This window comes from Halichoeres trimaculatus, unplaced genomic scaffold (genome assembly GCF_033239565.1).
Source record: "Halichoeres trimaculatus isolate MK-OKI-2021-1 unplaced genomic scaffold, fHalTri1.1 fHalTri1_scaffold_6, whole genome shotgun sequence".
NCBI classification, from domain to species: Eukaryota; Metazoa; Chordata; class Actinopteri; order Labriformes; family Labridae; genus Halichoeres; species Halichoeres trimaculatus.
In genome coordinates, this window is record NW_027437184.1 from 6,760,927 (window position 1) to 6,833,015 (window position 72,089).

Sequence of the window (72,089 nt, forward strand, 5' to 3'; positions counted from 1 at the left end):
TCTGGCCCTTTGTCACTCATCTCTAATCTCACTTTATGAGTCAGTAACAAACCAATCCCAACATCCCCAGTTTCATCTCAGTGGGGAAAAAAAATGCAGTTAAATAAAATCCTGGCATTCCAAGGAAAAAAATAGATAAGAAAAAACCACTGTGAAACCACACTGGACAGAAAAACATGTTGTAATCTAATGTGACTAAATAAGTCTTGGAACTACCCGCTTATTATCCAAGAACATCTTGTCAAATCTTAAAATTATTTAATCACCTGAGCCAAGGCTCACAGGCTCGTCTGTCTGTCAGAAAACTGGGATCAGAGTTTTAAAAACCCTGAGGCAGAAAATCTCTCACAGCCAGAGGATAACAGGATGTCTCCACCAAAGCTGGAAATAGGAGAGCCAGCCAAATACAGGAGGGCCAATTAATGCATAGACGACATAGCTAAAAATACACACACTCGTGCACTTACAGCAGGCAAACAGACTTCTTATCAGAGGCCGGGAGAGGAAGATCAAAGTAGCAACAGCAAAGCGTGCAGAGGGAGGCGTAGGAAATTGAGACAGCTAAGAAAAGCCTGACGCATGATACGGAGAGAGGGGGAGAGAAGGGAGGATAAAGGCTGGAGGAAAGCAAGGGAACAAGAGGAAGATTGATGGAGAAAAGAGAGAAAGGGAGGCAGACAGAGAGGCAAAATGAGACAGAAATGAAATGCTCAGATCCAACCTGTCTAGGAGAGAGGCAGACACAGTCAAACATTTAAAAGCCGGAGTTTTTGGATCTCTGTTTGATGGATGGAATAACTCCCTCGAGTGGGGGAAAGATTCAGATAAAAAGACAAATGACAAGAGCTGATAAAATGTGCAGAAAGGGAAGAGAAAATAAAAAGAGCAGAGTGAGGCAGACTGTAAAAAGAACTTTGAAGAGGACTTACAACAGCCGGTATAATGAAGGGTCTCGTATGGAGAAAATATTCAAAGATCAGCTTCAAACTGAAGATTTAAGTTTGAAGCTGGAGGGGACAGGTGCACTTCAAACGCTGGTTTTGGAAAAATTCCTCGCAACTCAAAACTGATTTTGTTTCTTCTGTTATAAGCTATCAGTCTGCCTATCATGACCATGCAAGACTCACAATGAAGTGCAACCACTTGGGGGCATTTTACTGATTTGTACAGCGCGAAACCTCTTTGACGATGTGATGGACAACATGACATCTCCTTAAAAGTGAAGCCAAAATATGAACAGCTCCCCTACTGACTGGCTAGCTCTGTCATGTTGACAAATGGGACGTGGGTTATACATGAAAATAAAAATGAAAGTTTTTGTCACATAAGATGTCCTTTAATTTTAACCCTCTATGGTACGCACAGTGATGCAAGTTAGAAAAAAAAAATCAGTGGTTTTTTTTATTTATTTATTTATTTATTTTTGTCTAAAATAGATCAAATAAAGATAATCAAAAGAAATTTAAAATATATATTTTTAAAAGATTATTGAGGGATTCTTGTCTTGCGGCAACAATGCACAACAATGGTAAGTAATGAAAAAGAGAGTTATTTATTTATATTTTAACAGATTTTTGTCTAAAACACATGGATATCACTTGATGGCCTCAACAGTTTACAATGCATGCCATACAAAATGTAAAAAAAAAAACTTAAACACCTTTAAAAAATTATATATTTATATAAAAGAAAACTCGTTTTTATCAGATTTCATGTCTGAATTTTGCCTGCAGGCAACATTGTACCACTGAGGAACACCCCCATTGAAATGAATGGGTCAAGGAGTCCCAACATTTATTTTTTAGAAAATATATATTTTTATTGCCTTTTTAATCAGTGTACATTCATTTTGATCAGAGACAAAAGTCAAAGTGGACTAGCAAGGAACAATTTGGGTGCTGGTGGAACGTATCAAGCACCACTTGAACATGAACGAAAATTCCCCAGTAAACTAAGAACAGATTTTTTTTTAAATTAATAAATCAATTTAAAAAAAACATATTTTATACATATTTTACAACGTATTTTATCCAACTTTATGTGAACTTTTTGATGAAAGACTTCACCTTTGTGGCTTTAGGGAGACAGACTTTTCATTGTGGGAAAACTGTGTGGAGGATATGAGCCTGTGCTCTGTGAACAAGGTTCACAAAGTTCTCCTCAAGTACACCAGAGCCTACAGTGTAAGTCCGAACTTTACCAAAAGTAACATCAAATTTACTTGGTGAAAACTGGAGAGGTCCAAAAAAAATTAATGACCACTTTGCTTTTGAACATTATGGATACCCAAACACAGCATATCAATGTTTTCATGGTGCATCTGTAATGGTACAGGGTTGCCTCAGGACAACATTTGGATTTATACCTGTTTATATTTAAATCAATTAGCTAACTTGAAAAACACTCAGAGATCACAGAATTCCACCAATCATATTGTGATTGTCACGCAACACACAAGTCCTACTTTAATGTTATACTCCCTTTCAGCAGACTGTCTGCTACAATTTGGTGTTAGTTGCAGGTTTGTATAATAATTTGTTTCCTGACAGTGTTGAAAATTATGATGACCCAGTGCATGTTTCATATTCCAGAGCTTAGTATCCAGAATATTGCCAGGATCTGGATCGTACTTTTACATCTGTCAGAAATTATGGTGACCTTGTCTTGTATTGTTTTGCAAAGCAATCCGACCATTTATGGTGGAGTTATAAACACATATGGTGAAAACGGCCCTCTCACAATGATAAAGAATCCTTAAAAAAAATTCTGGATCCATACAGTGATCTGGATCACCTCCAAAATGTAATCACTTCTTCCTTATCCCATTTTGAAGATTTCCTGAAAATGTCATCAAGATCTGTTTGTTACTTTTTGAGTTATATTATTCAAAGACAAGCAAAAAGACAGAGGTAATGAAGTCAATTAAAGTATTAGGGATTAAGCTTTACTTGTCTATTAATATGGACATATTTTTTATGAACTGAGAATGCCGGGTTGAGAATTGGCGGAGGTGGTCCTTGCAAGAAACTGCAAAAGAGGGATTCTACATGACCCCCAGATGGTCACATGACACATTCAAACACTGCCATTGGTTCCTTAAGGTCTTTAATCTTTTTAAAAGTATTTCATGACAACTGAGATGTATTGTGTAAAAGACCAAAAACTGGTTTGTTACCTTGAGGCAATGAGGTACCATAAAGGGTTTTAATTAGTTCAGTGATTCTTTTGAAAGAAGCGACCTTATCGTGCACATTTTGTTCCCGTGGTTGGATTCCTCCCCTTGAATCCTCCTGCTCTTTTCTGCCTCCTCATGTCCCCTCACTCACTCACTCCTCTCCTCTCCGACTCCTTCCTGAGCCTCTCTCCTCTCCACCCATAAAGATGATGGCCCCTGTATTTTCCTCTGTGCAGAGAGAAAAGCTCTACACTCTTAATGCCGGCCAAGCAGAAGATAAAGAACAAGGGCGGTTAAGCTCTGTCAACACAGAGACACACACACAGAGGGAAAAAAAAGCTCAGAGAGATAAAAGTGAAAGGAGAAAACACAAAGCCTGGACTGTGGGTGTAATGTGAGGTAGTTCCTGAGAGATCCTGGACCCACACAGACAGGAAATCAAGTGTAAAGTAAACTGGAACAGTATTTAAGCACTTCATGAATACAGGAAGAGGTTGTTGCTTTGCCTTTGCAGAGGTCTGAGGCATCAAATCCCCTCAGAAGACTGCCCTGTGTTCACACCACCTGTCCCACCAAAAGAACTCAGACTCCTGGATTTTCCTCTTTATATCCTGCCTTTTAGAGAGGATTATGGGTAGTGTAGTGGAAAGCCTTCAATCTTGTTGCAGCAATGTAACTCTGAAGTCACCTGTAAGACTTTAACAGAGATACACTCTGCTGTTACAGACAATATCAAACTTTCAGGTACAGGTGCAGGATTTATTCATCATAACTGTGGATAAACTTTTGCAAACATGTTCAGTATTTAAATAATTTGACTACACCTCTAGCTCATCAGCTTTTGCATTCTGCTTAAATTGATTCATATGCAAGATTTGGTGCCATCTAGTGAGGAGTTAGCAGATTACATCAGTTGTTTACCTTTCTTCCACTTATTCTTTTTTAGGATTTCAACGCCAAACAGTCACTTTTTAATCCTCTCTGCTTGGAAAAATAAATAAAGCTTGTGCAGCTATAAGTAAAAACCAGAAAAAAAAGAAGAGGACAAGAAAGGAAAAAGAAAGAAGAAAGAAAAAAGAAAGATTTTTGACCCAGAAAACTACACACGCACACACACACGTGATTAAACTGAACACTTTCCCCACACAATACTCCGCCGTCGTGCGAAATGGGATCACCTCAGGGTCAAGGGCATCTCGACGAGAGCTGATGAGCAGTGACACACACTCATTTACTCTCCGTTCCTAAAAATCATTTCCCTCAGTCCCCATAAACAACATCATTACAGTTCCTCCTGTCCGACCATAAAAGTTCTTTAAAAAGTTGCATTAGGTGTTGCAGTGACAGCACAATATCTGGCACAAGAGCAGAGACAATAAACTGTTTTATAGATGTCCAGGTGCTGAACTGACTAAATTGCTCCGTCGTATTCTTTGGCCGTCCTCTCTCAATCCTCTCTTACAAAACAATATTTAACATGTAGGATACTTCAGCGCAGTGGCACGGACAGCATTATGTTTTACAGAAGAATCTGACTGAGTACAGGCTGTCTTTAATATCTCAGTTACTACAGGTGCAGAGAAGTGGTCTGCTCAGTTAGTGAATGAGTGAGTATCAGTATCACCATTCTGGCACCAAAGCAGCCTGTAAAAGTAAAACAACACCTCTGTTTTTCAAAGACCTACTTTGACTTATTTCATCAATCCTTCAGAACACCATCTGCAGAGTCTCGTATCATGGTACTGAGGTGAATCTGCCTGTGTCGCAGTAGCAATTCTGTTTATATGTTAGTAAAAGGCTAAAAAAGCTAACATAAGCTTTAATCCACTTTAAGCTTTTTCTCACAGTCAGAAAGTTTCTGAAAGCTGGAGCACTGATGGCCTGGTGGTCTGGGTTGCACTCCATGTGGGTGACCGGGTTCGAATCCAGCCTGTGGCCTCTTTCCTGCATGTCATTCCTCACTCTCTCCCTGTTTCCTACTTTATCTGATTTCCTCCTCCAGCCAATTAAAGGCATAAAAAGTCTCAAAAAAAAACTTTATCCTCTTAAGACCCAGCGTCCACATATGTGGACACTGCATTTCTGCCTCTCAAACCTATGATCCTTCATTTTTTAAAACTGTGAGCTATTAGCCACATTTAGGGACACTGCCCCACATCTTTTTTTTTTGTGAAATCACATCATTACAACCCTTTTAGAGAAAAAAACATTGTACTTAAGAACAATAACACTGATAACAAACAACTAATAGAGAACTCATAACACAAATAATCAAACTTTCTGTAAAATGACCAAGTTTAGTTATTACACTTATTAGGTCTTACTTATCCCAAAGAGCAAGGTGAATTAAAAATTGCACACCAGAAAAAAGCCCAGGGCTTAAGAGGTTAAAAAAATAAAGTTTTTGAAATTTTTTGTACAAGTTGCAATGGAGAATATAAAGAGTTAGTTTTTGTCTTTAAGAAATGATATTCAAACTGTTTTAGCAGTTATTAGATCAGACAAATCAAGAGAACCAAACATCTGTGGAGAGCGTAAACTGCTCCACCTACTGAGCTAAACATGCTCAGCAGCAGATTAAACTTTAGCTAAGAAGCAGAACAATGCTAATTTTAGCACTGAGTTATAATCTTATGAATCTGACTTCAATCTCAGAATTTTCTTAGAGTTCTGACTTTCTTCTGAGAAAAAATAGTACTAAAATAAAAAAAAAATTGACTTTTCTTTTTTTCTCAGTGGCCCTAATCCTCTTCCATAAACTGTTGTCCAAACTAAGTGTAAATATTTATTTTTTTTCTGAAATATGTTACATTGACTGTACTTTTTAAATAAATATTTAATTTAAATAAAAGGACTGTTATGGATTAATGAATGTAAAACTTCAACAGTTCAGTTTTTTTAACTATCAGCAAACAACTCACTAAATATTTCCTTGACCTGTAAACTAAGGTCTAACAGTTGCTAATAGAAGCATTTAATCATTCACTAATAAATCTTAATGCTGGCTAGAAATGGCTGACCACTAATACTATAGTTTGTTAAAGTTGCAGGGAACACTGAACAGGCTTTAACTTTAATCAGAATCAGGTTTACTTTATTAATCCCAGGAGGAAATTTAGTGTTTTTGGTGCTCGTCACAATTACAGCCTTTGAAAATGAAAATAGAAATCAGGTAATAAAACCAAAACATATAAAAAATAAAATAAAATAAATAGAATAGAAACTATCTATATTTTAAGACAAGATGCTATGTTTTTGACCCCTATGGCACTCTGAAACAGATATTTCTCAATGTATTGACCAATTTGCAGACAGGATCGCACAGCCCTGAGTTAACCCTTTAAACCCTAATTGTGGGGCTTTGAGATTGCTCCTCAACAAAAAGCATCATTTTTTGTGTCATTACTCTGAGCCAGTGACATAAATACCAAATGTTCCTTTAACTATGGCACCACAAAGTCTCAAATAAACCCTGTAGATGCAGATATCCCCTCTTCAATTTGGGTATGTTGCCCCTTTAGCAGAGACCCAAACAGAGGTCAGGGCCTAAAGGGTTGGATCAATATGTTCAGGTAAAGTATGTGTGTCCAGGTTAATAATCCAGTGTCTGAGTTTAAAGTCTGATGGTGACGAGCAGGGATGACATCCCGTGTCGTTCTGTGGTGCATCATGGGGGAATCAGTCTTGCACCGAATGTGCTACTGTGTCCGACCATTTGAGATTATCCAAGATGCTTTGCAGCTCTGACAGCATCCTCTTCCTTGACACTACCATCAGAGTCGAGCTCCGCCTGGATGATGTCTCTGACCTTGCAGATGAGTTTGTTGAGTCTATTGTGGCACGCCACAGCCACCAAAGACTAAGATCATCCACAGAATCATCCTGCAGGTGTTGAAGGACCTAGTACACCCCCTAGAACTTGTAATTGTCGTTTCTGGAGATCAATTTTCACCTTAAAAGTTATCTAAAAATGCTCAGAGTTGGTGTTTTGTGCTTGGTTGTCACTCCTGTGTAAAAACAACCTTGACCTCTACTGTTGAGGAGGAAGTTAATGGACTAAACCTCATGATCTGATCACTACAGCGTGCTTTGATGAGCTCTGGCCTTAACCCAAATGTTTCATCTGCAACACCTCCAGGTCTCCTGACACTCAATAAATTGACAAATGTGTGAAAAATTGATTCCTGCAGGAACGGGTTTTTTAAAAGAGGAGAAAGCAAATCCAGCAAGTTATTCCTGACGCCTTAAATCAATCAATATCCCTTTAGACTCGTCCTTGATGGATGGTTTTATACTGGGGGAAAGAAAAAATGTTGGATGGATGGATTCCTGCTGTGACTCCTGGCTTTGTGGCTTCATGGGCTTTGGGTTGGTTAAGTTAAAGTGTATTCAAGCCTGGACTTTCAGAGGGATTGTGGTTCTGGCAGGATGGTTTGTACAGGACCCAACTTTTTAAAAAATACAACAAATAAAAAATAACATTTTCAGATTAAAAAATATTTCAGCTGGGAGCAAAGATGCCTGGAGCAGTTCTTCTGAGAGATCTTCAATAAAAGTTATAAAATCCTCCTCAAAAGCTCCTGGATAACAATTGTCAAGATTTTCACCCATGGCTGATCAAAAGTAGTTGTGAATTTCCCGGCTGGTAGGTTTCATTTGCTGCTGTCTCTCAGACAGATCCTCCTGGCATAACTTTGTGCAAATAGCCTAGTTATCTTATCTCCTGCTGACATGCACCAAGCAGCCATCTCCTCCTGCTTTTTCATTCAGATTACTAAATTTTTGGCACCTTGAAGAGGCGCTTACTTGCAGCTCAGCTGTCATGAATAGGAAGGGAGGAGTTAAGTGACTAAAAGAGGATAGTATGATGGGACACAAAGAGGGAGAAACAGATTCAAGAGCTGCCATTCAAACACACACTTTGGCTTAAATCCAGATCTGTCCTCGATCACTATCTTACTAATGAATTAAAGGATTTGAAGGCTTCAGCCTCTAAACTGTTGTCTGCTTTTGTGCAGATTCACTGACAAAGAAAAGGATTTTGTTGTGAAAATTTAGTCTTTCTACAAAAAAAAAAAGTTTCTTCACATTTATTCTTTCTTTGAGAAACATTCATAATTGGACATTTTTCAGTCGTTAGAGTTCAGAAGATTTTCCCAGGCTCTGCAGAAATGCAGTGATGAAATTTAATGCTGCAGTGAGAATGTGGAAAATATTGTCAGTCTTTCACTTTTCAAATATCTGATATGAAACTTTTAATACTAGGGAAGTTTTTTGACACCACCACACCGTCAGATCTGGCTTTCATAAGGTTCTTGGAAAATGTATCTGCATCACACTGACGCACATCTCTGCAGATGTGATGATTAATTATGCACATATTAGGTTTGAAGAACACTGTGTTGAACACTGCCCAGACACTCTGTAATCTGACAGTGTACATGTGCACGTGCTGGTAAAGGCAATCAATCAAATGAGTTGTTAATGTACGGACACAAATCCTGCAGTTAATGGTTCATAATGTTTCAGATTTTTGTTTTCACATTGAATGAGCTGCACAGTTGCATGATCAGAGGAGGATTTGTTGGTTTCTGACCAGGCAGTAAGTTTTGTTTTGTCTGTGGTCTGCAGTACATGAGGATTTATTCATCTGCAGATGGTCAAAGATATTCATGTCCATGCATTGGTTTGTTTGTTTCTCTCTGCAGCATCCTTCCTGTCACTCTGAAACAGACAAGCCAAAATATATCTTGACTTTTTTCCCCCGTCTTTTAAATCCATCTCTACAGAAGATGATTATGGCCACTGAAAAAATACAACTTTTTTAAAACTTTTTTATTAACTTGTTTTATTATTATTATTATTATTATTATTATTATTATTATTATTATTATTATTATTATTATTATTATTATTATGACTATTATTATTATTATTATTATTGTTTAAATTATTACTGTGAATATTATCATTAATATTATTGTTGTTGTTTTTTGATTATTTTTATTTTTCACTTTTTTAAATTTCTATTTTTTATTATTATTATTATTATTATTATTATTATTATTATTATTATTATTATTATTATTATTATTATTATTATTATTATCATTATTATTTGTTTTATTACTGAATTTCCCCTCAGGGGAAAATTAAGTATTATCTATTCTATTAATCTCAGAATTATTTTTTTCTCAGAAAAAAAATAGTAAGAAAAAAAAACTTTTTTTTTTTTCCCCCAATTGCCCTGATCCCTTTCCGTACGTTCTCAGCAGTATTAACAGGAATAATTTTAAAAAATCATTTTTTTATTAACATTTTATTTATTGATGTATTAGTATAATTATTCTCATTATTATTTTATTTATTTCATTTACCAGTCAAAATAATTTATTATTATTTTTATTTTTATTATGATTTTTTATTCCTGAATTTCACCTCAGGCTTAAATTATTTTTTTTCTATTCTACACTATTAATCTCAGTTTTTTTTCTCAGAAAAAAAAAACATAATTAAAAAAAAGATGTTTTTTTATTTTTATTTTTATGTTTTTTCCCAATTACCCCGATCCTCTACCGTATGTCTCAGCAGGATGAGTCAGGAAAGACTACAAACCAAAGGAACCCAGAGGTTAGTTTTACTTCTTTTTGGATGTTTCTGAGATTATCGATAATTATGGCACATATTAAAGGTGTAGGGATTTATTTGTCCACCTTAAATAAATCAATCAATCAACCAATCAATCAATAAATTAACCTTTGTTTAACCAGGTTGGCCCCATTGAGATTAAAAACCCCTTTTTCAGGAGAGACCTGACTGAGGCAAGCAGAATATTATTAGAAAAATGTTCAAATTCTTCTTTATAAAGCTGCCACGTTACTTGTGTCTTACTGAGAGGAGAGGCAGTGCTGCAGAATGACTATTTTACTTTTGTATGCACTGTTCACTAAACCCCAGTTATTTATGTGTCTACACTGCCTCCCTGTGGTAACGTATGGTGACTGCATTCTGCTTCTGAACATCAGGGGCTACAGCAAACTTGTGAAAATACATGATTCAGCATGTCACCTTGAGTCAGATGTGACTGTGAAATCAGAAGTTGGGGAAGGAGATCAGATGAAGAAAATCAAGTCTTTCAGCCTGTTTTAAATCCCTACACCTTAAAACTTTTGGCAGAATTTGAGCTCAGCTTGCAGCTGTCACAAAGACAGTTTGAATCTCACCAAAGTGACACCAAGTAAGAGGTGGAAACCCGTTTTTGCAGGATCATTCCTGCAGAGGGATTTAATAAAAAGTCTTTGACATAAACACTTTCTGCAAAGCCTGTCAGAGCAGGAGTACCTCAGATTCATCACCTCGCCAGGCCAAATGAAAAGCATGAATCACAAACCTGAAAGACACAGAGGGTTCTGTACACAATTTGTGCTTTATTGACAAAAAAAGAGATTGTACAGTTTCTACTGTTGATTGCAAGAGCAGTGTTGATCCATCACGTCTACACAGAACATCTCCTCCTCTATTATTCTAGCTCGTATAACTGAACAGAACAGCACAGTGCAAATCGCATTATCCATCTTCCCCCTGTGTGTATCGTACACTAACAAGACAGCTGAGAACTAAAGGCGACAAGAGATTGATGACACGTGTGTGGATCAATGTGGCAGTTATGGCATCTCAACTGAAGGCATTCGACGGCAGCAGATGGTAAACAAAATCATCATGTGGCTCTGATGGATACTCACGAGCCATGAGTGAGAAGAATTGAATCAAAAACGTGGTCGGCTTTTGTTTCTCGTTGCATGTTGTCCACCTCACCGACCTCGACATAAGCTGGGTATAACTCAAAAATTATACGCGTACATGAGGGGAAACAGTCGTTACATTTTGCCACATTGAAGACCATAAATGATTGATAGAGACTTCACCGAAGTCATAAAACAAAGAGGGCCAGCCCCGAGATTTCTGCATAGCAAAATCTGGGCAGAAAAAGTCTCAGAAGAAAAGTACCAGACAAGTCAGAAAAAAGTAACAAGAAAATAAAGGCAGACGATAAAACCTCTCCCATAGATTAGTTAATTTCCAACCTGAACAATGTAAACTATCAGTGTTTATTAAAATAGCTTAAGCACACAAATAGAGCCCTCACTGAAGTGTCATCAGCCTGCTTCATGCTTTATGTGCAGCTTCATTTCCAAACAATGATTTTGCATCCTTTAGATTAGTGACACTGAAGCATAAAACCTCTGAATCATTTTTTCAAACTGCAGAGGAAAGGAGATTGCAATCATGTTTTTTTTGTGACATAAAATAAAATATTTTACCTTTAAATACTTAAAAAATATTCCCCAAACCTTCACTTAAACAGTATTTAGTACTTCCTTGTTTGAAGATTACAATCCCCATAGCTTTAAGAGAACTATACTTATGTGTGAGCTCATATCTTTTTTTAAAGTCACATATTTATAACACCACAAATGTCTTGTGTAGTGAATCATGTCTTTGTCAGACTGCTGAGAGAGAAATCAACCTTAGATCTCAGGTTAAAGGATCAGTTTTAACTAAGCATTAGTGCACCATCTAATTTATATAAATGTTAATCTTTCTCTTAGAGTGTAACAGAAAACACAACTTAAGGCCGAAACTGTCAAAATAAAGAAACATACAAGACCTCCAGTGGAGGTGAAGTCATAAATTCAAGAATCTGATTAAGAAACGAAGAATTGACACATATATTAACAATAATATGACAAATAAGAGTAACATATAAAGATTAAAAATCTCTCTGTGCAGAAAGTGAAAAGATCGTGGAGAAAGAATTCATCCCCTGCTCTAAAGTTTACCAAAGAGCAAAAGAAAGCATCAATCAAGCTTCAAGCACAGCATCTCTACATCATGACCAGGCGGCCAGAAGGGCCAGCTGGCTCGGCTCAGGTCCGGACGTACTGATCTTCAGAATCAATAGATGTAGTCTCGGGTCATCTTGAGAGACGGCATGGCTTCGTTGACATTCTGGTCCAGGCGGTGATACTCTACCGTGTTTCGGGAACAAAGACCGTCTTTCCAGCGCCGACTCTGAGCCAAGAGGAAGATCTGAGAGAGAAGAAAGAGAAGAAAAGGGAGATGGGAATCAAATTAAATCTAATAGATGTACAAGTGCTGATCAAGTGAAATTACTTCCTGTGGAAAAGATGAAAAGACGGCATAATTGGAATCTTTACTTCAGCTGTAAAACCTCGATTAACATACGGCCAGGATAATTTATAACTTCAATTCTTCCTCTGGAGATTGGACAGGAAGAACTTTTACTCCAGAAAAGAAAAAAAATGACACCATGCGTTGTCCTCAGAATAATGATCAGGCTTTTTTTTGCCACTTTTGTGAGGAACATGGATTTTTGGTACAAGCGGCAGAGCTGAGAAAGTGGGTTTCATCCATAGACTGTAAAAAAAAAATGGACGACACCTTGTTTGTCACAAAAACTGCTCCCCCTGGTGGCTAGCTGCAGTATAGGTCAAAAACTCAATCTCCCCAACCATTCCAGATGGGCTGTGGTCAAACTTTAAAAAGTTAATACACCTTGTAGATAGGGCTGGGGGTAAACAATTATTTTTAAAACGATTAATCGGGCGATTATTTTATCAATTAGTCGACTGATCTAAAGATTAATTGGACCATTAGTCTAACGATTATTTTTCTGTTGTTCAATTATTTCAAAACCATAATGTATCCCAAATAAATGCCAAAACGATCTCTCATAACAGAGTATATTAAACAACACTGTTTTGCACAGCAAAATGCAAAATATAGAATTAAACTAAAAAAAATAAAAAGGCCAGTCTGTTTACTCTTACAGTCCAATAGGGCTGCAACTAACAATTATTTTTAAAGTCGACTAATCAATCGATTATTTTTTCGATTAGTCGATTAATCACGGTTATTTTGTGTTTAAACCTAATTTGGCCTTTAAAAGGTGCAGACCTTCATAATTCAACCTGCGTGTTTCATTTTCATTGCATTTTTCCAGAGTTAGGTTCTGTCCTCTGATTGGTCAGCCCTGTGTCATGTTTGTTTGTTTGTTTATCTTTATTTCATTCATGATGACATAAAAAAATATATAAGTACTATACAAAAAAAAAAAAAAAAATCTGAAAATGAATGAAGCGGGAAACAGGGGAATTAAGTTGTTGTACGCAGTGTTGGACAGACTGCTCATTAGTGACTTTGGGCTTGTTTTCTAATGTTTATGTATTTATTGGGGCTTGCTTTGCTCTCTGTATGATCCTGCCTGACTCTCTCCCAGCTCTCCATGACAACTTGTTTAGTTTAGTTTCTCTACATGCACTACTTCCACTTCGCTCATGTGCACTCCGCCCCTCCTCCTCCCCGCTGAGTGTTACCGGTGCAGTGTGAGCTTGAGAGTGAGAGCTCCATCAGATAAATGTCCTCTCTTTTCAATAGTTAATGGAGTTTTGACACTAGTTTGTGACTCGGAGCCAATTTCAATACTTGGGGTGGGTAAAATACCGATGAATCGATGCATTGAAATATTGACTTGCCCAATTCAATATCCATTCAGCGAATCCTCTGAATCGATTCATCTCCAGGTAAATGGGGGGAGTGTGCGTGTTATTCCCGTTGTGTGGACGAGGGCCACAAGAGACCAAACAACAAAAAAATGGCAGCCAAAGTAGCAGGAGCAGCATAAAGCCAGATCTTTCAGCTTTTAAGTCTGACATTTGGGTTGTTTTATTGCTCCAAAAGGTCAGGTAGCATGGGGCATGAAAGTCGATAAAAACCAAAAACATAAAATGAACGGACTCCCACTGAAAAAATCTGATATCGGTCTGCATTCACGCTTTATTTAGAGAATTTTCAGCGCGTTACTTTCATACAAAAACACAGCTAAATAAGGCTCTAGTTCTCATCGTGCCAAAAAACGGCGCTACCTCTGCTGCAGCGCCACAGCTGGCTACGAGGCCCTCACCGCTTAGTGTATCAGTCCACGTGCGCGGCGTGCCAGATATAAACAAACGCAGGTAGTCTGCCAGGATGAATTATGCAATAACAACGTAAATACAAGTGATTAAGAGAGCGAGGACGAGAGTATCACTGGAGTATCACTGTAAGTTTAATTTAAAACAATAGCTAAATATGGGACTGCTCAATCTAAAGTGTTCAACAAAACCACAATAATGGCAAGAAATATCGGCAGCTTTAGCCCATTATTTTTATTAGCAGAATTTGGTTTGTTGGTGTCCAATTTTTTTTTTAAGCAGATAATAAAGGCAGACAATATCATGCATCCCTAGAAGCAATGTTGAGCAAAAGATAACTTTCTGAACACAACAGCTGTAGCTAACAAGATTTGTGCACCATCATCCTCAGAGTCTGCACAGTACTCACCTTCCTCTTGTTGTGATAGGTGATGTAAACGATGGCCACCAGGAAAGCCAGGATGACCAGGTGGAAGAAGAAGTGAGAGTCCTGATCCTCTGAGCTGTAGCTGTCAGTTTCCTTGTAGTTTGTCACCACGATCTGGTTCAATCCCACAGGTGACTGCATCCTGTTCACAGGCACCTCCTTGTCTTCATAGCCGTCTTGGTAGGTGTCATCCTCATCATCATCATCATCCTCTACATCATCTCTGTAATTATCCCCAATGATGGGTGCTCCATCGTCAGTGGTTTCCATCAGGTCTGAATCGCTGTCCTTCGTTGTGGGCTGGTTTATAGTGTTTGAGGTTCTGAAGTCAGAATCTGTACCCAGCTCTACGATCTCAGGCTCAGTAGGTTTGGGGGTTTTGGTGGATGAGGTTGGAGCTACCTGAGTTGAAGCTATCGTGGTAGCAGAAACTGAAGATTTAACTGTGACCTCCACTTTGGCTGTGACAGCTTTTTCCTTCTCTGTTGTTGGAGCCTCGTCGCTAGCGGTACTCTTCACTTTTTCCTGATTAGATTCACTTGTGACTGGATTTGGGCTGGCTTCCTGGCTGGTTCCAGATGTTTCTGATTTAATGGCTGTTGTCTTCATTGAGTTGTTTTTTTCAGGGACCTCCTCTGTTGTTGTTTTGGAACTGTCACCAATGAAAGTTGCAGGGCTTTTGGGACCTGTTGAAGTTGCTGGATTCTGTTCAGGTGTTGAAGGCTTTGGATCCTCCTTGGCTGCAGTCGACAAGGGTAGAGGTTGAACTGGGCCATGGTCCAGGTCACCGTCATCCACAGCTGAAAAGTACAACGAAATAAAAATGGACAACATTTTATACAGGAACAAAAATGAGGTTGTCAAAATAGTGTATAAAATAAATCACATTCACTCGTAAAGTTGTGTAAATTGTGAGTTTTACTTCATCTGAAGCTCTTTAAAAATCTAAAATCTCCTCTGAACAAACACACTGATGATCTACATAACTCTTGGTGTTTACACTCTTTGCCTTACAACCACACTGTGATCACTAAAGCAGCTATAACCAGAAAATGAGCTTGTCCTCCCACTTAAAGACCACTGTCTAAAACACCCCTGGGCGACGTGTTAACTCTGCAAAAGGAGAGCTGCAGAGTGGAAACTCACACCATGTGTTTGACTATGTGGAAAGATGCTTTCATAACAAATCCTACAACTTCTGGTGACTTAAAGCATTATTTTTGTGATCATGTGTGTTAATTGTAGAGGTGGGGGGTATATTTGTTGCACTCAAGATGTATGAAATGACTGTATCCCGACCATCGAGTGCAAATCATCACGTAAATGTTTAAAGATGTCAGTATGTAATTCTCTTTTGAGTTTCACTTCCTTCACTTTCTGTCACAGCAAGCAGCACGCTACCCCACCCAACCAGAAAACTCCTACACATGCATGTTTTTGTATTAGGAGAGGAGGGAAAAAAGTTGCTCGCAAGTGTCATCAAATTTCAAAAATCTAGCTGAAGGGTCAGCTTGAATTGTTACACTGGTGCCATTTTATGCATCAAAGGGTTGAATTCGTGGTGATTTTGAGGAGAAATAAGTGCTTCAAGATGTATACATGTATCAAGATATAACTTCTAAATATTGAGATATTGGTTTTAGGTCATATCGTGTAGCCCTAGTTTGTTGTTTCCCCGGCCCATCACGTAAATTCTTTTGAAACCCTCTCTCAGTGAATACAGGATTTCGTTTGACTGTGTTCAGTCAATCAAAAATTTAGACTATAGACTGAATAAAACATGGACGTCGACTATGCCACGTAACTCATCTGTTCCTGATACTTTGAAATAAAGCCAACCCCCGGACGCAGCCACATTTTTTGGCTGGGTGTGTATGTGACTTCCAGTCTTTCTGCAGCAAGTCTCAAACGGATCTTCGATAAACTGACTTTTAGCACTTACGCATAGACTTCATTTCTCTAAACTGGATGTTGCCCCTTGGTTTAGACACTAACGACAGAAATGATCTCAGTTTGTTTGTCATTTAAGACTGATATCTTAAGCTATAGTCAGCCTTGACTCTAAAATGTGTACTATAGCAGCTAGCAAACCATTAGCACGTGCATCTGGATGATTCATTATTATTATTAAGGCTGAAGCTTAGATGGCATCAGCGTTGTACTAGACTACTGGATAAACAACATTCCTATTACATTAAAAGCACAAGGGATGGGTATAAATTTGTCACATGTTCGTCGAACCCTCAGGCAGTGAAAGTTACAAGTTAGATAAGACATGAATTTGATTCCCATCGGCTTAAAAGAAGTGAGGACAAAAGTACATTAACCTGCTGTGTAAAAGTTGCAATAACAGGAATAAAAGACTGACAAAAAAAAGTGCTAAATGAACAAAAGGATGGGTCAAAATTTTAAAATTTTTATCACTTATCTGAAAATTAACAAATATCATCTCATTAAAAAAATTATATTCCCTATTTTTATTCCACTACTGCCAGACGGTGGCTGTAGCGTGTTTGCTAACCACTTTACATTACAGGAGAAAGAGTGGTGACCACTTCAAAGTATTAGTGTCAGTTGCTGGAAATACAGTAAAGAATTACAAGATCCAGAAATTGATAAAAACAGCAGAGACTAATAGGAATGGGTATCTTTCAGATTTGAAGCAATAAGGTACCAATGCCCAGTACCTGGCAAATGGTATCAGTACTCAACAGTACCAATTTTCAGTACTTTTTTGTGTTTAAAAAATATAAATATAAATATGACATAATATAAATATAAATTTGTGGTAAAAAAAAAAATCATTCAATAATAAAAATTTTTTTTTTCAATTTAACATACTTATTCTTTAATATAAAACCTTATAATGCTGTGTTCATGTCCAGTATGGAAAATAACCTACTCTTCGACTCCCTCACAGTCACAAGGATGCGTTTAGGAACCTAAACATGGTACCTTTTGGTTTTTCGCGAATCAGTACCCTTTTTGACAGAATTCAGTTGGTACCTAAAAACTACCTAATTCGGTACCCATCCTTAGAGATAATCGACATTCACTGCTAACTGTTCGCCTATAACTCTGATAACTCCCACCCACCTTAAAGACATACAGACCTAGAGATCCATTGAATGGCTTTAAAAGATTTGTAGCAGGCTAGTGTGATAAATTAATGGATATGGCGTGTCTCTTGGAAAGTTTGCACCTAACTTCATTTTTGGTCGTTTTTTTTTTCCTTTTTTTTAAGTTTTGTTTTTATTTTGAGTTTTTTTCCCCTGTTTTTGTTAAAGTGTTTCATTGCAACAGCCAGTCTTATAAATGTAAAGCCATTTTTTAACTCAGATAAGAAATTAGATCTCAGCCTGGCTGCAAACAGTGCCATTAAATAATGCTACATTGTGTTTGTGTTAAAAAAAAACATGAATTTATTCATGAAAGGACACCCTGAAATCATAACCAGGAGCTGGAAAAATATATTTAAAAGATCATTTATTTAAATATTGTATAGTCAGAGCTAATCCCTAAGACAAACACAGCACACTGCTGTCACAGAAACAGATCTATTTAACAAGACCGGCGCCAACTAGCAACAGCACGTCTTAGTGCCAGCTAACGCCACTGCCACATAAACAACCTGTTAACAGGATGTATGTCCCTTTGAGAGTTTGCTTTTACAGTCTCCACCTGCAGCGCTTACAGTGGAGTGACGTGTGAGCTGTTGTCTCTACTTCACCTTTCAAACCTGCTGGCAGAGCCCAAAAGAAACACACTGAAAAACTCACAAATACATCTGGTGGGTTCATTGCTGATGAGCCGTGAGTGTGATGGAGGTTGTCAACCAATCACAGAGTAAATAGTTGCGTGTATCAAATTATTCTTGAGCTTAAAATGCCAATCTCTATTAGTCATGTAATGTTTTCCATTCTCTACCCTTGAGCACACCCTGACTGAGTCTCATGCATTCACCAGCCTCCCTGAATCAATGACACCATTTAACCAACAAGTGTCAACATTATTTCATCCTGTGGGAGGAGGAAGAGGTGTTGCTCAGGCAGGGACAGGAGGGGAACGCTAGAGATTTGAGGCACGAGGCGAGTCGTCCCCACGAGAAGAAAGAGACTATTCATACTCATAAGCCATGGCCTGCATAAATAATCACTGAACAGGAGATCTTTGTGGAGGCCAGTTGTAAGCTTTAGTGGTAGCATGAAGGCTACTCAGGTTTTACTCTGGAAAAAATAATTATGTTTTTAATATTTCCCTTAGTCTTATCAACAAGTAATAAACTAATAAGATGACTCTTTAGTCCTTTTTCATTGAGACAAAATCCATGATATCTGCATGATCTAAAAAAAAACGTAAGCATGCCAGCCAACTGGGCACAAACACAGATGACATTTTAATATTTTTACAAGAGCCTAATTAAATATATGAAGTAAACATGGTTCACCAAGATCCGGACACCACTAACCTCCCTCTATTTAAACATAGGTACAAAGGTACAGGATTTAAAAGGAAGGGGATGTCCGCCATGTACAAACAATACCGATGAGCCATCACCAAGCAAACACTTGAAGTTCTCCAAGCAGAAAGTAAAATTTTCAGTCAGGAAACACAAGACTAGTCATCTTAAAATATGAATGAATGAATGAATGAATGAATTTTCTTTCGAACATGCAAAGAAAACGAAAAATAGGTCGTCACCATAAACAAACACATGCATACTAAAATTAAAAGAAAACGAAGACTGCAGCAACAACCTGCACGTGTTACAGATCTACATGCTCGAAAAGGAGTAGGAAGAAGTTAAACTTATTTAATCCTACCCCTTTTATCCACACCTCCTACAGTGATATTTTAACTTTTACATGTTTATACTTTTCATACACAGTCACAGCACAACATTTCCTTTTTATAATACTTAATTTCTTTATATGTTTTGTTTGTTTATTTTTAATTGACTCTGTCATTAACACCCTGGGTCAAACTGCTGTTCTTCATTCCGATATTTATTTAAAATTTGTGTTTTAAATACTCTTTTAAATATGCCTATGGTTATACTTTTCTTTAATTCATCTGTTAAACAGTTCCATAATTTAACCCCTGATATTGACAAACACATACTTTTTAATGTTGTTCTAGCATGGTGTATTTTAAAGTTCAGCTCCCCTCTTAAACTATAACCTCCTTCTCTTTCTGTAAACAGTTTTCTTATGTTGTCTGGAAGTAAATTGTTTCTTGCTTTGAATATTATTTGTGCTATTTTAAGCTGGATCATATCTTGAAGTTTTAGAGTTTGTAATTCTGGGAAAAATCTGTTTGTGTGGTCTCTAAATCCTGCTTTATTGATGAATCTGATGGCTCTTTTCTGCATTTTAATCAGTGTTTGGAGATTACTTTTGTATGTGTTTCCCATACCTCTAGGCAGTATGACAGATACGGCAAAATTAATGCACAATATAAAATATTAAGTGCTCTCTGGCTGAAAATTTACCTTGTTTTTCCCAGGACGGCAATGCTCTGTGCCAACTTCCCCTGAACATATTAAATATGTTGGTGGATGGGTACCTTTCACATTTGAAACGATACGGTACCTATACCCGGTACCTGTCAATCGGTACCGGCACTCAACGGTACCAATTTTCAGTACTTTCTGTGTTATAGTGGTAAAAAAATATCAATTTATTGAAAAATAAAATACATATTTTTTTCAATTTAACATATTCATTCTTCAATATTTAACCTTGCAATGCTGTGTTCATGTCCAGCATGGAAAATCTCCTACTCTTCCACTCCCTCACAATCACAAGGATGCATTTAGGTAGCTAAATATGGTACCTTTTGATTTTATGTGAATTGGTACTCGGTACTTTTGACAGAATTCGGTCGGTACCTTTAAAAGTACCTAACTCGGTACCCATCCCTATTAATATGTGGCTTCCAGCAGATTTTGTGGTCAAGAATTACACCGAGGAATTTGATTTCATTTACTCTTTCTATGTTGACATTGTGAATATTTAATTTTACATTAATATTTTTGCTTCAATGTCCTAATAACTTAAAATTCATTTTATTCAGATTTAAAGACAGCTTATTTGCTTTAAACCATCTGTTAACATTATTCATTTCCTTTGTAATTACATCCAAAAGCTGCTGTAATTCCACACCACAATAAAAAATATTTGTGTCATCTGCAAATAACACAAATTTTTATACATTGGACACATGGCAAATGTCATTTATGTACATTATAAATAGTTTTGGTCCTAAGACTGATCCTTGAGGGACCCCACAAGTAATGTCCATAAGATTTGATGTAATATGAGTAATATGTACAAACTGTTACTGGTTTTGTAAATAGCTCTTCAACCAATGCAAAACATGACCTCGGATACCATATTTCTCTAATTTTCTTATTAGTATATCATGATTAACTGTGTCAAATGCTTTCTTGAGATCTAAAAGCACTCCCAGTGCGTAAAATAGGCCAAAAACAATGCATTACCCAACAATGCTGCAATCTGAGCTGCCTAAAGACTAACCTATAGTCTTCACCATGAGAAGAATAGGTTAAGAAATGTACACCACTGACCCCATCTCAAAGTTAGAGTCCATTCAGGCGAGATAGAGCCTGCCTTTTCACTGCCTTAACTATAGCCCCACATCCCTGATGGTTCACTTCAAAGGCCTGTCTTTAATGAGCAGTAGGAGAAGTGGACTGACAGGGGGTGAATTAACAACTCAGATATATGACAAGAGCATCTGGAACAAGTCACTTTATCTGACCAACATAGGTCATTACAGCTTTAGAGACCCTGCAGGGCATCGTGAAAGGGACCCTTAAAATAACCTACAATGACATTTTCTGAGGGGCTCTGCCTAAATGTTAGACTTAACTCCGGTTTAATCGAAACGTAGGTTGTTTACTCAATGCTAGCAATGACCGTTAACCACAAATGTGGTTAAAGAGACTTTGAAGGGGTTTAAAAACAAATTTCAAGACGAAGTGAGAGCGCTCAATTTAACTTTTTTGACAGAAATGGGCAAACAATGTGCAAAAAAAGGTTACTGACAATACTTGATCAACTGACAATCCACCGACGGAATCATTTCAGATAAAACGTTGACAGAGCTGTCTGTCGCCTGTCTCACCTGACTCTCCAGTTATACTAGCATGACGTCTTAGCCGACTAGCTCCTAGCTACCTGACACTGAATAGCTAACAAGCAGTCCAGTTAGTTGGTTTAAAAACAGAATTTAACCTCAAGTTATTCGTTTACCTGGAGTGGAGTCGTTTACTTTCAGTGGCAAGCCATGGCTGATGAAAAGCTGGACGAATATTAGCAGAGAGAGGGCACAAATATTTCTCCTGTATCGCTCCATCTTTCCGCACGGCGCCATGTTGGTGTGTGAGTAACTGGAGAGGCGGGGTTTAGACTGAACACAAGACGGTGTGTGTGTGTGTGTGTGTGTGTGTGTGTGTGTGTGTGTGTGTGTGTGTGTGTGTGTGTGTGTGTGTGTGTGTGTGCGTGTGTGTGTGTGTGTGTGTGTGTGTGTGTACGGGGGTGTTGAACCACAAAACTGAAAGTGGGTGTTTGACCAGTCCCGTTTAAAAAAAAAAAAAAAAAAAAAAAAAAAAAGAGAAGAGAAATTCCAACCCATGAACTCGTGATTTTCTTTTATTCTATTTTATTTTATTTTATTTTATTTATTTTTTTATTTTTTTTTAATTTTTTTATACTTTATTTTTTTCAATCAGTCAAAACTCATTATTTATCGAATTAAATTGTCTCAAGTAATAATAGTAATGAAAACAGCACAAACAACCAAAACAAAACAAAAACAAAACGAACAAACAAAAAAGATTATTAAATAAAAAAATAATAATAATAAAAAATGAATAAAAAATAAAAAATAAAATAAAAAACACTCAGGAGGAACTATACATATAACCAATTAATGAAAAATAATGAAATACTAAAGGACTAAGACTAAAACAAATGAATACAGTAATTAAGCCGATCTATCAAATGAGTTTATGTGTGTTTATGTGTGTTTATGTATGTATATGTGTGTTTATTTATTTATTTTTGAGATACAAAGTCGTAATCATAGAGGAAATCGAAATTCTGTGAAACGTAGCTACTTTTAATCTCCCATCATCCCATCTATTTCGTTACTTTCAAATTAGACACTATACTAATGCCTTGTTTCCAGCTTTTCCTTCACTACCATCAGGTCAACAGTGGGAGGAGCTTCTAAGCCAAGACCCATTTCAGAAGTCACTCATCTCTAAGGTTTATAATAAAATCCTTTCCTTTGATTGCTCTCCACTTACAAAAGTCAAGGTTGCTTGGGAAAAAGAATTGGGTATATACTCTTTGATAATGATTGGTGGGACAATGCACTTAAAAAAAATTACACTAGCTAAACCTGTGCTCGTCTCACACTTATACAGTTTAAAGTAATCTACAGAGTCCACTATTCCAAATCTAGACTTTCACAAATCTACACCAACATCACTGACAGCTGTGACAGATGCCACCTCTCACCTTGTAACTTAACCCACATGTTTTTCTCCTGTCCGCTACTCTCTCCTTTCTGGAAGAATTATTTCAATATCATGTCGAAAATTCTCTCAACAACAATAAAAGTCTCCCCTCATGTCACCATATTTGGCCTCCCAGAAGACTGCAACCGATTTAATTCCTCTCGGATAGATATTCTGGCTTTCACTTCTTTGCTTGCAAGACGCCATCTTCTTTTTCTCTGGAAGTCAACTAAAGCACCCTCTGTTGCCCAGTGGCTCAGAGACATTATGTCTTTTCTTAAACTCGAGAAGATCAGATATTCAACAAAAGGCTGTTTTGACAAATTCTGTAAGAAGTGGCTTCCTTTTCTCAGCTTCTCACACTCTCTTCAAGCTTTACCTACTGAGTAATGGACCCCTCCACTCCACATTTTTTTCTTTCTTTTTTCCCCCTCTCTTCTTCTTTCTTCCTTTATGTTCATTATTTTATTTTATTTATTTACCCTTTTTCTTTCTCTCTCTTCTCTCTTTTTATCATTTGTCCACTTTGTTTTATTCAATTTATTTTTTGATTTGCACTAAATTAAAAAACATCCCAGGGGGCAAACTGTATCTCTTATAGCACACTATTGTATGATATTTATATATTTTTGAATCTGTATCGGTTTCTATTTCTGTTACAGATATCAGGTGTTGCTCAATCTATTCATTCCATCCTGTGCTCTACCGTTTGTCTCTGTATTTTTTTTCTGCTCTGTATTGTCTCCTAATATAAATATTGGGAAAAAAAAAACGTAGCTACTTTTATGAGAGACTTAGTCAAAATAATCAGATATTTAGTCACAACTTTGAGATACTATGTCATAATTATGAAATACTAAGTCATTATAATAAGATGATAAGGCAAATTATGAGATACTACGTCACAGTTATTATATACTTAGTCATTATTGTGAGATAATAATGAGATACTTGGTGATAATTATATACGGAAGATGATTAGGGCCACTGGAGAAAAAAGGGCCTTTTTTAATTTTATTTTTTTTTTAAACTTTTTTTTGGTTTTGAGAAAAAAAAGTCAGAATTGAGAGTTTTTTTGCCTCAGAAAAAAATAGAAATAAAAAAGTTGATTTTTTTTTTCCCAGTGGCCCTTACCCTCTTATTATAAGATACAAAGTCATTGTTATGAGGTATTGAGACAAATTATGCGACACCTAGTTCTAGAGTTTTATGAGATACTAGATCACAGTTATGAAACCCAAAGTTACAATTATGAGATATTAAGACGTAACCATGATATAATTAGACAAATTGAGACACCTGATCATCATTATGAGATCCTTAGTCACAAATATAAGATATTAAGTCATTAAATATTAAAAAATGGCAAAATTATTAGATAGTCATAATTACGACATTTCTGGTGGTCATTATTTTGAGTTAGGTCAAAATTATGAAGTACTAAGGCATAATTATGAGATACTCAAAATACCTTCAAGCCAATTTCTAAAACTCTCACATAAGATTTTTTTCTCATGAGGAGCAATCCATACCACTAATTTGAAAAATGAGAAAAGTTTCTCATTCTGCTAGCACTTTGGTGCCAGTGCTTCATACAAAGTCTATAAGGTTTGATCTTTACGTTAGTTAAGGCCCCAGGGCTTTATCAGTTGAAATATTTATGTAATTGGAAAATTTCCACGTACTGTCACAGAAAATGAAAACATGGTGCACATACTGCAGCAGCAGATTCACATATAACGTTCAAACTTCTTAGTAGCTCTGTCTCACATTCAGTTAACGTATTTTTCTGTCATTGTCGTGTTTTTTTGAATTTGTGAGATTTAGTTACAAAATATTCATTAAGGGAAATCATAAACAAAGCATTCACACCAGGCTTAAAAATTACACCAAAATGAGAAGCAAAACAATTAGAAACTGGTTCAAGATGTCCTTTATTTAATTCAGGGAATGTACAGTACTGTCGGTTACACTAAGCATGATTCCCATAACCAGTTGTGGAAGACTACCATTTTCTGCCCACTCTATCCATGACTTTCATCCGCTTCCTTTAAAAGTACTGTAACGCTCCTCCAGAGTTTAACTGTGTGCATGATAGGTTTCCTTTTGTTTGTTCCAATTGACAGATTTTCACCCTCATAAGACTTCAGAGGTGGAATAAACTATGTAAGACTGTCAATAAAATAAGATCTTTTTGCTATATGTAACAAATGACATGTTTTACACCAAATGCACAGACACAATAAACAAGTGAGACAAATACACAGAATGTACACATTGGGGTGTAGTGTCTCTCAGAGCTACAACACCTGCTTACATCAGGGACAACTAACCCTTCCCGTTGTGTAATTTTTCAACAGACATTACAGCTCCCCAGAGCAGAGGTGAGGAAATAAAAGAGTTACTTCACCCCTGCAACTTTTGAGCCAGGAGTGCTTCATGATGCAATGTAACAGCACCATCCAGTGGCAGAACCACTCAACTGTACGCTGAACGTGTTGAGCCCTGTATGCATTTTGGGCTGATCATGTTTGATTTTCCATTTTCTCTGTGTTGGAAAGCAGAGAGACAAATTAAAGCATCATGTAAGAATGTAGTGAAACAACAAAGAGTGAAGCCAACATCAATGTACTCACAGCTACCTTTCCCTTGCAAGCTACACAGTTTAAGATAAAACTTCCTGTGGCGGTTTTGTTCTGAGCATTGGCTCTGCAGTTTGAAAATATAATGTTCCCTTTAAGTGGTCCTTTAAAAGTGGTAGATCATTGAGGGAATGATTTGACCTTTATGCTGTCTTTCTTCCAGCTGTTGCATTTCTAGGGGGAAATCAAAGGTTTTGTGAGGGCTAGCTAATCAATAAAGGTTTTGGACTTTTTTAATCATTTTTTTTTGGTGGGGAATGCATGTGGTGCTGGGAGGATCCTCCTATGCCTGGAATTCCAGGCCGAGACCAAGCTTATGGCCGCCGGCGTTGATGTTCTTGCCATCGAGGAGAGCAGAAAGGGTCAGCTTGATGCCTACAGTAACAGACACAGAAAAGGCATTTCAACAATGCGACAATATATCATGCCTGTGCCTTTTCAGCATATTCAGATCCAAATAAATTCACTTAAATTGATTTGATAAAGCTTATCTTAAATCTGAATTTGTATTCTGAGTGGTGGCCAAGCACATAGACCACACTTTTATTGTGAGAAACAATTTAAAATGTCCATTACTAAGCCTTTATATGATTTGAGTGCATTTCATTCACATCTACAAATGACTCAAATAGATACTTACCATTCAGATTATCCATAAATCATCCTTTTTTGTTCATAGTGCTTTCATTAACTCCTAAATTATTTTTCTATTAGTATACAATGTCACTCTTTGGTCCATTCAACCCTTAAAACCTAACATAATCACTTACCAGGCTTCAGAGTCTGAGTGTAGCCCAGGCCCACGAGGCTGGAGTTGTTCACTTTGGCCTGTTTGGGAACAACAGTTCAAAGTTATAAAGTGAAAAAAGACAGCACAAGTATCCAACAAATTAGTTTCCATCAGGGGGGCACCAATTACAATTTTCTGGCCTATCACCAATCTTTAAAAAGCCTGTGAAAACAATCAAATCTTTATTTTTTAACTTAAATAACCAATAAAGTGTCATGAGTTTTAGGTCTCAGAGCAAAAAGCAACAATGGCTGGCGGTCAGACCTTACAGTAGGGATATAAGATCAGTTCCAATTGTAAGGATGGGCCGATCACCGATCTCTGATCTCTGGTCACCGATCACAGATCCTCCAAAATTAAAGAAATCAGCACCGATCGATTGGTGCATGTCTAGTTTTCATGCAGGAATTTTTGGTAGTTTCTGCGCTTAAATTCCATCTAAGGCAGCATCCGTTCGAAATGGCATGATAACACCAATGTTAACTTATTGAAAGGAAATACATGCATTTCTTTAAGATATGCACTCTAATATTGAAGAAACTATGGAAGTTGCTTGTTCATATACAGTGGCAAAAATAGGTATTTGATACACCGCAGATTTTGCAAGTTTTACCACTTAGAAAGAATGGAGAAATATGGAGTAATTTTTATCCAAGGTACAATTCAGCTATGAGAGAAAGAATCTAGAAAAAACACCCAGAAAATCACATTGCATGATTTTTAAATAATTATTTTTTCTTCTATTTTTCCATGGTATTTGATACCATGGAAAAATAGAATGAAACAATGTAAAGTGTTAACTCCCTCCAAAGATTTTCTATTGGGTTCAGGAACAGAGACTGGCTAGGCCACTCCAGGACCTTGAAATGCTTCTTACGCAGCCTTTCCTTAGTTGCCGTAAGCAAGCACTATGTTTCCACCCCCATGCTTCATGGTTGGGATAGTGTTCTTGGGATTGTACTCATCTTTCTTCTTCCTCCAAACACCCCGAGTAGAGTTTATACCAAAAGGCAACATCTGTTTAGTAAAAATGAAGCCTATGCAGAAGTGCTAAATGTTGCTGTTCATCGAGAATCCGCTAGAGGCTGGCTGCAGAAAGACCAAAAGTCACGTAGACACCCAGCCATAAAAACGACTTTTACAGCATTAAAAAACACATTTACAGCCCTGTTCAAAAAACGGCTTGGGTCTCAGACACTGATTTGTAGGGGTGTAACGGTACATGTATCTGTGCTGAACCGCTCCATAAGGCCTTTCGGTTTGGTACAGCGCTGTATTCGAACGAGTACAGTAAGTTTACATTGGCCGCTGCACATGGCTCTTTAATATTCACATGAGTACTCGTCTATGATTGGCTGAGCAGGGAAGGCGTTTTAATATTGATGAGGAAAGTGGTCTGTGGTTCATGCTTTGCGATCATGTGTATATCATGTGGACATGACATCTCAAGGTGAGCCATTCAGAAGATGAATATCAAAGAGCTTCCGTAGCCACAGGAGCTTGTGAATTGTGCATCATGGCTGCTGCTAATGACCAACCGGAGCTTGAAGAGCCTCCCCCCTCGCTGTATAATGGCAAGTTTTTGGTTAATAAACATGCTAAACAAGCAAATAGTTTTGCGTTGTTCCATACTGTATCAAAAATGTACCCAACCCTGACCCCTAAAACCAAGGTACGTACCGAACCGTCATTTTTGTGTACCGTTACACCCCTACTGATTTTGCTATCAGCACACACTGTACGGTGAGTGAATTTTTTTCTAACTCTGGGATTTAGAAGTTATTAGGACTGTTTGATTTTCCAATCAGAAACACAGCTCAGGTCACGTGACTGATGGGCGCCCTGTAGCTGCTTGAAGTAAAACTCATGGCTGGTGTCATAGTGAATGTGGCTGCATCAGCAGATTGGCTTCATTACACGGTTTCAGGAACAGACGGGTGACATCACAGAGGCTTCGTCCACGTTTTATACAGTCTATGGTTTATACCAAAAATATCTGTTTTGGTGTCTTCAGACCACATGACCTTCTCATATGCCTCCTCTGGGTTGTTCTATTTTTCCATTGTATCAAAAAAATCATACAATGTGCTGTTCTGAATTTTTTTTTCTGGATTATTTCTCACACTGTTGAAGTGTACCCAGCATAGAATGGCTTCTCCATTATTTGTAAGTGGGAAAACTTGCACTATCTGCGGTGTATCAATTATTTTCCCCACTGTAAGTAAAGATAAGTTTTGGAAAGTGTGATGATCAAAAGCAGATTGTAAAAGCAACAAAATCTTTGCAGTAGGGTAGCAGACAAAGCAACAGAGCTGGCAGGACCCTGAAAATGATAGGAAGTCTTAAAGAGTTCTGTGCACTAAGAGAATCTAGATTAAAGCACTAATGTGGCCGACTAAACGAGCCTGGTCCGTCTGCGGCTGAGTCTCCACTTATTGTCCATTTGACCTCAAATGACACGGCCTCTTATGCCCAACTGACTGAGATGTTTTCATGATCATCCATTCATGCGCTCATTCTTTCAGGTTGGTCAGTCTGGCAGGTCATGCAGGGATGATGTGACCTAGATCTGAACTGCACAACCTCATGACTGGTCATGCTGCATCTCCACTATCAATGAAGAACAGGTTGTCTTTGGAAGGCTCTTAAAGAAACTTTTGCAGGTGACACACTACTCACAGAGAAGGATGCATCAGGGTCAATCTGATACTTTGCAGCGATGCCAAAGCGGGTGTTGCTGTTTCCAGCAGTCCAGGCGAGGTTGACGGCTGTCTCCAGCTGGTCGTTCACCTTCTGGTAGATGGAGCCGCCAAACTCAGTCCCGTCATTTCTGAGGAGTAAATATAACTGTGATTCAAAAACTAACTTTTCTATGTGTCACATTTTTTCTATCAAAATGATAAATCATGGTTTGAGTTTGTAAACAAGCTCAATGTGTCGGGCCCCTCTGATGTAAAGCCTTCGTTAAACTTTGTCTGACCTCACACAAACACCTCGGCTGTAAACTGAGACTGACAGGCTCTGCGAGCGGTACAGCAGGAGAAACGAAAGACACTGTCACCAATCCCTGCCGCCTGGTCTCCTCCCGTCTGACACCAGCTCACTCTGCCTTTCACTGAGGAGTCTGCGGCTGCCAAGCACTCACTTCACCTCACACACAATATAGTAAATCCCATCACCTGGGTGTAAAAATAACTGCAAGGCCCCTGAGTGAGTGGAAGGCGGCCAAATGAGCAACAAGTCAGTCAACCAGACAAGGCGAAAAGTGTTTGGAGGCTATGGTCTAATCAAGGTCAGATGTCTGGAATCAAACTTCAAACATTTAGCTCAGAACTTATTTTATATGATAGAAACCTAACTGTCAGATGCTAGGGTTTAGCTACATCATCACACTGATAAAAACATGCATAATAAATGGTTGAGTGTATTTAAAGCATAGCAAGCTTGCTAGTACTTCTAAACTCTTACACATTCGTATGCAGCTGGAACTCGTCGGTCTTGTATCCAACAGCAAAGTTGCTCTGAGTGATTCTGTTCCTGCCGGCCTCAAAAGTCATCTGGTAGCCAGCCAACCAGCCCTCGTAGCCCACCACCGCCGCGCCGTGAATGGCTGTACCGTTGATGTCATAGTTCACGTCACAGCCGAGGTTGATGTGGTCGCACTTGTAGCCGGTCTTGATCTTGCCACTCTTTTTTCTGGGGGGATTTTAGGAAGAGTGTGTTGTTAAAATGTGACAAAGAGTAAAAAAATGAAGTGTGTTTTGTTATGGATACAGACTGAAGGTGTTCAGATGAATAGGCTGACGGTCATTTTGGAGTCAATGACAAAAATGTAAAAGACTCAACACAATTTGGGCCAACTTGAGTAAATATAATAATAATAATAATAATATTTTTTATTTAAAAGTGCCTTTCATACCACTCAAGGTCAAGGTAAAAATAGCTACAAACAACAAACAAGGCAACATGAAGTTAAATTGAACCAGTGGGATTAGAAAATGCAGAGTGGCTGAAAGCTCTGCTCCCCATGGTGCTGAGACGGGCAGAGGGCTCTTGAGTTGGCACTTCCCTAAATCTGGGGGACTCGGTTTTTAGACATTTGTCCAGATTATGAGGCAAATTTAAAGCCAATCAAGACGGGATGCTGAACCAGTCTTATCTTAGTCCTTGTACACATGTAGCCGGGTATTTTCAAAAACGAATACCTCCTCAACCATTCTTAAAGATACTTTCATCCACACCCACTGGGGAAATCTAGCCGTGTTTCCACCAAGCATTACAGTTTGGTTCAGTACGGTTTGGCCCAGTTTGGTACAGTTAAGCCAGATCCTGTTTGCGTTTACACAACAAACTGTGCCCTCTTGTGGTAGGTGGCGCGTAAGCCGAATGCCGAAAGCCGCAGCTGTTAAATAATAGCGTGACACCATAGCAGCGCGACACAGTTTATCCCGCTAAAAAATCCAACGAAGAAGAAAAACGCGACACAGTAATAGTAAAGTAAAGAGCATAGATGGAAGACATGCAGCATTTCGTCCTCTCTGTGATTGTCATGTGGCTCTCTGATACAAAGAACAATCAAGCTTTGTTTCAGAGGAGTCTGTGTGTCGCCAGGAGAAATGCAGCCGCTGTCGGGGTAAGTGACTTCTTGACCAATCAACGGTCTGCAGTGTTGTAGCTCCACCTTCAGAGAGCGGATCAGTTCAGTCTGGCACCCATACGAAAGGGTCCCAAAAAGTGGGATGGCTCGTCTTGGTTATTTGGGGATCTGTCCGGGGATAAGTCAGTGGAAACGATACAAAATGCACGCTGTGACAAACCAAACCGGTCTGCTTGGTGGAAACATGGACATAGTCTCCCCAACGTCAACCATCTGTTCTGGAAACGGAAAATGAAGCACATCGGCTATTGCAGCCATATTGGTAGTGGCAAGGGCTTTGCGTACAGCTATAGGGCGCCCGTCAGTCACGTGACCCTAAGCTGTGCCTCTGATTGGGCGAGCTCACGATCTTAATATCCTCCGAACGGCTGAGATAGAAAAAATTTCACCCCCGTACAGTGGATGCCAGTAGTAAAATTAGCAACTCAGAAAGGAGAGGTTTTTTGAACCAGGCTGTAAACAGGTTAATTTCTGCTTCAAAAACGTTTGTTTTTTTTTTGGCTTGGTGTGCATGTGACTTCCGCTACTTCTGGAGCCAGCCTCAAACTGACGCTTGAGAAACAGCAGATTTTAGCACCTTAGCAGCTCCTGTTGCTTGGGTTTGAAGCATGCCAAACCCATATTTGGCAGAGTTATTCAGACGTGAAACCCGTGCCATCCGATCAGGATGAACCCCTGTTATTCAGCTGTGATGTTTGTGAACCAAAACTGTTTTCCAGCATCTTCATAAAACCACGAAATCAGAGTTTTTACTTTTGCCGGAGTTTCAGAAAACATCGTTTTCAGCAACGTAAAACTGCGTTTTGTGTGGACGACAGGTCGTAACATATAAGAATATATGCCGTTTCCCAAATGTTGTTTATTGACCACAAAAGTTAAAAGAAACAGTAACATGCCTTTGGGTTTGAGTATAGTACTGCAGTTGATGACGGCAGATTGTGCCAGGTCTATGACACCAAGATCTCTCTGGATTTGCAGATTATAGACACATTCTAATCCTCATCATCTAGGCCATGTCCACACATAGCTGGGTATTTCACACATTTAGGCCTGTCTTTTACAAGAAACTGCAGCTTTAAGTCACTGAAAATGACGTTTTCTGAAAACTCCGGCCAAAGTGAAGATTTTGGAAAACTCTGGTTTCACTCTGGTGAATAACAGGAGTTCACCCTGATTGGAAGGCATGGGTTTTACGTCTGAAGAACACTTCCAAATATGAGTTTTGCATGCTTCAAGCTGCACCTCACTGGTAGATTTGCTGACAAAAGTATCTTAAAATGAATGAAGGGGGGTATTTGTTTTTGAATATCTGTTTCAGAAATTTCTCTTCTTCTTTCAAATCTTCGAGGATTACACGTTGCTGCAGTCTGAGCCTGGCCTGACACGAGTGCTCCACGTCCTCTGTTCATTTATCCAAATTAAAGAGAAAGGCTCCTCAGTTACTACCTTAGTGACCTAAGCATAGCAGGTCAGCTAGCTAAGCTAGACAGCTAATCTAATTTGCGGTTGTGTATCTTGTGTAATTTTTAATGTATTTATTCAATCAAACCCATGTTGCTTAACTGTATTTCAGCTAATTAAGAAGCTTAAACGTCTGCATGTTTAATTAAATAATCCACTGGGCTGTTTAAATAGAGTCCAAATGGGGACACTGGAGCGTTTCCACAAAAATGCTTCTGGAGGAAAAGCTGTCCTCGCTTTGATGAAAGAAAGAGGATATCCTCACAGTGCTGTAGCTTCACGAGCAGCAACTTCTATGAAATGTTGTTAGGAAATATCTGACCACTCATTATAGCTTTGACTTCTTCTTTTCTGAATGAAATTATCTCAAGTTTAAGAACTCCATTTCAGCTGTTCTTACCCAGTGTTTGGTGAGAAGGAGGAATCGAACGTCAGCTTCAGGCCCTTAGTCAACTGGGAAAAAATAAAGAAGACGAGCATTGAGTGAGCATTTAAGTGATTTTAAATCTAAAGAAAACATTTTTCCCTGCCCATATCAACCCAAATCAATTTTTTACAACACATTCATGAATTTCTTGGCACCCACCTGGTCCTCGATGGTGATCTCTGTTCCCAGGGTGTTGTCAGTGTTCCACTTCTCTGTGAAGGTCAGTCCGTGCTCCGCCCATTTGTATTTGGTCTCCAGAGATCCTGCGACCTTGCTGGTCTCGGTGTTGGCAGAGCCTGTGCTGGTGAACTCCTGACGAGGAGAGGTGACAGGGTGAGATGATGTTAAAATGGTACCGAGACATATTTTTAGACTCGATGTGGAACAATAAACATGTGTCAAGTAGTAGAGGGCAAGGTGTTTCTGCAAGAAAAGTTTCCCAGATCAGCAAGGAGCCTCTTGATTATGGCTTCAGACTGACAACTCACCAGTCCATTTTCAGACTTTGTTTTCAAGTCCAGCTTGATGAGCCCAAAACCTGCAACAGAAAACAACAAAGATCAATGTGAGGTCAACTTTTTTCTGAATCTGCAGTTTAGAGGATATCAAGATCGCGAGCTTGCCCAATCAGAGGTACAGCTAAGCTCACGGCGACAGGCGCCCTATAGCTGTACTGGAAACCCCCATCACTTCCAATATGGCTGGGAAAGCAGATTCACAGGTGACCTCCGGGAGACTACGTCCATTTATTATACAGTCTATGGTTTAAAATTTAACTGGATGAAATAAAACTAATAATGCGAGAACATGTCAAATAGATCTAGATCAGTATGGTTTTGTCTAACTCATAGACTGTATAAAACATGGACATAGTCTCGCCAACGACACTCGTCTGTTTCTGAAACAGAAAATGAAGCATATCAGCTATAGCGGCCATATCAGTAGTGGCAAGGGCTTCGCCTACAGCCATAGGGCGCCTGTTGCTCATGTGACCCTCAGCTGTGCCTCTTTTTGGGGGAGCTCACGATCTTAATATCCTCTGAACGGCCGAGTTAGAAAAAAATTCACCCCCCGTACAGTGGGTGCCGGTAGTAAAGTAGCAACTCAGACAGAAGACGTTTTTTGAACCAGGCTGTAAAAAGGTTAATTTCTGCTTTGAAAACACCTTTTTTTTTGCTTGGTGTGTTTGTGACTTCCGGTACTTCCGAAGCCAGCCTCAAGCGAACACTTGAGAAAACACCAGATTTTAGCACTTCCGCATTGTCTCATATACTCAGACCGGAGGTTGCCGCTTGGTCTAACCATGAAAAACTCTGCTCTGTAGATATTTTTGTTGACACACCTTTAACTTTAACTTTTTCAGTGCAAGGAATATGAAATCTATTTCATTTTAATGCCTCGGAGAAAAAAATACTAAATAAAAATCATTTTGGGGAATTTTTATATTGTTTGATCACCAAGATCAGGAAGCACAAAATTCAGAAAAAAATTCAAAAATGACCCAATCAGGTTTGACTCAAATCAACTTACTTTCAATTTGATATAGTGACTCTAAAACTGCTCTAACAAACTTTTGAGCTGCAACTTATAGGGTTAAGGAACACTGCGAATATGTCACATCACTTTAAATGGAGTTAATATCAGACTCCAGAATATGCTTTATGAAACTTATCAGACAGACTGAACCTGTGCGTTGATCCTGTGAGTCAATCAGGCTGATCAAATGTAGATCAAAAACATCTGTTTCTAAGACTGGTATGGATCCTCTTTGACCCCATCCAACTCAATGGTTATCTAAAATTGGTTATCAGCTTTAGAAGTTCTCTGTGTTTTGAGGGTTTTCTCTGGCCTCCAAATGTCAAACATGTGACCACCGCCTTAGCTCGCAGCAAACTCCAAGGCCATGAATTGGAGCAACTGTCAGATGAGATGTGATTCATTCTTCACGGAAAACATGAATCAGTTTGCTGCAGCATGATCTAATGTCACATCACTCAATAACTCTCAAAGTACAGCGCTGTGTGTATGGTATACACAGAACACACCTCAGGAACATCCAGTCTGACTAACAGGTTTGTGTTGGTGCTGGTGCTGCTGATGACAGAGGGCCTGTGCTGCTAAAACTCTGGTTTTCTGTTATTTAGAAATGTGGTGAGCACTTGGAATGCAGAGGTTGGTTTTTTACAATGACTGAGAGGAAATGAAGCTGGAAGAATTTCACTTTATTACTTCACAGCACAATAACGGGGAAAGGAACCTTTTAAACTATAGAGCAACATATAAGTGCATATTTCTTATTTCAAATTAACAGATAAGAGAGAGACGAGTGTATAAAACTAGCGAAAAACAGAGAGGAACTCCAAATGCAGAGGCTAAACTGTGATTTAAAGCCTGATGTTACAAAAATAGATGAAATACAAGGATGAGTTTGATCGAACAAGGAAACATTAAAGCTGGATGTTAGATGATTGTTGTTGTTTCCTCCATCATTTCTCCCCTACAATTAACATTTTCCCTTGATTTTCAAACTTGCATGCACCATAAGTCAAATATATCCTCTTTGTAAAGGTTCAATCCACAGACTTCATGTCAAAGCAAAACTTAAAGTAAAAGTAGACAAAAGTGGGTGTAAAACAACTGCATGTTATTTTGTCAAATGTTTGATTCTATTTTATTTAATTTAATGCAATAATACGCAGAATCAGTTTCATAGCCTGAATTTTAAACAAAAGAATTTGTCCATACTGCTTTGTAACGCATAAGTCCGGAGCTTGAAAAGTCTGTGACCTGAAAATAAGATTTTTTTTCTGACAGGTGTGATTTTTCTTTTCTGTAACACAGGCACTACAATGACATTTAGAGGACACATTTATAAAAAATACATTAATAAGACTGAAAGTTTGTCCCTTTCCTGTATGACTTACCGTATCCTTTGGTGAAAACATCCTTAGCAGACTTTCCAAGGTCAACGTAGGTGGGAGGTACAGCCATTATCTGCAAAGAGGAAGAAGAGGATTAAAACTGTTTAAGACTGAGGCGTCAGGAAACAAATAAAACCGTCCCTCTGCAGAAAAACATCCCTCCTGTCCCTCCTCGCTCTCACGGCTTCAGGACAGCCACAGCTGGAGAAACAGTGAGGAGAGCGTATCAGGGGAGCACACTGACGGATCAGATGTGATGGGATGAGAAAGCAAGGCTGCTGGTAGAGGAAGGTGGCAGATAGTGGAGGTCAGAGACACTGAGGAAAAGGAAAGGTACAAATCTGATGGCGTTATTGTCTTACATGAGCTACATAAAGGTACAAACTTAAAGGGGACATATCATGCTTGTTTCTCCTTTTCACTATGTCAGACTAGGATGCCTGTAAAGCATTTCTGCCCTCAGTACAAGTCATTTAGTTCCTTCATTGCCCCACAATAGTGTTCTCAATATCCTCATTTTAGGCCATTCTGAAGATCTCGTTGAAACGCTCCGTTTCCAGAATGACCTCCAGTAACCTTGCAACGTCACAGCCCTTTGTGCTCTGATTGGTCAGTTCTATCAGAGGGGCGGAGGAGGTAGAGCCAGGGGGCAGTTTTTGCAGCATGGCAGTATTTACAAACCCGCCATATTGGATGGGGCAGACTGAGCGAGTTTGCTGTTTGCCAAAACTTCACCGTAAGGCATTGATAGCACTAATAAAATGGCAGAGTGTAGGATACGTCCTTTTGTATTGGACCCCGAGTCAGACCCAGACAGTTCTGCAGCTCAGGAGGAAGAAAATCCACCTGGACACGGATCATCTCAGGACGCTTCAGTGTGGTGAGTCAAACCGGTACTGTAACATGTATAGTTTATACATGGAAATATAGGCAGACTTCATCAATAAACTATTTCTATAACAGGGCTCCATCCTGCTCCTTCACTTTTCTGTCTGTTTTATCCATCATGCTGAAAGTGTAGTCTAAAGATCGCCTCTACCGTCAGTTCCTCACTATGTTATTACCACAGCATTATTGTGGTCCAGGTTCACAGTGCATGTCAGAACAAGCATGCAAACATCACAGTCTCACAAGTATTACGACGTCTGCTAAAACTACAGTGTTTTAACTGCTAATTCACCATGTAAAGCCGAGCTGCTCAGCAGAGCAGAGTCCCTGCATCCAGCATCTGAGGGGGGATACTCGGCTCTTGGTGGGTGTATTCCTCGGTGGCGGTTGTGTGACTAACTGACTTCACAGAGGAGGAGCTGCTTTATCTGATTACTCCAATAAAAAGAAAGGATCCTCGTGTCGTCATGAAGGTCGAAATCTCACGGCCAAATGTCAATGACCTATTTTCAGAGGCATCAAATCTCGTTCTAGGATATCAGAAAAAATACAATATCTCATTTTTTGATAATTCAGGGGGTGTAAGGTCTTGTTTTAAAATTTATTATATTATATGTAAGTATTAAATCAGGAATCAGCATGATATGTCCCCTTTAAATTCCTGTCAGCAGCACAGTACTAAACTTGTCATAATTTAGTCAGAAAAGTAAACACCATTCATTCACACCACAGCAAGTTTCTGAGAGTGGACGAAGAGGCCAAGTTCCTGACAATGAAGGCCACAGACAGAAACACAAAGCAGGCTGTTTGCTAACCCTCTGTGTGTACGAGTGTGACTCTTTGTCCTTCACTTTTCTTGAACAGCCTGTTGTGCAAGACACGTCTAGTTCATCATTAGAATAAAGTCAATATATTTTTCAAAAGCACAAAAAGTATGGAGTAACAGCTGTTTCACAAGCTGATTGATAACAGAGCTGGGCGTGCTGATAGTAGGGGAAGTAGGAATTTGAGCAAGTGAAATGCAAATTTTTCAGCTATTTTGTGAAATTTACACATTTACGTTGTAGCATTAAACAGGATTTGTTTTACTAAAAGAAAAACCCATAAAAAAACTTAATGTTTGTTAAAGTGGAATGTAAGTTCAACATTCCTCACAAGCCTGTTCTATCAGGTTGGTTGCCAACTCCACCTTTTTCCAACAACTTCACCCCTTCTCTCCAATTATATTCTGACGTTCACACCTCCACGGCCCTGTATGCTCCCTTGTGAAACATGTTATCCTTGATCCTAAACACACAAACACAAATCATCTCCCGACCAATCAAACGCCTGTATCCTCCAAGGCATATGTCCTTGCTCTAGGCCCCCTTTTGGAATCCCCCAAGACTTCCCATCCCCCACTTTGCCCTCTGAACCCAGGCATACTGCGAGCTCTGCGGCCATAGGAGAGCACTTGGACAGGAAGTTGTGCGCTAATGTCACACATCTGTCTCTAGAGCTAGTAAACACATACATGAATAGCTTGTGCACTAAGCCATTCACCCTGCGCTAGTACACATGCACTGGCTGCCAAAACACCCCACTGTGCCTGAGTAGCTTTATGGCTTTCACACATGGCTGGATGAGGAAATGTCAGAGGATGGAGAGGACTTAGAGCTAGATTATCATGATGAAGAAACAGATCATGACTTTTCTGACAAGAAATATCATTTTAAAGAGAGAAAGATGACCTCTATGTATGATTGGGGCTAGTTGTGAAAGACTAGCTTACACTTTGACTTTGCAGTGAAGTCTGGTGCTACTGCTGTTCCTTTAGCACATACACACCTGAAAATCTGAAAATACATTGAGCTTTTTGCTTCTAAATATAAACTTTAAACATGAAGCAAAAAAAAATATTGATGGAGTAAATCCTCCTGTTTTTATCAACTTTTAACTGTGATATTTGGCAAGTCTTTTTTTGCAGCAGTTACAGCAGCACATCTCTAGCAAAGTGTTATATTTCCTGAGGATTTCAACACTGGTGTTACTCCAAAAGCTTTTATTTGAATAAAGAGTAGATCTGTCTTTTTTATTTTCCGACTCACCCAAATTTGCCAAATGGGATTAAACTTTGGATTTGAGAGGGGCAGTCCATCATTTTCAATGTCCCTTCTTCCAAAACGCCTAAATCTCCTTATAATGGCTCTATTATAAGACTTCCAAGCTAGTTCATTAATTTTGTTGGTATTTTGATTGGCTAGTTCAACAAAAAAACAACTGCAACCTCTTGAATATGCCATTGATGACCCTTTCCCAGAGCTCCCCACTGCAGTTAAAGTGAAACTAAACAATTTAACTTATTTAGAGAAGTAACTGATACTGTAAAAAGTCATGCCTTTTTATGTTTTTAACACTTTAAACGGTGATAATAGGCTACAAAAGAGGTATTGCCTCCTTTAAAGGACAATATGTAGTTGCTGTTTGACTCAGGGGGTTGTGAGGGCAGTGAAGGCATCATTTCAATGCCCTCGCCTGCTCACTGTTTAGCATTTGCTAGCTATCAAGGTGGACAGCATGTAAGTGTCTCCTGTGAGGACAGGTTAACAGGCAGAAGGCCGTATAATGTCAAGAGGTCAAAGCTGTTGGCTAGTTAAGCTTCTTTATCACTAGCCGGCTAACTGAACAACTGCTGACCAGCAGCACAGTCTGCGCTAACAAATGACCGCTCCGCAACACATGAGCTAACATGCTAACAGCATTGGCTCGCAGGCCTAGCATCCCTGCTGCCCGTCGAGCTGCATCACACTCCGGTAAAAAAATGAAATGATGACACCGACAGTGCCTGGCTCAAGGGTTAGAGTGCCCCAGCTGATGAAAGTGAAATAAAAAGAAGAGTGGTAGAAGAGGACGACAGGTGTGTCGCATTACAGTAAATGATACATCACGTACCTCTGTGTGTTCCAGTCCTGACCGAGAAGGGGCTTGTCAACTGCACAAAGGGAGGAGAGAAGAGGGAGGTGGTGCGGCGTCACGTACGCTGCAAGTCACGCAAGCAGCAGCAGCAGGCTCCTGTCAGAGCCAAAGATACAACATTTAGTTAAACACCAAGATCATTCACTCACTCTTTGGAACGTGAAAGTATGGAGGAGGGTATCCCACTTTACCCGCAAGCGTTATAGTATAAGATCTTCTTTTTTTTTTTTTTTAACATTCAACCATAATTTATTTCTTGATTTATTACAGAATTATATTGCAACAATTTTTCAGATATGTATGCAGTGGTGGCCAAAATTATTAGAACACTTGACACGGCTGTTTAGGAAGTTTCAGCTGTCTAACTGGCCACTAATACAGAGCATCAGGAAAGTATTCCCAGCAATTCAATTTTCCAAAAGTGGAAGGTGAATGGTTGCCTCAGTCTCAGGTTTGCCAAATAGGAAATATATCTACCAAACAGTAACCAGAAATGGTATATAACTTAATGTTTCTGAGAAAAATAAGCCATTATTCACTCATATATTAAATTATAAATTGTAAATTATCAGATAAATAAATACATTTTAATCAAACCTAAAAGAAATCTAATTATATATTTAATTGAAAAGGTAAGTTAAGAGGTTTTTATTTATTGATTCATTTATTTATTTTTTATTTTATTTATTTATTTATTTATTTTTGGGAAAAACTGGTTCTCAGCCATGAAAGCCTTTGTAATTCTCCCGTTTACTCTGTTCGTTAAAACCTATTCTACCTAATTTTTCAGATATGTATGCAGTGGTGTCCAAAATGATTAGAACACTTGACATAGCCATTTAAGAAGTTTCAGCTGTCAAACAGGACATTAATACAGTGCATCAGGAAAGTATTCTCAGCACTTCAATTTCCCAAATGTGGAAGGTGAATGGTCGCCTCAGTCTCAGGTTACAAGCGCTCTTGAGCAGTTTTCATCCAGGATGTCTCTGTACATTGCTGCATTCATCTTTCCCTCACTCCTGATTAGTCTCACAGTTCCTGCAGCTGAAAAACATCCCCACAGCATGATGCTGCCGCCACCATGCTTCATTGTAGGGATGGTATTGGCCAGGTGATAAGTGGTGTGTGGTTTCCTCCAAACATGATTCCTGGTGATGGTGTGTTGTGTGAATTTGGAGAAAAAGAACAAATGTATTCCTTTTTGGAATGAGGCCATAACATAAGAAAACTGGGGAAAAGTGAAGTGTTGTAAATAATTTCAGGATGTGCTGTAATTACTGAAAACAGCTTTTTGTACTCAGGGCAACCATCTGCTTTAAGGAGGCAATGAAGGTCAGTACATTTCAGATCTGTCAGGTGTTCTGATAATTTTGGCCACCTCTGTTTTTCAGAAAACACCTAATCTATGTCATTCGAAGTGTAAAACGAAGGCTACAGTTAATGCAACATGAATAAGGTATCAGACCATAATAATAAAACAGTAGCCTAATTAAAAAGATGTTTTTACAAATTTGCCAGTGTAAGTAACAGTAGAAAAAAGGAAAATCTCATTCTGCAACATAAATAGAATCATATGAAGATCATGAATACCACAAATACTATAGAAGTGAAGAAACAGCTATGGAAAGTTATTGGAATATACCCCTCCACTTCTAAAACCGGAAGTAGTAGACATTGAAACATCTTGCCCTGCATGTTTCGCTCTGATATCGACTGTCTTACCTTGACGCATGCGCAGTTTGCCCATGTCGACACGCAACTTCAGCATCACTGATGAAAACGCTGACTGTAGATCAGCTCTCCTCACGTTCACAGCTAAGTCACTGCGATCGTTGTTGGTCATACAAACTGTTCCAGGACAGAGAGGAGGGGACTGCTTGGCAGATGTAACGTTACATCACAACTGCATTGCATCTGCACCAGAGAGGATTAGCTCCAAGAGTGTTGACCTGTAACCTATTAGTATGACTGGAGGGTAGTAAACAACCACCTGTGACTTTTATAGAGCTTTCTCATCGATTGACTCTGACTTTTTATAGGCAGTGGATGATGCTATTTTACAGTAGTTAAATTTAGAAAAACTACTCCAGGTTTCATGCTTACTCCCTTGATAGAATCATTAGGATTTAATGAACTGAGCAAACGGGAGAATTACAAAGGCTGTCATGACTGAGAACCAGTCTGTATCAAAAGAAAATTGATCTTTAAAAAAAAAAAAAGAAAAGAAAACCTTAACTTACCTTTTCCATTAAATATATCAAATTAGATTTCTTGTAGCTTTGTTCAAAAATGATTTATCTAATAATTCTTAATTTAATTTATGAGCGAATAATGGCTTATTTTTCTCAGAAACATTAAGTAATATACCATTTCTGGTAACTGTTTAGGTAGATATTTGTCACTCAAGAAAAATTCTAAAAATAAGTAGGAAGACTAAATTCTTTTCATAACTTTCCAAGTGTTATATCCATCAAATTAAAAGCCTGATCTTAAAAAAAATGACAGCAATAGTTGTTATCCTTAACACTGAGAGATATGAGCGTTTCTCCCATGGTACTTGAGTCTGCAGGATTTTCCTTTAAAAAAATCAATTTTACTTTTATGTCTGATTTGAACCCCTCTTTTTTTTTTTTTTTTTTTTTTGAGCAATCTTTGTGTAACATTGAACGTCACATGCTAAAACAATATTACAATGAACAAAAATACAAGGTACAAACATTACATAAACATGAAATGCAAAGGACAAGTAAAAAAAGGTTTAGAAAATAGATACAAAAAAAAGAAACAAATAAAAACATCATACATGACAGGGGTCACAGGTAACCGCGGTTACATCAGCCAATCACAGCTCGATTTTGCGTGTTGATTAGCGAGCGGAAGAAGCAACTCCGAGCGGTTACGATAGTGGACGTCGCGCGATTGTAGAAAAATACAACCGAAGTTAAACGAAACTAAAAAGATAAATCATTTTACTACACAAGGGTGTAGCGTGACTCAACTTTCACTCGCCTTTGGGCACTTGGAGAGCAGCACGGGACGAAGAGCGTCGAGAGTTAGCTTTCTGCTAACCAGGTATGTGTCGAATACCAGCAATTAGCTTGAGCTAACATGCCAACGGCTCGGGTCTCTCCCATGTAGAAATGAGATGCTACAGGTGGCTGCTAGGTTGGTGAGTGTGTTCACTTAGCTTCGTCTGAGACAGTGAATTTGCACTGGTACTGATGAGGTAAGGAGGAGGAGCCCAGTTTGAATGTTGTGTTAACTAAAAAGTAACACAAATTTCTACAGACCCTACCTTAAAGGAGACATATCATGCTGATCCCTGATTTAATACTTACATATAATTTAATAAATTTGAAAACAAGACCTTTCACCCACTGAATTTTCAAAAAATTAGATATTGTATTTTTTTCTGATATCCTAGAACGAGATTTGATGCCTCTGAAAATAGGTCATTGCCAATTGGCCTCGAGATTTCGACCGTCGTGACGATACGAGGATCTTTTGTTTTTATTGGAGTAATCTGATAAAGCAGCTCCTCCTCTGTGATGTCAGTTAGTCACACAATGCCACCGAGGGATACACCCACCAAGAGCCGAGTATAAACCTATAAACTATACATGTTATAGTACCGGTTGGACTCACCACACTGAAGCGTCCTGAGATGATTGGTGTGGAGGTGGATTTTCTTCCTCCTGAGCTGCAGAACCGTCCCGGTCTGACTCAGGTTCCAATATAAAAGAACGTATCCTACACTCTGCCATTTTATTAGTGCTATCAATGCCTTACGGTGAAGTTTTGGCAAACAGCAAACTCGCTCGGTCTGCCCCATCCAATATGGCGATTTTGTAAATACTGGCATGCTGCAAAAACCGCCCCCTGGCTCTACCCCCTCCGCCCCTCTGATAGAACTGACCAATCAGAGCACAAAGGGCTGTGACGTTGCGAGGTTACTGGAGGTCATTCTGGAAACGGAGCGTTTCAACGAGATCTTCAGAATGGCCTAAAATGAGGATATTGAGGACGCTTTTGTGGGGCAATGAAGGAACCAAATGACTGGTACTGACGGCAGAAATGCTTTACAGGCATCCTAGTCTGGCATAGTGAAAAGGAGAAACAAGCATATGTCCCCTTTAAGCAAGTTTGATGACGTTTCTCTAATTTTACTTTGTAAAGTTTGTGTAGTATAACATATGTATTCTATTTACAACAACAAAAAGCTCTAAAGCTCCATCTCTGTTTCTTTTGTAATTAAGGAACATAAAATCATAACATAATCATAACAACTACTGTTCAAAATAGTTCATATTTCAACTGACAGCTTTAACATAAACACAGAACATCCACACCACCTGTGCCTGAAATACAACCGTGCACTTCCATCCCACATGAACTCACAAACACACACAACAGCTGCCGGGGTGTTTTGTTCAGAAGTGTAATGGCAGAGGGGACAAAGCTGCAGCCAAACCGTGCTCATTTCCAGGCCATGGATCTATATCTGCGTCCTGATGGTGAGTCCAGGGCGTGTCTGGGATTGAGTGTTATGGTGTGTGCTCTGCTGTGATGGCTTATCAAACAGGCTGGGTGTGGGGAGGCTGATCATTTTGGTGGCACTGTGATATGTTGGTTTTATTGCATGCAGTTTGGATGTTTAGGCAGCAGATGGAATAGAGAAGAAGGGGTTGGATGATACTCTTGTTGGCAGTAAGAAGTGCTTTAGGTTTGCAGATGGCAGACAGGCTTTGCTGCCTGTGTTGCTCCAAATATAGTTTTTTTGTCCATCAGCAGGACATTCAAATTGATTATACCTCTAATCTTTTCCCTCAAATATCATCTTTAGCAGGTGGACGACTAAAGCATATAATGAAAGGGAAAAAAAAGAGTTTGACGCTCCCGTGTCTCCTTTACCTCCTGGGTGTGAATGTAGATCTATTCTTTGAAATATTTTGCAGCTTTGTTAAAGTCTGGGTAAGGATTTCTCAGAAACACAGCAGCGTGGTTGAGTCGAGGGAACTTTGCCAAAACCTTAAAGGTGCTTCCTTTGCAGCAGGCACAGCAGGCACAGCTGGCAGCACAAAGGAAACAGTGAGACACTTCATACTCAAGTCTGCTCTCTCTGTTTGAATAGTTGCCTTTGCCAGTTTTGTTATTTTTTGTACTAAAAAATAAGAGTTTTTTTTTACAGAATCAAAATTAAGGATATTGTGAAAAGTTCTTCCACTGATGAGTAAAACTTCCCCTGCTTGATATCAGATATCTTGTTGAAATCCCCTGATACAGAAGTAAGACTTTCATCAGGAGGCTTGGAAATTACAGCAAAACCACTAAACATGTTATGAATCTTCCTGATTCGGTTTTATCCGCCTGATCTGTCAACAGTTTGAGGGTAAAAACCCAAAGAAACACCCTTTTTGCAACTCGGCTTGGGCCTTGAGGTGATAAAAACTGACAGATGCAGTGATCAGTTTTGGCCAGTAGGGGTCAGTGTTGGTAACAATGTTAATGAAGTCAGTGTGAGTAGATTTACAAGATACTCTTTACTGCTGTCTGTCTGATTAATCTGATCCACATTTTTATTTATTCCAGTTTTAAGAAACTGTTTACATTGTTCAAAATTATATATATATCATAAAATTTTTAAATTTAGTTGCCTTAACTTGGGGGGTTACATCTAATTTGCGGACCTTAAAAGTATTTTTAAAAAAATGCTTCAAGCAGCATCGTTCCATTAATACGAAAGATTATATGACAAAGAAGACACAAAAAGCATAAACTGAAAATAGGATGATATTAAAAACAGTGTTGTTAAAGCTTCATTTAGCTTTTTAAAGAGTTCTGTCATTCCAAAACAATAATCTCTTTAACTACATACTACATCATGTTTGTTTTTCCCTTTATCATAGTACAAAATACCTCAGAATCTCAACATGAGTTGTCCAGAGACCTTAAGGTCTGACCCACACATGATAAAATCTGAAAATACTGTCAGACTAAGTCGTATCTGATCTCCATAATGGGACCGCTTTGATACTGTCAGAATATGGAGTCAAGATGTTTCACAGTATGACTGACACCATATTAAGAATGCCACACACATTGTATTGCTGTTGTCAGCTCAGTATTTTCATGCTTCAGTGAAAAAGAGCGTTGATATTAGGGGTAGGAAAAAAACATATCTTTAAATCATGATTTTTTGTTCAAAAATCTTTTTTTTTTCTTTCTTTAAGTCTTTCATTTTTTTCTGTGTTTGTGAACTGGGTTGGAAAAATATTGAGAAGTCAGATCCCCTGAATAGATACCACATAACTGACTCACATCTTAATTTTAAGCTTTTTTACTAGGTTTGTGATTTGTACATTAAATGAGTTTGCTGTCCATCCAAATACCCAAGTACTTGTATGAGGTCACATTTTCAATACAGTTTCCTTCAGAAGTAAAAAACATCAAAATTATTAACCTGTTGTAAGTTACCTCTTGAGAAGACCATGAACTTTGTTTTTTGAGCATTGGAATCTAGCTTTAGATTTTGTAGTGTCATTTGTAAGGACTGAAATGCTGTCTGAAGCTCTTGCACAGCTTTTGTGATAGAGTTTGCATGGGTGTAGATTAGGGCTGCACGATTATCGCAATCGCAATCGCAATGTCAGCACATGCAACTACGTAATCGCAAAAGAGGATATCGCAATCGCACTCGCAATGTCAGCACATGCAATTCAGATTCTTCTCCATGATAACCAAGCAAATCTGTAGACTCATCATGACACAACCTTTTTTATTAAATCGCAAGCACAATCGCAATCGCAATATTTTCCACCTAATCGCAAATCGCACCTTTTCCCCAAATCGTGCAGCTCTAGTGTAGATGACAGTATCATCAGCATAGAGATGTATTTCGGCCTTTATGTCCTTTCCCAGGTCATTTATAAAAACAGAAAACAGAATGGGTCCCAGAATAGATCCCTGAGGGACACCTTTAGTGATTGGAAGACACTCAGATTTATGGCCCTCTGCATAGACACACTGAGTTCGGCTGGTAAAATAATTTTTAAAACAATTAACATTACCAATCTTATCCCACGGTAGTGCATGCTGTTTATTATTTGGCACTGATATCGGATCAGGATTGGTGGATACCCAAAGCCCTGGTATCGGTATTGTCATTGGGACCAGAAAAGCTGGATCGGTGCATCCCTACATGTGATGTGCTTTTTTGGGGGGAAAATATGGCTCCTGATATAGTCTGTAGACATCATCATTCACCTTTTTCACTTTGTATGGTGTTCAAAAAGTGAACTAAAAATTGCAAAAATCAGAATTATTGAATAATCATGATTTAAATTGAACCGGCACCCCAAAAATCATAAAAGAAAAGCATATAATCCCAGCCCTAGATGATATACCACCAATGTCAAATACTGAGACCATAAAAGATAAGATGCAACATGAAAAATGTGCGAATGTTTCATTTAACATATCCATTAAAACTAACTAAGCTCGTCAATAAGTCTACAGAATCTGCTGCAGTGTTTTTGCATCATTTACTTAAATTAGTTGATGAAGTTAAGGACTCAACTGGAAGTCAAATAATCTGCTCACTGAGACATTTGTAAGAGAGTCTCTGTTCGTGAAAAGGGAAAGGATTAACATGCAAAGCATTCAGTTTATGAGATTAACAGAGAAAAGTCAAAGCCAAATGTTCCTTTTCGTTCCCCGCAAGCAGTGTACCTTTACCAAGCGTTTCCGCTGAATATCAAATACAGAGCGTTGGATTTCTCTTGCATGAAACTATCAACTATCAACTGCAACACGAAGTCTCGTCTGCGACTTCAAAACTTCAAACAGTGTCAGCTTGTTTTAAATGCTGGGAATATGTTTTAAAAATTTTGATGCAGCATCAACAGTTTTGTGAAATTTAATAGTTTTAAAACCAAATTAAAAGCAGCTTTGATGGAAACCTCTGATAAATAGGATAAACTCAAACAGCCTGCCTCATAAACAACGCTCTCCTGATGGATGAGAAGAGATAGCTCCCTCTTCCCTCCTCCTCCCGCAGCCTGTTGTCATTAAACAAACATATTTCCTGATGTGCATTTAGGAGTCTCCATCCCTGCTTAATGTCCCTGCATCACTGAATCTCAAGTAACATTTAATCAACAACATGGTAACATGTTTGTCGCCTGTCGGTCTCCTTCAGAGGCGAGCCAAAATTCATTTCTAGATTATCCTCCAGTCCTATCTGGATGCTTCGCTTTCATCCCCCTGAGCTTCAAAGGCGACGCCACGCTCACTTCAAACGGCCGTCACCGAGTGCCAATCAAACCCCGCTCCAGAAGACAACAAACACTACAGAAAATGTTAATCAAGCCGGGCCCAGCATCAGCAAAGTAAATAAAATAGATGGTAAACAGATGCTGTAATTTGTAACATATGGATAAATAAGGCACTATGTCATCTCTCTCCTTCTTTTTTTTAATCCTGTGGTTTTTAGCACTGGGTCCAAACTCCTCTTCCTCTCCTCTTTCCTCCCTCCATCCATCCCAGACTCTCTCGAATGAGTCACTGACTTCTCTGCTGTTTTTCCAGCCCACAGTGGAAGTCAATAAACCAGTCTCTGGTTAACACGGGGGTATAAATCTCCTGTAACCTTTTTACCTTCATCTCTCTGGGCTTAAAAGGTTGATTGGCGAAGAGTTTCCACTTCTTCACATCTGGAGAGATTTCATCCAGTCACAGGACGGTGAGAGAAATGAAAGGTTCAAAACGATAAATTAAAACATTCATTCAGGTACTGAGCAGGTGCCAGGAGTATTAAAAGGAAATCCACTGATGCAAAGCAACACAGCTTTTATGTCCTGAACCGAGTCTTGATATACTGTGAAGGTCGAGGCTCATGGAAGTTTGCAATAAAACCTTAAACAGCACAACCTTTGTCTGAGACCACAACATGCACGCCAAATTTAAGGAGATTCAAAGACTACGACATGCTCATTTCTGATGATTTACTGAGCAGACAGTTAATTGTGGCTGCTAATAATGTGAGGATAACTCTTTGCTCGGAATAAATAACCGACCACAGCTTGTCCTGCGACAAACATGGTGATGTAACGTCTCGAAGCAGACACAATGTGAATGTGTTGCAGGAAACAATAAAGATCTGTTGGCGCTTTCTTTCAGTTCCAGCTCTTCATGTTGCAGTATCAGAGAGGCTTTGTCCTCCTGTGAAGATCCAAAACTAACGAAATCAAAAACACTGTGAGGTTTAAGATAGCATCAGTAGTTTTTAGCGGAACCAACTTTGTAATAAAGGGAATATAATAATCAGATATATGTTGAAAGAAGAAGAAGAAGAGATGAGAATTTGAAGTGGTAGATGTTTATGATTGGGAACATTAAACAACTGGAAAGTTACTGGAGCTTTTTGACCTCTGAGGTCCGACCTGTACATAACGACTTATATTGTACCTCTAACTCGAGTAAAGTTTTTTCATGCAGTCGTATCAGTGAGAAAATCAGGGGGTTGCTCAATAACAGTAAGTGAGTAGACTTCAGTCGGAAAAAATGTGGGTTTGAAACTGATAAACTTCTAAATAAAAGCCCAAAGAGATAAAGACGCTTTTCTGTGATCAGTGTTTGTGAGAGGCTGACATGATAGGAAAAGTGAAAGAAGCGCCCTTCCTGTCTGAACTTTACTAAATGGATGGAAGGCATCAGAGCGAAATGTCACGTCTGTGGTCAGAGCGCTGCTGTGGAGCAGTGACTCATGCTCACCGTGATTGTGTCTGCACACACATACGTGTGTAGAGGAGCCAGAGAGGAAGCGTTTGTATGTGGCAGATGTAGCGATCTTTATCTCTCATTCATGGCGTCCAAGGAAACGTAGTGTTAAGTTGGTTAACAGTCATTTTCTCAGTATCTGCATGGCAGAGATGTGCTGATAATCACTGCCACGTCGCTCGAGCAGACACCTGCTGCCTTGTTCTGTGGAAGCTGAGGTCATGCTGCAGCTCATGGCTCACGGTGCCCACAGAAAGCTGGGTTCATCGATCGTGTCAGGGTTCATGCAATTCATCAGATTCACTGTCACCCTCATGCACAGAAAGAGAAGTTCAAATACCAACAGGATCCAAATAAAAAGTACTTTATTAACTTGTGAATGGAGGTAGCTGAAGGATTTAAAGTGAGGAAGGCATGTAAGAAAAGTCAATAATATTTTATTTTATTTAATTTATTTATTAAGGGACCATGTACAATATTCAACATAAATGTCACCATTTGATGCATTGTACCAGAGTTAGCTTAAAGCTAGTTTACATCTGCAATTCAACTACAAGATAAAAGAAATTAAAATAGAAAATCAAAACAATTAATACAAAAATGCAAACCTGGAGCAATAAGATAAAATGTTAAGAAATTAGTCACTTAGTAAGACAAGATTCCAATTAAATATATAAAAAACATACAGGAATGTCAAATTTTTGCATCTTTAAAGATGTTATGAGTGGGGTGTGTGTTTGTTTTGGAATTAAGAGAAGTTCGGATGTTAACGCGTCGAGGTAAGGTATTTATCAGTACAGTTACGTAGCGATACAGTTTGAAACGTGACATCAAGCGAACATTGTTCTTAGATGTAGTGCTATCGGCAGCTTGGTGCGCTGATGTATCTGTAGGCTAACGTGACAAGAAGTAAACACTGTCAGTTTGTAAATAGTTTAGTAGCCAGCTATATTTAGCACAGCTGGCAGACCGGTGCTCTTAGGCCCCGTTTACACGACAACGTTTCATCTTAAAATGCTAAAACGCAGTGAAAAAAATCTGCATGTACACAGACGCTGATGGGCTGAAAACGCTGTAGTAAGCATGCCAGGCCTGTAGGTGGTGCTATAACTGTCTCTTCCAGAAGCCGCTTTTGGGAGCTCTCCACCGAAGTAGAGTTGAGCCAGTCATCTGGGGTATTGGGGAATACTAAGTTAAAAAGTGGAGCAAAAGATGCACATTTTGTTGAAAGACAGTCAGTAGATTCAACAGATTCAGCAGCACAAGCACAAAACGGTAGTTCACGAGGATCGTAACAACGGTTCTGTTGTCCTGTTGTATGCGCGCGCGAGGCAGAGTGTGACGTCAGCGTTTCCACTGAAAACGCCAGCTTACTGTTTACATACCAACGGTGTCGGGAGCATTTTTGAAAAATCCCACTCTGGAGGCCGTTTTCAAAAGTTTGCGTTTGAGGTCGGCTGAAACGCCGTTTCCATTTAAACACGAGGCTGAAACGCAACAAAACTTTTGCGTTTTACCTCAAAGCCGTTGTCGTGTAAACGTCCCTTAAGACATGTCTGTAATGTGTAACGTTAGTGAATCCTGGTTATGTCCTGCCAGTCCTCTACCAATCAGAGCTAACGTAACCTCACTCTTCATTTTATTGATGGACTCTCAAGTTTGAACAGACCACTGCAGAATAACTGCTGACTGTGGGTTGGAATCAACGTTAGCACAACCAGTTTAGCCTCAGTGTTAGCCTTTAGCTCGTGCTCTATCTCTCTCCTGTTTATCTTTCTTCTGCTCTTCTGTCCTTTTTCTGTCTGACAGTTAGACTCCAGTGTCCACCATCACTACAAAATTAATCACAGAAATCATTTACAGCAGAGAAAAACACAGATCTATCTTCTCAATTCTAAAAACTTCATACGGACGTGTGGTAAATCAACCAGTCTTGCTTTACCCGGATGGGAAGCCACGAAGTAGCATTTCGATGTTAGTGCTGATAATTTTAAAGTGCGGATTATGATCGGGCATTTTTCGAGAAGGGAGACTTTTCAAGATCACTTTCAAACTCCTCACAGCCCCTTTAAGTAAAGAGCATTAAAGAAAACTGGGAGACTAGGGAAACTTTTTTTAAAGTGGGGTTATGTGAGGCTCTTGTCTAAAGCTAGTGTATTAGACTGCAAAAAGTTAAATAAAACAAGCGTTTATATCTTATTTTTTCTTATTACAGGTCATGTGAGCCACATTCACCTGATATGTCCAAAAAGTTTATAATTCTAAGATATGAAAGACAAAATGATCCTTGAATTGCTTCTAAAAAGTTTTTTTTTAATCTGCCAATAAAGTTTTAAAAAAAGTGTTTGTCAACATACAACACAAGTATCTAAACAGTTAATTTTTTCATACCTTATTGGATGTTTTTTAATTCTTCACAATCACTTCAGGTGTAAGTTTGGCCAAAAATAAGCCATAAACACTAGCTTGGGTTTAAGTTTTTGGAGTGTAGTCTCTGGAGGTTGCTGGTCAGCTCAGCCTCATGGTTGGACACACACAGGAAAGGAAGTCAGGCTATCAACCACTCCACCACCCAATCCAGCTGCTTCTGAGGAATTCCAACTAAAGTTTATTCTCTGAGGAAGTGTACGCTCTATTTGGTTTTAACATCCCCCTCAAATTGCAAACATTTGTTAATTTTATATGTTGAACACAAGTTTTGAACTGGTTTTCACACTTTCAAACAAATGCAGAAACTTTTGTGTGTTGGTTAAGCTGAAAAGTTTTGCCACCCATCCCAAATACAGAGTCATTCCCCACTCTATCTCTCAGTTTCTTACTCCATAAGCTGTCTTGTGTCTCAGTAAACTGATAAAAGCCAGAAAATAAACTTTAAAGAAGAGTAACTTTGAAGGAGAACCTCCTGACTGAGCTCCACTCTGCGAGTATCTTTCAGGCCCTGAGATAAAAGCAGACATACAATACTCCAAACCAGCCCAAGGAAAGCTTTCCTGCCACATTGATCAAGACGAGCTTATATTCTGATTCACATCTGCCGTTGATGATCACAATATGAAGCCACAGGCTTGGCAGACGGAGAAGAGTTGCGGCCCTGCCAGACTTTTACCACAAACTCTCAAACTGCCACGCCGAGCCTCCTGCTATACACCAGCTCACTGCACCCAGTAACAGTGTGTGTGTGCTGAATACAGGACCCTGTAATCAACAAATTCTCCATATTCTGCCCCCCCAGGTGCTCGCCAACATCAAAGGAGGTAAAGGATGGTGTGGTATCTCTGTGCGCCTGTATAAAACAGCCCAACTTTCAGCCCCCAGACACAGGCGAGGAGCAGCCGAGGAAATTCAATTTCATGACTACCAAGTTTCTACCTGGCAGGTAGGGCTGTGGTTGGTGTGTTTTGTAAGTTTAGGCAGCACCTGGTTACGAGCTGATCACACCAAAGGATCAGATATGGAAATGCGTCTGCCTGAGATCCAGGTTTTATGAGTTTTATGAGTCTGACGTGAGAAGAAGAAGAAGTGCTTGAAGTCCCAAATGTCACTCACGGAGGAACAGTGAAGTTTAGGGAAATGAACAATTTGAAGTGTTCACTGCCTTGAAGCTAAATATATGCAAAGTTAAACTTACAGAAAGATTAAAAATGCACATAATTTCTACAAATACTTCAGGTTAACAAAATGAAATAAATCATAAAGCAAGATTCACTTTCTCATCTCATCATGTCTCTGATGATGAGGCCACAAATGGTCATTTCTGATCTTTCTTTAAAAACCTTTAGTTGAAATTTCAGTGCTTTGAAAAAAAAAAGATTAAGCACACACACGTTTAAACACTTAAAAAAATTATGTAAAATCAACATAGCGTCAGATTGATCTCCATGTCACAGGTTTGGTTTCTCTCCCACTAGATATTCAATTTTTACACTCTTCAATTTAAAACCCACCATGAACGTGTTTCAAATTCTTACAAAAGGCAACTAAAACAACCCCAAATGCACTCTTCACATTCAATTTAAGTTTAAAAAAAAGTTAGGATTTAATTTCCAAAAGAAGTTCAAAGTTTTTAAAACAAGCTGTACCAATAAGTAAGAACAGGATAAAAAATATTATCCTAAGTTTTGTGATTTGATTTGCGTTGTTTCTCCTCGCTGCGGTTTTCTGAGCGATCTCTGTTTGACACTCTGCTTCAACATTAAAGTTTCTTGGTTTAATCACAGCAGCAGAGGCCCAGAGAGAGAAGAGCTGTGCACCAAAAATCCCTGGCACTGAGCGCTGAAGCCCCGAGCGAGCAACCTTGGTGTGCTTTTTGATCCTGACTTGAATTTCACATCAGAAAAATCACCAAAACTGCCTTTTATCTCCTCAGAAGTAGAGCCAGATTCTGAAAGGCAGCTGCTTTTATCAGCAGCTGACTACTGTAATTCTTCCCCCTGCGGAGAAGTCATGAAGCTAATGCAGGGTGCAGATGTTTCACTGGTCGGCCATGCGTGTTAGATTTGAAGGATCTGTGATCAGTTTTTAAATCATTCAATCCACTAAAGCCTGAAGTGGACTTGTGCCTAATGTTCTCCCTGAATCACTCCAACAGGATCCTGCACATTCATTTCTCAAACTGAAGCCTAGTTAACTATTTTTTTGAGAGAAATTATACCTAACTTTATGAGTTAATTTGATTCTTCTCAGTATTCAATGATCTGAAGTGTGGTAGAAGACTTTACGTTCATGTCTGCACAAATTTTTTTATACTACTCTTGCACAATCACCCTGAAAAACCTGAACCAGAGCTTGTCTGAAGTTGTAGGAAGTTTGCAGGTTACTGTTTTTATGCAAAATAAAAGAAAATGTTCATAGAATGGGGAAAAAAATCCAACAAACTCCAACATTAGTTTGTATTCATTTACCTTTTTAATTATTTAATTTTAAACACCATCTTTTGAAAACAGCATTAAAATGAAATAAGTTATTGATTAAAGTTATTGGACTTTGAAAAAGTAGGTTAACTTGAATTTAATAAATGTTTCAAGACATTTATGGCTTGATGTTTTTGTGTGTTTTATTTTTAAATACACGACCTCTGACTTTGCTGAATCAAAATGGAATTGTCAATTTATTTAACATAATTTTGCTTTAGTGAAATAATTAAGTCTTTAACTGAAAAGAAGTAGTTTACAGTTTGTCATTTTTGGCATGTCATCAAATGAACAAAAAGATCGACCTACTGGGTATTTTAACTTTTTTTTTTTTTTTCTCTGTTTTTATTTTTTGGCTCCATCATCGTTTAATCTTAATGAATGACATTGAGAATAATTGTTAAGTGAATTTGACTTTGGAAAAGGAGTCAACTGAAATCTAACGAATTTTTGAAGATGTTCAAAAAGTTTAATATTTTGTACAAAATAACAGGAAAAAATCTTCTGATTAATTTAAGTTAATTAAATTGTGTTTTATTTTGAAACCCTTTTTGACCTTTCAAAATAAAAGCAGAATTGACAGTTTTGTACAGATAACTTCACTTTGAAGAAGTAGTTTAAACTTTAACTAAATGGAAGTTGAAAATAGTTTAAAGCTTCTTTTCATGTGTGATGTAACTGAAAAAAATTAAACAGAAAAAAAAGTAGATATTTTATTTTGAAATACAAATTTCCTGGCCTGGCCTGAATTCAAGTAAATTTTGACAGCTAATCAAAAATATCTTCCCTTTGGAAATGTATTCCAAGTTCTTACTTAATGTAAGCAAAAGAAGTTTCCCGCTGATATTTTTGCGCAAAATAGAAAATCAGCATCAAACTGAAAAAAAAAATTAAACATTTTAGCACTGAATACACAGCATTTTTCTTCACTGAATTTTAGGTGAATTATCTGTTTATTCAGGTTTACTTCACTTTTTAGCTGAAACTAAAAGTTATTCAAACTTTTGAATTCATAGAGGTTTGAAAATAGTTTAGAAACATCAAATATGGATCATCTTTTCCCTGTGATCTTTTGAATTCTAAATTGGTGCTTTTATATCTGTTACTTTAAATGGAATTAATCCCAATTAATGAGTGGCTGAAAGGCTCTGTACATGGGGCGCCTGCTTTAAAAGCTAGGCCAACAGAGTTTTATTTTTATGTTCATTTATTTACAAAGAGAAAAAACTAACTTGTATTATTAAAGTGTATGGAAAAAATGTGATTCAGACATCTTTCAGTACCTTTATTGAAAAAAAATCATGCTAGCAAGTCTGACAATTTTCTTTATAAATAAGATTATTTCCAGACACCCTTAAGATCTTCATCTCGAGTGTAGTCTTTTAACCGAACACCTGTGAATCTTCCATTCACAGACTTCAGCCACCTTAAAGGACGTTACAGCTTCTACACTTTCCATCTGGGTGTTGATCGTCAGCCTTAGAAGCAGACGGTCGTTGTGTAATTCTGTCCTTGTCCTTTAGCAGCAGACCTCTGTGTCTCCATTTACCCTGAAGAGATGCAAAGACATCAGACGAAAGCTATCTCTGTTGGTGTTTGGTGGAGACGCTGACGGTTAAATCGAAATGCCAAGCCCACCTCAAACTAACGTACTGACAGCCACCAACCACCCACACACACACACGTACATACATGCACAGGAACAAGACCCTCACACACCCACAGTAACACAAAGCCAGAGTGTTGTAGCTCTGAGGTGGAGGAGCTCTTTGACTGCTTTGACATCCTCAGTTATCAGTGGTGGGGTCGAAATCAAACATTTTGTGATGGTTATTGATCAGAAATCTGTGTCAGGAAAAAAGTCTGATGAAAAGTGGACAATCAGGAAACCAGGGAAGCTTTTAACTTTTATTTACCAGACACAGAACACTGACAACACGCTGACAGGAACACCCTGTTCTCAATCAAACACACATTCAAACCTGGAAACAGACTGGTCTGATCTATCTGTGTGATCCGTCACACACTAACCATGACTGTATGGACAAAACCAACCGCGTATGACAACTGAGCAGACGCACATCATAGTTTGGTAAAAGCTTCAAAACAGAGAGGTTTATTTTATCCAGCTTTGAAGGCTGTTTTGGAAAGTCACTTTTCAGCTGTCACAAACTGGAGACAACAGAACGAGAAGGAAAGGTACATTTTCAGATGTGTTCAGCGTGATGCTAATGTGAACCAAAGACAGCAATAAAAGTTATCGTCAGTTTGGTTCATAGTGGAAGTGTGTCAGAGAAACAGTTCTGCAACAAAATGAAGACTTTAAAGGGAGATTTCACTGTTTTTGAAGTGGGCTTGTATGAGTGACATGTCAGGAGTGAGTGTAAGAGCCACAGTGGATGCCGTACAGCCTGGCTGAGAAAACGCGCGCAAGCTTGGCCTCAGTTTTCTGCAGACGGAGCTGTGTCTGCCTCATAGTTCAGCTAATTTTAAGCACTTTACTTTGCAATCAGAAAACCCTTTTCATTCGCACAATTTGACATCACACCACACATACACGGTCATCCGCCTGCAGCCTGATCAGGTCTTTGGATCTGTGATATACCTCATGTAAGATGTTTGCCACTGCTGCCCTTCATTAACTGTATTTTGCTGATAGCTAAATATTTTTTATATTTCTGCGATGGTTAGCTTAGCAGTATTTACAACCTCTTTAATCAAAATGCTGTTTACAACAAAGCATAAAAAATAGTAAAGCACAAGAGTATTTTTGATCACCAGATTTTACAGTTCGAAACAGATTGTACAATAAATGGACGTAGTCTCTGTAATTTTTGTTTCTGAAACAGAGTTTTGAAGTAAATTTGTCGACAGGAAATGAGGCGGGCTTTCAGCCTACACACTAACTGTGCTCTCACACCAAAAAAAGGCAAAAGCAGCAAGCATGCCCGAGAAAGCAGACTGAGCCAAAGTGGCAAAATAATCTAGCCGCTTTGACTGCTCGTCACGTGACTGACGTTAAAGTAATTACGCTTGTCATTTAAAGGAGCTGCACAGCGGACTTCTTTAAAGTGGCAGATGCTTGCTGTCGATCAACTTTAGTTTGAAGCTTAGCATGAACATAATGTAAAATCACCATCTAATCAGTCACGAGCGGAGAAAGTGAAAACCAGGTCACCGGCGTCTATTCAGATCCTGGTGCACAGTCAGGTACGAAGCCATCCACGGAAGGATCCAGAAGGATCCAGCGGGAGACTGTTGGATAATAAAAGTAACCTGCGCCCCTCAACGCTAACCTCAGATTGTTAGTCTGGAGCCCTGGTGTTGTTTCAATCAGATGAAGCAAGAAATGCTTGCATGCTAGGCTACGTCTTTGCCACAGACTACACTTCACTTCGCTATTTTCTGCTATTACTGCACATTTTTAGAACTCACCAAAACAACCTTCGCGACATGATCCCAGGCAACATTTTTTTGTTGTTGGTCGCGATAGCCAAAAAAGCGGACATTAAAAGGAATAGGATGAGCCCAAACACAGTTTATGAGCTTTTCGGTATCCATGACAGAACTAGGAACCAAAGTTACATGCGCCGTTCCTTAGGGCCCGCTTGGTCGAAGGACATCTCTACTCTGATTGGTTGCCACCATTTGCCGCTGAACTGCGTCATAGCTAATTACCATAAAGTTGACTGAGGTTCAACTTCTCATCTGGTGCCGCTTTTGACGCTTTAGCCACTCAGGATACCGGGCTTTCATTGAAAATGGATTAAATTCCAGCGTGCTTGCCGCTTTTACCTCTTTTGCCTCTTTTGGTGTGAACGCACAGTAACAGCTATAGGGTGCCCGCCTGTCAATCAGCTGAGCTGTGTGTCTGAATGGACAAGCTTTTAAACTGCTGATTAAGAATAAAATCTGTCCCCTGTGCAATGTGTGCTGTTAGAGAGATTAGCTATTCAGACTGAGGTTTTTTTTTTTGCGTAGCTGTAAATATTTTTTCTGCTGTAAAAATTGCCCTTTTCTTTTAAGCTTGGTGTATTTTCGGTACTCCCAGAGCCAGCCCCAAGCAGACACTGGATAAACTTGCAGATTTTAGCACTTAAGTATTGACTACATATTTTCAACCGTTGGTTGCCGCTTAGTTTAAAATTCCTCATTTCTGTTTAAAATGGTGAAGTTTAGAGATTTTAGTGACGCTGTGAACTGCTGAGGGGGAAACAATTTCTACTGTAATCATGGGCACTTTGTAATAAAAATTGCATGCAAAAATGTCGCTCATATAATAGGGACTCATGGAGTTCTTGTAGGCTTTATGTATTGAAGTAGTTTGACACACAAACCAGAACTTGCCCAATAATTTCATAGATCTGGGCTCTGAGGCTCTTTGAAACTTTATATCTTGTTTATCTTTGTTCATCGTCGTCTCACTGCAGCCAGGAATAGTATCCCTCAAGGCGAGTTTGGATTAAAGAGAAAAGTATTAGTCACGCCGTTCAAAGGGACCTTTAAAAAGAAAAACAGCAAAGTAAATCATATCAATGAAAACATTTGTAAAATGCAAACAAAGTTATGTAAGAGCATATAAGTCCTTCTGATGTTTCCCATGGCAAAAACAAGCGAACTGTTTCTTTTTTTTAGTAACTATGGTTTTAAATATTGCAGCAGAGTGGTGTTTTAATTGCATGTTGTGACAGGTTTCCTTCCTTCAGTCAGAGTCACTCCTCCATTCAGGATTCAGTCAGCTGAAATAAAGTACGTTATGATCTTACGGGACATTCATTGAAAGAAAAAGCAGCTCCCACTCACTTTGTTTCTGATGATACGACCTCAAACCTCAGTTTCTCTTTCCAGACAAATACATTTCAATCTGAAAACAGGCCTGCCTCACACCAAAACCTCAAATAAAGGTTTGACACGGAAATGTTAGAAGCTTCGGCAGCTTTACATCACCGCAACGTTCAAATTAGTGCCATATCAGACAGCCAATCTTCCCAGAAGCCATGCATCAAGAAACATCTCCAATTGTTTCCTGTGTGTTTACAGAAACCAGGAGACAGAGCCGATGAGGAGATATGTGTGGTGACACTTTTGTCGCCATCACATCAGGGGCCCTGTAATCTTTCCCAGTCAGGAAAACCAGAACAGATTGGTTTGAGCAGCACTTCCAGAGTGCCATCGCTATAAATCACCGTCATGACCCCAAACATGTTCGAGTAGGAGTACAACAACAAGGCCTGTGAGAATAATGTTTGTTCCCAAGATTGGCCCATAACTACTCCATGATATACTGTGAGAAGAGCCCCATTCACATCTATTTCTCACACACTCATTGTATGGTGGAGTGAAAGTATTTCCCGACCGCAGCTCACAGGATCTGCTGGGTTTGGGTTTGGCCCTTTTTCATTACAGGGTTAGCTGGCTGTGAACAAGCATGAGGGGAAATCAGAGTGATTGTTTACTGTCATCATGAGAAAGCCAGGGGTGACAGAAAAGGCAATAAAAAACAAAAGCCTGACAATTAAAGTCAAATCAACAAAAAAAGGGCACTTTTTTTCTGTGAGGCTTGATGGGAGTCAGAGTCAAGCATCAAGCAGACAGCTTTACGAGGGCTTTAGTTCAGATTATAGCGATATTAAACAAGATTGATTTAATGTTTCAGGCCCAAGTGGTGGCATGCTAACTAGCTCTTATCACAGCAAAAGCTATGTGAACTTCATGACTTTTCCATGTTTAGTTATACAATCAGGAACTGATTTTTCTAACGTTGTGGAGGGGTTAAAAGGAGAGTTGTGCGACAATCAGAGATATTGCAGTTCATCCACAGAGGATCATGAACCCCAGCTCCAAACTCCATGACGATAAATCCAGGTATAAGTAAGCATAAACCTTGTGGTGGTTCCTGACAAAAAAACAGAGAGAATCACTGAAGGTAAAGTGGTTCATCATCTGGGTACCTTGAATGTATTTCTTGTGATGCTGCAAAAACCGGACAACTAATCAAGTGTTTTTGTCTTATTTTCAGTTAAAAATGTCTTTTCAGACTTTTTATGAACCATATTCACCTGGCTAGTCCAGAAATATGACTTATTTCAAGTTATGTCAAGGCAAAAATTAGGTCTTAATTTCTAAACAGCCAATCACATGGCAGCAACTCAATGCATCTAGGCAATGTAGACATGGTCGAGATGATCTGCTGCAGTTCAAAGCAAGCATCAGAATGGGGAAGAAAGGTGATTTAAGGGACTTTGAATGTGGCATGGCTGTTGGTGCCAGACAGGCTGGTCTGAGTATTTCACGTGGACCAAAATGTCTTGTTGATGCCAGAGGTCAGAGGAGAATGGACAGACTGGTTGGAGCGGATAGAAAGGCAACAGTAACTCAAATAACCACTGGTTACAACGAGGTCTGCAGAAGAGCATCTCTGAACGCACAACACGTCCAACCTTGAGGCAGATGGGCTACAGCAGCAGAAGACCACACCAGGTGACCCTCCTGTCAGCTAAGAACAGGAAACTGAGGCTACAATTCACACAGCAACACCAAAACTGGACAGTAGAAGATTGGAAAAACGTTGCCTGGTCTGATGAGTCTGGATTTCTGCTCCACATTCAGATGGTAGGGTCAGAATTTGGCCTCAACAACATGAAAGCATGGATCCATCCTGCCTTGTATCAACGGTTCAGGCTGCTGCTGCTGGTGTAATGGTGTAGGGGATATTTTCTTGGCTCACTTTGGACCCCTTAGTACCAACTGAGCATGGTTTAAAGCCCACAGCCTTCCTGAGTATTGTTGCTGACCATGTCCATCCCTTTATGAGCACAGTGTACCCATCTTCTGATGGCTACTTCCAGCAGGATAACGCTCCATGTCATAAAGCTGGAATCATCTCAGACTGCTTTCTTCAACATGACAATGAGTTCCCTGTACTCAAATGTCCTCCACAGTCCCCAGATCTCAATCCAATAGAGCACCTTTGGGATGTGGTGGAACGGGAGATTCTCATCATGGATGTTCAGCCGACAAATCTGCAGCAACTGTGTGATGCTGTCATGTCAATATGGACCAAACTCTCTGAGGAATGTTTCCAGGACCCTGTTGAATCTATGTCATAAAGGATTAAGGCAGTTCTGAAGGCAAAAGGGGGTCCAACCCGGTACTTGCAAGGTGGACCTAATAAAGTGGCAGGTGAGTTCGAGTTCAACAAACCCAGTATTTATCTTTTTCAAGAAGTGTCTGGAGAATCATAAGGACTCATTGTTTAGGGATCAAAAATGTTGGAGCAAAATATCACAAGTTTCACCAAATAAACAGTCCAAACAGCCGCCAAAGTCAAACTGGTTTATCCTCTGGAGATCAAATAAAATATAAAACTGAAGAATACTGTTTTTGCATTGTTTTTGAGTCCAATCTGGGGATATGAATGTCAAACATGACAACATTGCATCCAAATTTTCAAGAAAGACACCAAAACAGGGAAGACTGGTCCTATGGGGGCCAAATGAATGAACACAGAACAAGGTGTACAAGTGACCTTAGCAGTCCAGTTCGGTTCAGTACAGTTTGGCACGGTTTGGTACAGTTAAGCCTGATCCTGTTTGTGTTTCCACAGCAAACTGTATCCTCTTGTGGTAGGCGATGTGTAAGCCGGATGCCGAAAGCCGCAGCTGTTGAATAATAGCGTGACGTCGTAGCAGCTACCCGCTATTAAATCCAACAAAGAAGAAAATAGTGACACAGTAAACAAAGAGCATGCAAAACAAAGACATGCAGCACTTCGTCCTCTCTGCGATTGGCATGTAGCTCTATGAGACAAAGTGCAATCAAGCTTTGTTCCAGCGAAGAATGTGTGCTGCCAGGAGAAATGCAGCCGCTGTCGGGGTAAGTGATGATTCTTTTGACCAAGCAACGGTCTGCAGTGTTGTAGCTCCACCTTCCGAGAGCGGATCGGTTTAGTCTGGCACCCATACAGAAGGGTCCCAAAAAAGTAGGCCGGCTCATCTTGGTTTTTGGGATCTGTCCCGTGATAAGTCAGTGGAAACGCTACAAAATGCACGCTGTACCGAGATGAACCAAACCGGTCTGTTTGGTGTCTTTTGCAAACTATCTTATTGTTTTGTTTGTTTTTTGCCCAGCTTAATGTGAGAATTTCCCTCAGTAATAAACTATTTATCAAATTTACAGAGGCCTGTTTGCAATCACAGCCCGAAGTTAATGTGGTTAAAAAGTTGAAAGAAATAGAAAAATCATTTATAAAGATTAAGCATCAACAGTTATTAATCATTTGTTTATGAGAAGGATGAAAAGTGAAAGAGAAAGAGACTAAAGGAAGTTGTCAGGAGCAAAAAAAAAAACACTTAAGAAGCAGAGAGGGAGAGCCAGAGCAAGAAAGGAGCAGTTCAGTTCCAGTTGGATATCCAATCTGTGTTCTGGGTCTCTGACTCAAGCAGAAACCATCAAAGCTTGAGGTTTGGGGACTCAAAAGTCGCTTCAATCCCCAACCATTTCCCACAGCCTTTCAAGAGCTGCCAGACGTTTATTTGTTTTGGATTAATGTAATTAACCCCCCCGTTCCCGTTGTCGCACACAAGAAGCGAGTCACAGTGAAAAGATTACGAGGTCTCTGCTTCTCATACATCCAGCCTGACCAAAGCAGCACAGTGGCTCACAGATTTCATATCTCTGGATTAGATCCTGCTTTAGTTTGACGTGGAAACCGCCTCCCGACAGCTCCTCAGAGAACTTCAGAAACACTTAACACTTCAGCCCCCAGAATGAAGAATACCCTGCCGACCACTCCTTATACGTCTGTGCCGTCCATAACTCATTGTTGTATTTCATTTAACAATGGTTTGATAAAAGTTGTGAGGAAGTTACACAAAGAAATGTCTCAAAAGCATAAAGTAAACAGAGGATTAGATAAATTGGAGTCACTTGAAGACCCCAGCTATGACTCTAAAAACTTGGCCTTTTGCACTCCAATTAGATTTTCAGTCCTCCTTGTGTCCATAAATCAGTTCATCACCAAGCCGTAAATCTAACATGATTTTATTCGGAAATAAAAGAGACTCCAGCTGACTTCTGACATCTCTCATAAAATGTAAATTCAAGAATCATACCGTGTGTTTTAAGTGGCTCTTAAAGATCCTTGACTTGGATCTTAAATCCTACTCAGGCAGTAATGGCCCGCATTAAACTTCTTTTCAAGTATAAACTAGATTTTCACAAACCAGCTCGCAGACCTCTCCACACAGAACCATTACTCTGACAGCGTCTATATTTCTTCATGTGACAGAAGTCACAGGCAGAATGATGTGTGAGTATGTAAGACATTAGAACTCCAGCCATTATATAATGTCCCATAAATCCACAAGGTTTTTGGTTTCAAACACTGCACGTCCCTCCATCAGAAAGGAAAGAAAAAAAATCTGAAAAGTATTGTGAGGATTTGGCGATCAAACCCAGATGGGACCAAATAATTTCTCAAAGTCTGGTACGATGAATAATGTGCGCTCTGATTTCCCATGATTCGCAATAACAAGAGGTTTTGCTGTGGGCTCAGCGAGGCAAGTTGTGGTCTGACCATTTTCAAAATCATATGACAGAACTCAGAAAGATTGTCTTATTTTTAATTTTTCTGTAATCTTGATACCAACATCTGAAAAAGTACTTTTGGAGACAACAAACATGAGGAGAGCCTCACTGAAGGAGGATTGTCCCTCTTAGCCCGTTTTCACTCCATGCACACCACTCCGTACTTAGTGGTGTGCAGAGCAGCATTTATTAAAAAAATACATACCACAGTGCCCTCCTAGCTGGCTTAACACACTAGTGTGCCCTCTAAGGAGCCAAAACCTACACTTAAGTGCCAGTGTAGGAGTAAAAACATGCACTAAAGTACCCGTTTGGTGGTGAAAACAGAAGATTTTTCCTTTTTTTTTCTTGCTCCTGCCCTTCAAAAAGTCTGTATATGCCACTGCACATACTAATAACAAAGTTGGCCTATTTTTGGAGATTAAAAAAATTCAGAAAGTTTAATGTGGAGAATATGGAAGCCTATTTATGCCACTTGGAAAAACAAAAAAAAGTTGAAATTGTGAGATAATAAAGTCAAAACTATGAGATAAAAATTCAAAATTATTGGATAAAAATGTCATAAGGGTGAAGTGTTTCTCTTTGACCTATATGATGTGCATTTCTTCTGTAGACACTACCATCATTTAACTTTTTTTCCTCATGGTTTGGTGTCAAAAAAGCAAACAAAAAATAGCAAAAATTGTAAAAAAAAAAAAAAAAAAAAAAAAAATCAAAATCAAAAATCAAATTGTCAAAATTATTATAGAGTTAAATCGCAAGAATTCCCAGCCCTAATAATTATGAGATAAAAAGTAAAAATATGAGATAAAAATTCAAAATCAATTGGGTTGGTAGAAAAAATAAAACCAATATATCTGGATTTTTTTTGTTTGACAATGTCAAAATTGGGATTTTTTATCAATAATTCGATTTGTTTTTGGAAATTCAAATTCTTCATTTCAGTTTTTTTTTAATAATAATTTGAATTGGAAAAAAGTTACCACTTTTCTCCTGAGGAGGGTGAAATGTTTCTCTCTGACTCATGTGATGTGCATTTCTTCTCTAGACATTATCATAATTGAACTTTTCCCCATGGTCTGGTGTTAAGAAAGCAGTCAAAATATCGCAAAAATCATAAATATTAAAAAAAGAATTAAATTGGCACCCCAAAAATTGTTATTGAATAAAGTTGCAAGAATTGCATATCATCCCAGCCCAAATAATTATGAGATAAAAAGTCAAAATTATGAGATAAAAAGCTGAAATAACTACATCTAAAGTCAAAATTATGAGACATTCTATCTCATAACTATGACTTTATTGTCTCAAAATTTCAACTTTTATTGTCTTTTTTTAAATTGATTTTTGAGTGTGTTTTGGGTAATTATGTATGTATTGAAAAATTTGGAAAACTTTGCCTTTAACAAAAATATTTAGATAAATAACAAAATAAAAATACAAATCAATAGTTAAGTATTTTGGAAGACAAATCCCTATCCTCCTATCAGTGTTTCACAACCTCTGCTCTGGGAATCACTGTTCTATAGAAATTCACTTTTTTCCCTATTGTTATTTGTTGTTGTAAAGTTTTATGCATAATATTTTCATTGGTAAGTAATGTGCACATGGGAGGAACATCTTATGACACACAAATCCATATCATAGCTAAAGAGAACTAAATTTTTCAGCTTTTTTTCACATTCATGCTCAGTAACAATTCATCCTCTAAAGTTCTCACAAACTCAGTCCTCTGACGACTCTGCTGTTCACTCGCTGTGCACGAGCCCTGAACACTTTCGGAGATGAAGCCCTCACAAAATGTTTTGTGACAGTTGTGACAGTTATTTTATTTTCTATCATAACCACAGCAAATTTGAAATCTGATAGTGATCATAATGTCCCCTTCTTTAATTTCATGATCAGAGATTTTACTCAACATAATCAAGTTTTCCTCCAAACAGCGAGTGGTGAACTTGCCACAAAAGTTATGATTAGAGTTCTCAAAATTTCAACTCTTTTGAGGCACAAACTTCATCATCCAGCTTTTATCTTTCTGGGTGAGGATGCAGGTGATATCTCACCTTCTGCTGAGGTTTCTCAATCAAATTAATTCCCATTCTTCACCTCAAGAGGTCAGTCTCGCTCCCTGTGCCAGCAGCAGCTGACCAGCTGAGCTGCTGACCATCAGGGAAGCTTCACAGAGAGGATGTTTGTCAGTGTAACAGCTTCAGTTAGGGTCAAAAGCAGCAAGCAGTTTTTATTTTTGGTGGTTAATATTATTCCAATACTTTACCTCATATCAGCCATGATGCAGTGTAATATGTTGACATGGGCAGATCTCTTTAAGGTTGTTTCAGTGTCCAGACGCTAACAAAAAAACAAACAAACAAAAAAAACAGTAATCTGCAGAAAATACTGATGTTTACTTTACATTTGGAATCAGAATCATATCATGGTTTGGTGAAGTTTTAGGCCTATTTTTATTGGGCTTTAAATCAAACATTTTGAATAATTTGACACATCAGTACGAAAATTAACTTTAAGAAGTTTACAGTAAAATGTTTCAAAATGGAAAAGAAACAGTGTTGTCTAATATCCAACAAATGTACTGGGAAGAATCCATCAAAGATGATGCAGAGACAGAAAAAAAAAAAAAAGTTCTCACCCACAGTCTCTTTGAAAGTCCTGAAAGCAGCGCGGAGAAAAAAACAGAAACATGAAAACATGAGACAGTTGGGGATGAAAGAGGCTTGTTTTTGTGTTGAAGTCTTTTGCTCAGATTAGGCTGTATTCACACTTTATGCTGCACAGCATCTGGAAAAATCTATCAAGCAGGCTCATAAGATCTGAGTTTGAATATTTTTAATTTACACATTAGACATTTGTGACTTTTAGCGCCATAATTTTTATCAAATGAATCAGAAATACTTAATTTGTTCGATAAAGTATGAAGTTGTGCTGTTACATTGCTGTTTTCTTAAACACCAGGAAACACAGAAATCCTTTTCTTTTTAACTCTGTTGCTCTCCAGCTCTGAAATAACCAGGACATGGGCAAAGACAGGATGTTTCCTGTACACCAGAAATGATCCAGCCCTCCTTACCTTTGCCAGAATAAGCCTCTTATGAACCTAAGAAGAAACATTTGAAACAGTGGTCGCTCCAGCTCTTCCCTCTGTTTGACAGGAGCATCAAACTTTCCTTATTCCAGCCTGGGCTTCCTCATGTTGCCTGTATTGAAACAGTAAATCATCGTGATGAGCAGGAAAAACTCTTTGAGTTCAGCACAGAGTCCTCTGCTCATATTATCAGAGTCCTGCAGAGCGTCTGTGTCTCTAAAGATCGGTTTCTCTCAGGGAGCAGAGACACAGGTAGACTTTCACTTGACTGTCTGGATTCTGACATTTTCAATTTCATGTGTAATCAGACTCATTAAATGAGTTTTCAAGTGTCAATCACTTCACGGACAGATGGGTTTAAAGCCACCTGATTAATTTGCTGATTTACACTTTTGGTGGATTTTTTTCAAACATTTTCTTTCAGTTTCACTCTGATAATTAATGAGTGTTATCTCCCCTTCAGTGATTAAAATATGATCTGGCAACTCCCTTAATTTCTGAGCAGGAGGATGTTAATTTAGAAACAGTGTCAAAGTACGACAGAGTGTTAGGGCCAACTTTCGTGGGGGGGGGGGGGGGGGGGGTGAGATTTTGATATTAAAGTCAGCAATTTACCAGAATTAAGTTGTAGATTAATGATAATGAAGTCATAATTTTAGTCGAAGGTGAGCTCCACAAAATCAGAATTTTGAATGAACAGAGTGTGTGTTTATTTTGATACAGGCAGCTGGTTGCTCTCATCATATCAGAAAATATGAACTGTAGCCAACAGTTCAAAACTACAACTTCAGACATAAAATTATGTCTTTAAAGTCATAAATCTTTGACTCTTATCTGGTGATTTCATGACTTTTTCCCCTCTCGGCTTTATAACTTAAGTCTCATCAGTTTATGACTTTTTTTCTTCCAGCATTTTGGTTTTGATCGCATTTATTTATGGCTTTATTTGTTGAAAAATCATGTGAAAAAATATTTAAAAAATATATGTATATATATATATATATATATATATATATATATATATATATATATATATATATATATATTTTTTTTTTTTTTCAGTTATAACTTCAAAGCCACTTTTATTTGCACTCTTTCTCTCAAAATTAAATTTTCCCCTTCTTGCTTCCGTCAACAAACTCCCTTCCAAAGTAACATAATGCCGGTGAAACTTTCTTTTTCAACAGTTCTTTTTCATTACGGACCAACTTAATTAGATTTCCTAAGCTGTATACGGACACAAATAAACAGAGCTACAGTTGTGTTATATCTTATAATTTTGATTTTTTAAATTTTATGATTGTTAATATTTTATATCATTTTTATGACTTTTCCCAAAATTCAGACTCTTCTTTTTATTTATTTATTATTTTATCCAGGGGTAATAGGCTTCCATAAATAATATAATTATTGTTTTTATTTTATTTATTTATTTATTTTACGTATTTTTGTACATTTTGTTTGATCACAGTTGTTTTTGTTTAAGTAAAATACAGAAAAAGACTCAATTTTATTGAAGTTAACCGTGTGTTGCTGTTTCTACAGTTGTCTCAAATGATTGGATGATGAATCTGCCACTCTGTCCTTCTCTGCCTGCTTATTTCTCCACATGTGCACTTTTTTTTTTTTGCAATCATGCATCAACAGACTCTTCCAGAGACTTAAAACAGCACATTGCACAAACCGTGAAAAAGATCTTGACCCTTTTATGCTTCCTTTAAGTTCCCTCCACCAAAGATCAGCCTCATTCCTGGACTCTGAGGGCGCTCAAATGACATTTTTCCACTTTTAAAATCAAACACAAAAGTTGCTTCAAAGGAAAATAATCCTAAAAAACACAAAGACGTGTTAGAAATATTTATTTGCACTGCTTTGGATCATGCTATTGTGATTTTTGTATTTCTGAGGAAGTGTCCCTGGCGTTGAAATTAGAAAACTTTCCAGAGAAACTTTCTTTGATTACCTCACACTTTCCAGCATAACTGTTTTCATTTTATTATTTTCATTCTGAATTCATGAAGAAGTGTTAACTCCTTTTGGTTTATCTGAAAATGTGAAGGAGGACAAACATTATTTTCTTTCGTCATTGTGAGTGCTTTGTGGGAGGAAGCATCAGGGGTGTTTTCAAAGTGTCTCAACTTTTTCAGATTACTTAACCTTCTGTTTATCTACATATCTGAATTCTCAATGTCTGTTTCCGTGCGTGTGTATGGGTGTTTGTGTTTGCATACACATACGTGTAGTGTGCAGGCTTGCTGCTCCCATGCACACTTTGCTCTGCACACATGTATGTGCACACTGTGGGGCCGATCATGAATCCTTGAATCCTTGATCTACTGCGAGAACTGGCATGGAAATACTTTTACACACACACACACACACACACACACACACACACACACACGGGCTCACACGCCCACTCCCCTAACCTAAACAATGATCCATCATATGAATCCACATCCTCCTCGGAGCCACATCAGTCCCTTTGCTGCGGAAAAACTGATCCCAGAATCGGCTGCTAACTGTCAACTGCAGGACTGTGAGCCGCCCACTCACCACTAGAAAGAGACCACTGTGGACGCATGCATTTAATAGGCCTGCCATCACAGTAAATGGAGGCTTAGTTTGAGAGCCCTCTGATCTCGCTCTGGATTTGTGACTCTCCTCTTTTTTTTGAAAAACCCCAAAAAGAGCGAATACAATGGAGGATTTGTCGTGGCTGTAATTGTGATTTTAGTCTTAGTTTAGTTCCTTGTCATCGTATGTGAATTGTTCAGCTGTCAGTGAGGGTTTATGTGTGGTGGGTGGTGTGTGCGCTTGCTTACATGTAGGTCTCTGCAGCTTCCTCTGCACACATGCAGCCTTTAGACGCAGCTTTTGGCAAACATTCAGAGACTGAAAACAAATTTAAGGTAAATGTAAATGACTCTGTTGATGCAGCTTCAGATTAAAACCTCTTTTGTCACTTTTTCAGGATGTTCAGTTTTTGACTCTTCTTACTGCATCTGTTGGATGCTTCCCGTTGAAATGTCTTTAGATTAACATTAGATACTCATCATATGAAGACATTTTGATACTGTGATAAGAAGACTGAACTACATGTGTTAAAACAGCTGTTGTAAACTTGATCACATGTTTTGCTGAAAGTCGCCAGTTTGCAGAGTTCCTCTTCAAACTGTAAAACTGAGCTGAGAGAGATACGAACGCTATTAAGCTAAAAGAACACATTACAAAAACATTAAAGAGGGGGTATTCTGCTTTCCCATAAAAATCCTGGATGTTCAGACTAAAAATGCAGATTTTCAGAACTTATATGTTGTAGAAACTGCTTAGTCTGATTTTTTCCTAAAAATAGGATGAGGTCTTGCTGAAATTATGAGGTCATCACAAGGATTTCCTAACTGGTTAATGACAAGCTGAAGGGGCGGGTCTCAAACACCAAGGACTGCCATTAGCTTTGCCCCTGATAAGCCTTCAGAAGAGCTGTCCACTCAGAGTGAAGGGGGTTTGTGGAGCAGAGAGCCTTAAAGAGACAGTAGCCAAAATTAACAGAGGCTGAAATAAGGGTTTTCTGAAACACCAGTTTGAGGAAAACGGGGATTTTTTTTTCAAGCTTTACACCATGCAAAGCTACTTTATCAGTACCGGGGGAACAGTATAAAGCCCCAAAATTGGCTGCTTTTTCTTAGAGTATTTTAAAAATCATTTAATATCTTGTTTTAAATGCACAACTCAGCCCTGCCCCCTTCTTTTTTGCCTTTTTAGTTTGTTTATTGTATTTTCTTTTTTTTTCTGCTTTTTAACTGATTTTGTTTTTCTTTTAAAATGTTCTGCAGATTTGTATGTCTGCAAAACACTTTGAATTGCCTTGCAGAAATGTGCTATAAAAATAAACTTGCCTTGCCTTAAAACAAGCACAATACCCCCTATAGAGCCTAGTGTAGCGCCTGCTAGAATTTGCATAATAAATTTTGATTGGCGGTAGATTTGAAACCAGATAAGATACATGTTAAATCTGGAGACTTACACTTACACTTTCATATTGTATTTTCAGCTGTTTCCTTCCACTTTTGTGTTATGTTGCTATCCAGACAGTGGTTAATCACATCGCTTCCTGTGTTGAATATATTTTATTACTTTTTACATTTACATTTTTTTGGGGATACAGCCATAACATCTGTATTTAGAAAATTATGTGTCAAATTTTCATTTTTTTATGGTTTATTGCACTTTTTTTTTTATTATTCAGTCAGTATAGATTTAAATTAGGCCTGTCAAAATTAAAGCATAAACCAGATTAATCCCATCATCATGATTAATCTGATTAAAAGTTTTAATTCAGTTTACTCATCTGCTGTGCAGAATGACTCAAAATCCCTGAAATGTTGCTGGCAATGCATTTTGAGCAGTTCGTCTGAGTAAATTTGAGTAGAAAAAGGAATAAATAAATGACAACATAAAGTATTATGCACACTTTGCAGGAAGTAGTTTTACTTTTCTCCTTCAGGGTTTCGGTAAGTCTACCTTGGACAAAATGAAACAATTGCCAAGTGGATTGCAACAAACTCGAGAGCCGTTAATATAATTTGGGACACAGTGTTTAAAAAGGTTTTGCAAGTTGCCTCTCAAGATGCATTGTACAAGACTCCATCAAGAAGCACAAGATTTTTTAGATTCCATATTTTTACTGTCCAGCAGCTTGACTCAAAACAAAATTCAAGTCAATTGTAGTATCTTGATCAAGGGTGGGAGAAAAAATCGAAAATCGATGTACCCATATTTTTTGTTTGACAATATCAAAATCAGGATTCTTTGTCAAAAAGTATTTT

At 38.6% G+C, this 72,089-nt stretch overlaps 2 protein-coding genes across 2 annotated transcripts; both read right to left on the bottom strand.

Annotated features, from left to right (window-relative positions):
* Positions 1–10,582: 10,582 nt before the first annotated feature.
* cunh5orf15 (chromosome unknown C5orf15 homolog) lies at positions 10,583–22,020 on the bottom strand. The gene is made up of 3 exons (XM_074671452.1): positions 21,874–22,020; positions 14,579–15,396; positions 10,583–12,265 (listed from the first exon to the last, which is right to left on the bottom strand). The coding sequence occupies exons 1-3, from the start codon at positions 21,992–21,994 to the stop codon at positions 12,131–12,133; spliced, it is 1,074 nt and encodes a 357-aa protein (XP_074527553.1). The 5' UTR covers positions 21,995–22,020; the 3' UTR covers positions 10,583–12,130.
* A 3,322-nt stretch (positions 22,021–25,342) lies between these two features.
* Positions 25,343–42,986, bottom strand: vdac1 (voltage-dependent anion channel 1). The gene is made up of 10 exons (XM_074672603.1): positions 42,895–42,986; positions 39,862–39,981; positions 36,046–36,115; positions 33,610–33,659; positions 33,281–33,433; positions 33,095–33,147; positions 30,045–30,272; positions 29,256–29,406; positions 26,557–26,614; positions 25,343–26,161 (listed from the first exon to the last, which is right to left on the bottom strand). The coding sequence occupies exons 3-10, from the start codon at positions 36,110–36,112 to the stop codon at positions 26,070–26,072; spliced, it is 852 nt and encodes a 283-aa protein (XP_074528704.1). The 5' UTR covers positions 36,113–36,115; positions 39,862–39,981; positions 42,895–42,986; the 3' UTR covers positions 25,343–26,069.
* Positions 42,987–72,089: the final 29,103 nt, after the last annotated feature.

What these genes read in the sequence shown, in the direction of transcription:
- vdac1 (XM_074672603.1), bottom strand. Translation starts at nt 36,112, where the DNA reads ATGGCTGTACCTCCCACCTACGTTGACCTTGGAAAGTCTGCTAAGGAT. An exon ending in TGTTTTCACCAAAGGATACG is followed by an intron (nt 33,660 to 36,045) that starts GTAAGTCATACA and finishes TTTCTGTTGCAG; the next exon opens with GTTTTGGGCTCATCAAGCTG. An exon ending in CAAAGTCTGAAAATGGACTG is followed by an intron (nt 33,434 to 33,609) that starts GTGAGTTGTCAG and finishes TCTCCTCGTCAG; the next exon opens with GAGTTCACCAGCACAGGCTC.
- cunh5orf15 (XM_074671452.1), bottom strand. Translation starts at nt 21,994, where the DNA reads ATGGCGCCGTGCGGAAAGATGGAGCGATACAGGAGAAATATTTGTGCC. An exon ending in AGTAAACGACTCCACTCCAG is followed by an intron (nt 15,397 to 21,873) that starts GTAAACGAATAA and finishes TGTACTTTTCAG; the next exon opens with CTGTGGATGACGGTGACCTG. An exon ending in CCTATCACAACAAGAGGAAG is followed by an intron (nt 12,266 to 14,578) that starts GTGAGTACTGTG and finishes CTTCTCTCTCAG; the next exon opens with ATCTTCCTCTTGGCTCAGAG.